The sequence below is a fragment of the Pelophylax lessonae genome (genome assembly GCF_965119305.1).
Source record: "Pelophylax lessonae genome assembly, chromosome: 8".
Taxonomy (NCBI): domain Eukaryota; kingdom Metazoa; phylum Chordata; class Amphibia; order Anura; family Ranidae; genus Pelophylax; species Pelophylax lessonae.
The window spans coordinates 253,426,654-253,498,742 of NC_138775.1; the positions used below are offsets into that span (position 1 = coordinate 253,426,654).

The 72,089-nt window shown below is 43.8% G+C and overlaps 1 protein-coding gene across 1 annotated transcript; it reads right to left on the minus strand.

The window, feature by feature from the left end:
* Positions 1-278: 278 nt before the first annotated feature.
* SPATA1 (spermatogenesis associated 1) lies at positions 279-55,977 on the minus strand. The gene is made up of 12 exons (XM_082266105.1): positions 55,822-55,977; positions 46,972-47,078; positions 44,162-44,279; positions 30,120-30,173; positions 23,826-24,153; positions 15,027-15,171; positions 14,775-14,835; positions 12,479-12,599; positions 7,092-7,217; positions 6,559-6,737; positions 4,242-4,340; positions 279-394 (listed from the first exon to the last, which is right to left on the minus strand). Exons 1-12 carry the CDS (start codon positions 55,876-55,878, stop codon positions 293-295), a joined length of 1,497 nt encoding a protein of 498 aa, XP_082122231.1. The 5' UTR covers positions 55,879-55,977; the 3' UTR covers positions 279-292.
* Between the last annotated feature and the right edge of the window lie 16,112 nt (positions 55,978-72,089).

Below are 72,089 nucleotides of genomic sequence, written 5' to 3' on the forward strand. Positions count from 1 at the left end.
ATACAATGTACAGTTAACAGCAAACACACATCACAGGTTGAACTGGATGGACTGATGTCTTTTTTTCAACCTCACAAACTATGTAACATTTTATTTACACAATGAAACATATCCAGTTTTTTTTTTTTATAAAAACAAAAGAATAAAGTCCTATGTATAAAGTCTTCAAAAAAAAAGTTTCTGCATAAACTGTCAGTTCTGGTTCTAGGGCATTATTTCAAGAATTGAAAATAAAGTGTACAGTCAGTGGAAGAGTACATCACTGTCCGTGTACTCCTGTATGGATAAGACATCACATGGAATACAATGGTGGGCTGGTTATTCCAGACTGGGCTTTCTTCTGGGCTAATTCAGCTTTTAGCACCTCCAGATCCAAAGATGCCTGTTTCCTCATCTAAAACAGAAAAAGAAAAGCATGTTTTTATTTTTTTTTTCTAACAATCCATTTCTTATTGCTGTCTACATCCATACCAGGGACATTTACCTTTTACTTGCTGGCCTGGTCACCATTGTCTCTGGGATGGAAAGTGAGGGGACAGTAATGTGTTGCTGCTGTCACCAGAATAAGAGTAGTGGGTGAATCTGATGGTTACACTGGTGGCAATGACGTTTGTGAAATATAGGATTGCCCCTCATGCTGACAGTCCCCATCCTATTGTATATCCAGAACTGGAAATGGGAGGAAAATATCCTCAACTAGGACTTTCCAGCAGCAGGATCACCACCCAGGGCACAGCGCACTCATTCAGGCAGCAAGAAAGCGATGTACAAGAGTTCTCACCAACAACATGGCGTGATGTGAGCCAAACTAAGGATCACTTAACTAAGGAAACTTGGATTAATGTTTTAAAGCCAAATAACACACAAGTATATAAAAACAGATTTGCGTCTTGTGATTTGGGCACTTTTTTGTCAGATAGGAAATACAAAAATTTCTGTGATCAACCCAACCCCCTGAACCCAGGCTGCTGTAAAAATATTTGAATGATATTTAAAAAAAAAAAAACTTTATATACAACATACAGTGCTACCCAAAAATATATAAAAGACTAATATTACTACATACCATAGTCAATAATCTATACAAATAAAAAAAGTACATTTAATCAAAACATCAATAAATATATAAAATACATTTTTGTAATTATTATGTTCTTTTTTTAAATATAATTACATTGCCTTGAAAAAGTATTCATACCCCTTCAGATTTTCCACATTTTGTCATGATACAACCAAAAACGTAAATTTATTTTATTGGGATTTTATGTGATAGACCAATACAAAGTGGCACAGAAGTGTGAAGTGTAAGGAAAGTGATAAGTTGGTTTTCACATTTTTTTAGAAATACATATCTGAAAAGTGTGGCGTGCATTTGTATTCAGCCCCCTTTACTCTGATACCCCTAACTAAAATTTAGGGGAAGCAATTGCCTTCAGAAGTCACCTAATTAGTAAATAGAGTCCACCTGTGTGTAATTTAATCTCAGTATGAATACGGATGTTCTGTGAAGCCCTCAGAGGTTTCTTAGAGAACCTTAGTGAATAAACAGCATCATGAATGCCAAGGAATGCACCAGACAGGCCAGGGATAAAGTTGTGGAGAAGTTTAAAGCAGGGTTAGATTATAAAAAAAAAAAATATCCCAAGCTGTAAACATCTCACGGAGCACTCCAATCCATCATCTGAAAATGGAAAGAGAATGGCACAACTGTAAACCTAATAAGACATGGCCATCCACCTAAACTGACAGGCCGGGCAAGGAGAGCATTAATCAGAGAAGCAGCCAGGAGGCCCATGGTAACTCTGGAGGAGCTGCAGAGATCCACAGCTCAGGTGGGAGAATCTGTCCACAGGACAATTATTAGTTGTGCACTCCACAAATCTGGCCTTCATGGAAAAGTGGCAAGAAGAAAAGACATTGTTGAAACAAAAGCCATAAGAAGTCCTGTTTCCAGTTTGCGAGAAGTCATGTGGGGGACACAGCAAAAATGTGGAAGAAGGTGCTCTGGTCAGATGAGACCAAAATTGAACTTTTTCGCCTGAAAGCAAAACGCTATGTGTGGCGGAAAACTAACACTGCACTCACCCTGAACACGCCATCCTCACTGTGAAACATGGTGGTGGCAGCATCATGTCTCTTCACCAGGGACAGGGAAGCTCATCAGAATTGATGGGAAGATGGATGGAGGCAAATACAGGGCAATCTTAGAAGAAAACCTGTTAGAGTCTGCAAAAGATTTGAGACTGGTGTGGAGGTTTCACATACCAGCAGGACAATGGCCCTAAACATACAGCCAGAGCTACAATGGAATGGTTTAGATCAAAGCATATTCAAGCGTTAGAATGGCCCAAAGTCCAGACCTAAATCCAATTGAGAATCTGTGGCAAGACTTGCAAATTGCTGTTCACAGACGCTCTCCATCTAATCTGACAGAGCTTGAGCTATTTTGCAAAGAAGAATGGGCAAAAATGTCCCTCTCTAGATGTGCAAAGCTGGTAGAGACATCCCCAAAAGACTTGCTCTTCCCCCTCCTGCTAGCATGTTCACAGTTTTAGACTGACGGGACTGTGCAAGGCAACAGAGCCACAATGGTTTTAGGCTCCATTCACACCTAGGTGTTCTGGATCACAGACGGAATTGCCGCGATTCTGCCAGCGATTCCAGAATCGTGGCCAAACCTGGAACGCCTTTGCGATGTCATTATTTCTTAACCGGTTGCCGGTACGTCACTAGCCTGTCACTAGCTTGTGAGCCAATAGCGGGCGAGCGCGCGCCCGCCCCGACTCGTTCCCTAACAAGTCAGTGCATGTGACCGGCGGACCCGATGTCCGCCGGTCACTCGCGATCGTTCGCCGTGAAGGGGGAAAGGCAGGCGGCTAATATAAACAAAGCCGCCTGTCATTCTCCCCTGTGTAAAAATGGAGATCACACGGTTCTACTATGTAGGACCGTTGATCTCTGTTCTTACACCAGTAGCCATGTCCAATCACAGTTAGAAACACGCCCCTAGGGACATACTTAACCCCTCCTTCCCCAATAAAGTTAACCCCTTCCCTGCCAGTGTCATTTTTACAGTAACAGTGCATATTTATAGCACTGATTACTGTAGTAATGTCACTGGCACCCCCAAAAGTGTCAAAAATGTCAGTCAAGGGTCCGATCTGTCCGCCGCAATGTCGCAGTCCAGCAAAAAAAAAAAATCGCAGATCGCCGCCATTACTCGTTAAAAAAAAAAAACAACAAAAATGACAAAAATCTTTCCCTTAGTAAACGCAATAACTTTTGCGCAAACCAATCAAAATACGCTTATTGTGATTTTTTTTTTTTATCAAACATATGTAGCAGAAAACAAATTGGCCAATAATGTTAAAAAAATTTTGATTTTTACATTTTTTTGGGGGGGAATTTCATATAAAAAATGTAAAAATTTTATTATTGCTAAATTGTCGCTCTTTTTTTGATTATAGCGCATGATCAAAACATCACACAAGTGATCAAATACCACCAAAAGAAAGCTCTATTTGTTGGAAAAAAAGGACGTCAAATTCGTTTAGGTACAGCGTCGCACGACCGTGCAATTGTCCGTTAAATTCACGCAGTGCCGAATCGCAAAAAAACCCCTGGTCAGGAAGGGGGTAAAATCTTCCGGGGCTTAAGTGGTTAATGGCACCCAAAAAGCAGTGCAATTTTGGGGTGATTGTCGAGCAACAAATCGCGGTACAGTTGAGGAAAAAGCGTGACCGCAAATGCTCCTGGCTCTGTGCCAAGATTTGATACATGAGCTTCTTTTTGAGCGTTTTTAGAGCAGAGGGAGGCTCATTCAAATGAATGGAGTGTCTCCAAAAACACTCAAGCAAAAAATTAAAAAAAAGCTAAAAAAAAAAAGAGTGGCTGCAGATTGCTCAGGTGTGGATGGAGCCTTAAAATGCAGATCCTTCCTCTTCCACGCATTGATGTAAAGGGGAGTACAGGATGCTAAAATAAAATATATAACGATATGCCTGCAGACTTCTGGTTTTGTATCATGTGATGGGGGAATTTTAGTCATTCAAATGACCCCACCCCATTAGATTGTAAGCTCTTCTGAGCAGGGCCCTCTTAATCCTCTTGTATTTTATTGTATTGTATATGTACTGTCTCCCTCTAATATTGTAAAGCGCTGCGTAAACCGCTGGTGCTATAGAAATCCTTAATAATAATAATTTGGGTAAGTGAAGAGTTTGCTAAAGTAAAATGGATACCTTGATTTCAATGAGGAGTTTGATCCTGGCATTCTCCAACTTGCGCTTCAGCTCATCGAGCTCATGCTGTTTGGTAGTTATCTTAATAATTGTAGAGTTCTGTAGAGATTTCACAATGAAGAAGACAAAGTTAAAATTTTTCTGGTCATAGTAAAGGTGAATTATTGATCAGACGACACAGAACATTTTCCGTTCTCTAAGGAGGCATGTTCGTTTTAGGCTTTGTTCACACAACCGGCAAAAACTATGAGGTTAACCTGAGGGTTTAGCTCCTCCCAACCACTAGCCTAAACACTGACGTGCAGCCAATCAGGGTTTAAGCCGGACATACATGGATTGAAATTTGCTGATTCAGCAAGGAACGTCTGACTTTCGATCCATTTATTGGCGCTGTGGTTGCACAGAAGTTGATCTACCAATCGACTTCTGTACAACCGCCCTGTTGGATTTTCCCCGCTTGATCAGCTCTGCAGACTATAGTGTGCAAAGCTGATCAATGTGAATTCTGACGGAGGTGAAATCTCCCCACTGTCAGAATACAATAGCTCAGAAAAGCCATTTACTTGCTTTTGGATTTTTATGGTAGATGCAGCAAAAGGAGTAATACACCTATATCCACATGATGGAGAGATCATTTTCTACTATGGCCTGAATCTTCCAGATCTTATCACCAGAGTAGCCCACACATAGACTCCTTGTTGTCTACCCAAGACTTGAATAAATATTCCAGGTGCGCGTAGACTTTATATTAAAATTGTATTATTTCCAAACAAGGAAATTCAGCATATACATTACAAATTCATACAGCAAAAAATCTGGGCTAAAATTATCTGCTGATTTATCTATGGGATGGTCATTTCTGACTGTTAAAGTGTATGTATAGCCACATTTTTTATTTTATTTTATGTGTTGCAAACACTGTCATGTTTCTATTGCTGTCTGTGTCCCTGCTGAGTAGATTGCCCCCTTCTATTTGTCCTGGTGACCATTGTCACCAAGAAAAACATATGATGGGAAATCCAAAGGTAAGGGCTACATCTGGGGACAGCTGTTATGGTGACATCTGTCTAGAAGGTGATTTTCCCTATATTAGTAACTCTGCCTTTGTTAAGGAAAAACAACCCCCTCTGGATGATCAATGTGCATTGCAGAGATTTTAACAAACTTTGTAGCAGATGCCAACCTTTTGTTGCTCTGGAAAAAAAGCTGTTTGTTTCACCAGACTGATTCTAAAAAGATATATTTCAATATGATAATTTATAATTATACTATGTACCCCATTCCCATATGGGTTTCCAGATTCCAATAAGCCCCCACTCGCAGACCCCCACAACCACCGGCCAGGGTTGTGGGGAAGAGGCCCTTGTCCCCATCTACATAGGGACAAGGTGCTTTGGGGGCATGTGGCCTGGTATGGTTCGTGGGGGTGCGGGAGGGGGGGAATAAGAGTCTGGTATGGAATTTGGGAGGAACTCCATGCCATTTTTTGCCACCCCTTAAAATGCATACCAGACCAAAGGGCTTGGTATGAATTAATGAGGGGACTCCACACCGTTTTTCCCAATTTTTTTTTTTATTGCCAGCATATCTTTTTTTTATATTCAGCTGTCAGCGGGGAACCCCCGACAGCTGATGACTCATCGGTTGTTAAAGATGCCCTGGCCATCTTCCCAGCCCACTCCTCAAAATCCAGCTATTCACAGTTTCTGAAAGTGAAAAAAAAAACACATGAAAACTGAATGCAAAAACGTGGGTTCGAAAACGCAAAACGCGCCAACCACATCCGCATAGATGTGAACCTAGGGTATCTCACCAAAAGTGAAATTCCTAATGTAGGAGATGCCTACAATGTGACTCATATCTTAGTGCAGACTTATGGAAAAATCAGTGAGCCAATCAAACAAGCCAGAAATGACAAATTGGAGGGGGGGGGGGGGGCATTTTGTACACCAATGATGAACAGAATGCCTCAAGGCTGCCATATTGCAGAAATTACAGTGGCCGTAGATTGAAAAGGAAAGGTTATTTTAATTACATTAATTTGCAACATGGCTTGTGTAGCGATTCTTTATTATGCTATACTGTTTTTTTTTTATTTATTCCACCAAAGTGGAGTTACCCTTTCATTTTGTAGAGATTCCCTCTTACTTCTTTTTGCAGCTTTGGGACAGGAAGCAGAGGTAAATCTCCCCAACTGTACGTGGCAAAAAATGTACTAGCTGAAGTTTCAACCTTTTTGTTCTCTTTCCAAAGCTAAAATAAAAATGGATAAACTAAGGTCTCCCCCAACAGTTTTCCCCCTATACTGGTCAGGTACCTTGGACTTGGCGGCCAACGTGGGGTGCTTGGCGCGCTTCTTACTGTCTCGGGCTGCTAGCTGTCCCAGAAGTTTCTGGTAGTAAACCTCCAGCTCTTTATTTAGCTTGGTAAAAGTCTCCTCCAGGGAAGCTGTGACTTTCTTCGTCTCAAAATACTTCTTTTTCCAGGAATCCCTTGCTAAAAGAGAATAAAGAAAACATGCATTGATGAGAATCCTGGTTCCCTGGCTGTTAGTGATTCAGTTGCTTTGTAACTTTCTAAGTGACTGACCAAGAAGCATTGTGCAGATCAGAATCTTTGACATCACTTTGGCTTTCCTGATCTGTACACTTGTTCTAGGTCAGAGTCAGTAGAGATGTCTTTTAAGGCAAGCTTCACACCTAAGCGTGTTGCAATTGATGTGTTTTTTCTCCAAATTACATCATAAATAACCACATTTGTTGCCATGCCTGTTGGTTCTGCTTTTCACATCCTAGAAAACACTCATTCCATAGGAAATTGAGCTTTGAGCCAATCAATACCGACTGGTACCTTGCTGACGTCTCAGCTTTTGTTGCTCCAGCAATGCTTTGGTTCTTTTAATTGTTTCTTCCCGTGACTTCTCTAGCTGGATCCGCTCTGCTCTTACCCGATTTAGCTGCTCCAGAACAGTTTCACCTATACAATGAAAGAGAGAACAAATCTAAGTTAAAAAGATTGTGGCTGTGATCTGTAAAAATGTACTACCAACTGTGACCAAAGACACACAGTGATATATTTAAGCATTTCTTTCTTTTCATTTAGATGATTATGGCTTACAGCTAGTGAAAACCCAAAATTCAGTATTTCAGAAAACTTGAATATTCCATGATTTGGGGAGCCATGTCATCTGCTGGTGTTGGTCCACTGTGTGTTATCAGATCCAAAGTCAGCGCAGCCCTCTACCAGGAAATTCTAGAGCACTTCATGCTTCCCTCTGCTGGCCAGCTTTATGGAGATTCTGATTTTATTTCCAGCAGGACTTTGCACCTGCCCACACTGCCAAAAATACCAATACTTGGTCTAATGATCATGGTATGCAGAAATTCATGCAAAAGGAGTCCCGACCAAGTGAGTACATACTATACTGTACATGGACATGCTTTTCAGTAAGCCAACATCTCTATATTAAAAATAATTTTTATTGGTTTTATGTAACATTTTATTTTCCTGAGATACTGAATTTTGGGCTTTCACTAGCTGTAAGCCATAATCAAAATTCAAAGAAAGAAATGCTTGAAATATATCACTCTGTGTGTAATTCATCTATATAAAATATATGAGTTTCACTTTTTGAATTTTAATTACTAATATAAATTAACTTTTTGATGATATTCTTTCAATCAATAATTTTTATTGAATTTCAAATACAAAAGAAAAACAGGAAATCACATCAACAGGATGTGATATAAGAAAATAAGAAAATAACAACAACAAGGTAGAACATTATCCAAAAGTGGATGTTACAGTTTTCAAACGATAGTTATAAGCTTCGTACAAGAGTGCTTTGACATCATGCATGTAAAGGTAAACATATTTTATTCTGATGATTGGAGGAGAAGAGAGGAGTCGAACCACCCCGACTCAGAACCCCTAGGGGAACTATGTCACCAAGCCACGGGTCGTTGACACCCCCCATCATCTCCAGGATCAGAATGAGTAGAGCTAAATGAAATAAAAGGTTACATTATAAACTTCTAGTATCAGGTGTTAAAATAGGGCCACTCCGACCAAGCTTTTTGAAATATGTGGTGGGTTAAAGCGTTGAAGGATAAAGCTTTTTCTAGTTTATAGTTCTCATTAACTAGGATAATTGCCTCAGAAAGATTTGGGGTGTCGGTGGTTTTCCACTTACGTAGTATTAAAGTTCTGGCAGCCGAAAGAAGATGTACAATCATTTGTCTATATGTCAAAGGGTATAGTTCAAGGTTTAGATTCAATAATGCTAACTCTGGTTTGGGAGGAGTTAAGATTCCAGTGATGGATGCCATACATTGGAAAATTGCTTTCCAAAAGCTTGTAAGGGAGGGACACTCCCAGAGGACATGCTGTAAGGTACCCACTCTACCACTTTTTTGATAATATTCTAATTTTATGAGATTCACCTGTATACAAATCCCTAATGCAAACCGCACCAAAATAGCATGCTAGGAAAGCTTAAAAGAGATTCAATGAATACAACGGTATTTGCATCTTTAGCAGATTCCTTGTATACAGCCTAGTATCATATAATGAGAGCTAAAGCTTTTTTCTCAGCGGGACCATGAGGGAAAGCAGTTCCACCACAGAATGCATGTACTGGCAAAGGGGGCTGGGGTGTGCTTGAGGGTCTATTGATTCTGACTGCTGGGGATTTATTGTAGCTTGGGGTTGTAGTGTTGCAGGGGGTTGCAGTTGTTGCTGGAGGGATCTACTGTTGCAGGGGAATATTGTTGCTGGTGGGGGATCTTTTGCTCTGGGGTTCCTATGTTGAGGGGGAAGGGTCTATTGATGCTGGCTGGTATTGTTGCCAGCAGGGGTCTTTTGTTGCTGAGGCAGAACTATTGTTACTGGTGGAGATCTATTTTAGCTGGAGGTGTATTTTGTTCCTGGGGGGATGTTATGTTCCTGGGGGGGAGGGTCTATTGCTGCTGAGAAGGATTTATGGTTACTGAGGGATCTGTTGTTACCAGGGAGGTCTATTATTATTATCATTAACCAATTACGTACAGATTACTTAACGCCACAAAATGATACTTGGCTCTGTATTCTATAAAAGGAGTGGTACTAGGAGGTAGAGGGGGGGTGGAGACAAGGGATGGTGCTCAGAGGTAGGTCAGGCTGGAGAGAGTACCTGCACCTACTCTATAAGAAAAAAAAAACTGTGAGGGTCTAATAACTAAACTGCCACCTTGGTACTGGTTCTCCCATAATGGAGAACCATGGATATCTTGCCACAAAACAAGTGTCCAAACTTGCTGTATACTCTGTCTGCTGAAGATCCAATCTTTCTTGGATCCCACCTTATTCCTGGCCTATGCAGACTTTGTACAGCCTTTGTCTAGGAATAGACTGCACAGGTCTACCATGGAATATGATGTACACCAGCCCACAAATGAGTACATGATCTAGCGTGCACACCACGTGGAGAGGCTGTTGGATATATCGGCAGTGACCGGGCTCCTTTCTTTGGCAATCCATTTTTGGCTTTTGATAGCATATTTCTCTAAAGCGGGGGATGCACCGTTTTTGATTCTTTATGCAACAAATGAACATTTGAATATCAACCTATTCTTGGCGGCAGTGTTAATTTCGTCGACTAAAACCGACTAAAACGTTTTCGTCGACTAAATTAACACAATTTTAGTCGACTAAAATACGACTAAAACTAAAAGAATTCAGATGACTAAAACACGACTAAAGCTAAAATGCCATTTTAGTCTTAAGACTAAAATACGACTAAAACTAAAATGGCATTTTAGTCAAAAGACTAGAACTCAAACTAAATCGAAATTTGCTGCCAAAATGAACACTGGTGCATGCTCAAATCTTAATACCATAAATAATAACATATTAGATTTTTCACTCCAAGACCAGCAGTAGTATATAATGAGTTTGGAAATTGTAGAGAAATGCTTAAATAATGCATTATAATTTACAATTGAACTACACCCATTCGATTATAGATGACTAAAATTAGTTTTAGTCGACTAAAATGTAGGACGTTTTAGTCAACTAAAATGTAGGATGTTTCAGTCAACTAAAATGTACTGGAGTTTTAGTCGACTAAAACTAAAACACTTGCAGAAGACTAAAATGGGACTAAAACTAAAATGCAATTTTAGTCTTAAGACTAAAACTAAATTGAAATTTGCTGCCAAAATTAACACTGCTTGGCGGCCATCAAGGGTCAAACGTTTTGGAGCTACATGTGACATGCTTTTTTTATGGATCAGATATCTTACTCTGACACAAAGACTTAGCACACCAAGCATGCCTGCTCAATTGACAAGGTTACAGGAATCGTCTGAGGAAGCGACTTGAGCGAAACGTGTCGCGATTCCACATTTTCCACTAGTGCATCCCATAATACGAACTGGTATCATGATCCTATCATGATTTGGTAGATTTTTATACGAATTGCCTCTGGTTTGAGGGGCTTTTTTTGGGATCTAGTGGATAACCTGTACTGTCTCTTGTACATGTATTATTTGCTTATTGAACATATGTCCATTGATACAATTTTGTATGTCTGTATAAATAAATGATATATTTTTTTATATAATATTGCTGTATTCGTTTTCATCAGGATCAATACCCACCATTAGCCTTTAACCGCTTGCCGACCGCCGCAAGTAGATTTACTGCGGCGGTCAGCCCCTGCCAGGCAGAGTGACGTTAATTAACATCACTAGCCTGGGAGGGTCTGGGGAGCGAGCGCGCGCCCGCGGAGGCGCGGTCACGCACCCCCCCGCGCGTGTGACCAGCGGACCCGATGTCCGCCGGCCACTCGGCGATCGTCGGGGGAAGAGGGAGAATGTCAGGCAGCTTGTGTGTCCTTTTTCCATCTAGCTTGCTATGCCCAAGGGAAAGATGGTGGCTGCATATGATCACCACTACAAAATAAGAACAGTTTTGGGAGCTAGAGATGGAAGGTTCTGACCTCAATGGGATCACAAACTTATAATGGGAATCTGAATAGGATCACATAAACTCCCTGTGCCAAGTGGACAATAGTCAGTGCTTCAGCTTACTATATTACTCATGGTGCTGACTGTCTGGATGATCAAGTGGTTTTGGTACGAAGATGCCAAATTATGGGCCACACAAGCTGCTGTGGAGTTAGTTATGCCATTACATATCAAAATATTTCTATAAAGGTCAAATCTGGCTTTAACAGTTTCTATTGCTGTTATTGAATGTAACACAAAGAACATCAAATATATACTGTTCAGGTAAAAGCCTTTTCCAATCAAAATTGAAATTTTGGCTACAGCGTGTGCCCTGCTGTCTTGTACCCTTCTGGACTCCCTTCAAAAGCTAACATGCCACAGAGTCTCACTATTTCTGCTGCAGCAGAAGTTTCTATATTCCAGATGCATTCTCTTTCTGTCTTTGCAAACTATGCAACAGCCATTTCTAATGATAGCGTAATACCCTGGTGCCCAACCTGCGGCCCTCGAACCTCAGCAGTCTGTAGTGGGAACATCGATTAGGGCAGGGGTGTCAAACTCAATTTAATCGCGGGCCACATCAGCATTATGATTGCCCTCAAAAGGGCCGGTTGTATCTGTAAGACTAGATGTCAAGAGCATCCCCTACCCTTACATAAGACATCAAGAGCCTCTCCACCATCAAAAGTTGAGTCCCCCACCCTCCATTACATCACAGTGCACCTCCCTTACCTTGTGGTGCTGCTGGGAAGAAGCTGGAGACATTGTTGGAAAGCAAAAAGTATAAGGTCTGGAGGAGGACTGGAGCGCTCCTGCAGCTACAGGAGAGGTGCGAGGGCCACATAAAATGGCCTGCAGGGCCGGATTTGGCCCGTGGGCCTTGTGTTTGGCATCTGTGGATTAGGGTAATAGCACTGATCTTGTGTAGTCTCATGTAACATGTTCCCAGCTTCGTATTGTCTTCTGTAGCATATCCTCAGCCAAAATGTATCATGTCCACACTCTCTGACCCTCATTTCCTCTATTAGGTCTTCAGTTTCTGACAGTCCACCTACCCATGCATTACATATACACTGAACATTATGTGCGGCCCCTTGGTTATGTCAGGGGCCACTTTTGAGGTCCCCTTTAGTTCATAAGTGGACAACCACTGATGCAAGGAGATAAACCGAAATGCAAAACAGTGTTTGTGCAGTCTTACCCTCTAACATTGTGTTCTTTGATAACACATCAGGTTTTGGTGCTTACCATGTGCTGGGATCTGGGGTTTTGGTGGCTCAATTGTTGGAAAATCTGGCAGAAGCGGTGGGGATGGAGGAGGTGTGTAATGTGTCGGCTCTGCTACAGGTCTAAAAGAAGTACCACCAAACTGTAAAAACATATGATCAGATGTGGAAGATGTACAGGATAAATACAGTATAAAAGACTAAAGCTAGCTGAGCATAGAACAGCTGTTTTCCCACTATGGCACCAATCTGATCCCCACTTAGACCTGGTACACTTTGCAGCACATGAAAATTCATTCTGCGCTATTCAAGACAGATGTGCAGGATTTCTTGCGGCTGTTCTCATATTGAAAAAAAAAAATAGAAATCCTGCACATCTGTCTTGAATAGCGCAGCATCGTTTTTTTCTATTTGTCTGCTTTATTTGACATTGGGGATTTGTCAATCTTGGTGTTTGCGGCTGTTCTCATATAAATACTCTTGGAGTGTGATAGCGCGTGGATACACCCCAGATTTTACATGACAATACATTGTTTCCAGTGAAGCTGTTCACATCTGCATGCTGCATTGCACTGCATTGTAAAAACTGAGGCATGTCCGATACTTTATGCATTTACCCATGTTTTCTTGCCCCATTGAAGTCTATGGAAGCGCAAAAAAAATTAATTAATAAAAAAAGTAATGTAGAAATGCCTGTAAATTGCACTAAAAACCACACACTAAAGAGGATCTATAGGCTGTATGAAAAAGAATCAGCAGCTACGAACACTGTAGATATTGACATTTTTAATAAAAGGACACTTACCTGTCAAAGGATCAGTGTTAATTTCGTCGACTAAAACTGACTAAAACGTTTTCGTCGACTAACACAATTCAGATGACTAAAATACGACTAAAACTAAAATGGCATTTTAGTCTTAAGACTAAAATACGACTAAAACTAAAATGGCATTTTAGTCGAAAGACTAACTAAAACTAAATCGAAATTTGCTGCCAAAAATTAACACTGGTGCATGCTCAAAGCATAAATAATAACATATTAGATTTTTCACTCCAGGACCAGCAGTAGTATATAATGAGTTTGGAAATTGTAGAGAAATGCTTAAATAATGCATTACAAATTACAATTGAACTACACCCATTTGATTATAGATGACTAAAATGAGTTTTAGTCGACTAAAATGTAGGGCGTTTTAGTCGACTAAAATATACTGGAGTTTTAGTCGACTAAATACGACTAAAACTAAAACACTTGCAGAAGACTAAAATGGGACTAAAACTAAAATGCCATTTTAGTCCTAAGACTAAGACTAAAACTTAATTGAAATTTGCTGCCAAAATTAACACTGCAAAGGATCCAGCACTGTGCTCACCTGGGCCGTTTTCTTGTCGGTCTTCGGGTCCCAGACTCTGGCATGTTTACTAAGGGAAGCGAGCTGCGACTCCTTGCAGCTTCACAGCTGGCTTCCCAGTTCACGTTTGTGAATGGTCCCACAGCCTTCTGACCTATCCCAGAAGGCTGTTGGCAAAGTGGGGCCAAACATTCTCCTCGGATTACCTAGGCAATCCGCACGAAAGTGGGAGCAGGCACCTGTCAAAAACAGGATCCAGACACCCCATTCCAAAAAAAAAAAAAAAAATTTGAAATGTAAAAGTGATTGGGGAGGAGGGCGGAAAGTGGACTTCCCCTTTTGTATGAAGTTCTGCTTAAAAGAACATAAGGCTACATTCACATCTGCGCGTTTGTGCACGCATTAAAACGCGTGTTAAAATATCTCATACCCCGAAAAGTTGCAGGAGCTTCTTTGCAAGTGAATGGGCTACTTTTTGTGTGTCACATGGAAAAGTGTAAAATAAACAAGTGCAAAAAACGTGTTCAGGAGGCGCTAGATGTGAATGGGGCCTAAACAAAACACAAAGGAAAAATGAATGACAGCTCAGGCAGAGCTGTGAACCCAGCATGAAATCTGCTAAAAAGTTTCTCAACTCAAGAATAAAAATTGTATATCTTAAAGCTTTCCAGTCCTTAAATATGGTGGCTGCATTAGTTTCCTTTATTCCTTTATGTTTACCTGGTGATCTTACTAGGGTGGCAACACTCCTTTACTAGAGAGGCAGCATTGTCACCCTAGGACAGGAAGTATGTCACTGCTACAGTATACCCCCCCCCCCCTTCCTATCTCCATAACACTGGAGGATAATGCAGGCGAGGTGTTCTGTAGTCCTAATTAACTTCCTTAAAATATTGTTTGACTTCAGAGTGTACAGAATTTCTGAATCAAGAGGTATTACAAATCTCTTTTGGTCATTTTTCTTACCTTGTCATCCCTGTTCCTGGGCTGACCATTTGCAGGCTTTCCTGCTATATGCCTTTCTTGTCTGCAAATCAAAAATATAATATGGCACTTATTATTATCATGTCTCTATTTATACTATTATCATCATAGTGCTTTTCAGTATATACTGCTTCTAAAATATATATATATATAAAAAAAAAAATATATATATATTTATATATATATATATATACACACACACATATATATATATACATACACTCACACAATTACCGTTTGCGGTGAGAGCGATCGGTTTCCACCCCTAGGAGGGAATGCTCAATCCCAGAATCCCCAGTCATGTTTCTACCAGATAATTTCTTGGTGTCATCGTAGTTGGCAGCATCTGATCGTTTAGTGGGAGCATTGGCGATTTTTCCTGTTGAACGGAATTGTAGTTATAATGAATAGAATAATGTGGGTGGCAAGTGTAGTTCCTTTTTTAAAACTGTCGTGTGATGATCACGGCAGAATCACGTTAAGGAATAATGGCAGCCAAAATCGCTTCACAGGTTCACCGCGATTCTACGTGCGATCCAAAATCTTGAGATGTGAACAGAGTCTAACTGGCTGCTAAGGGCAACACTTACACTTCCCCCAACTTTCAGGTCTCGGTCACTAATATTTTATATGCATTTTGAAGAAAACTGAAAATTGTTATCAAATGCTTACCGTAATTTACCTTTCCTGACCAATCCTCACATCTGCACACAACGGGTTAACATCTCCTCTGGAGCCCACAGGACCACCTCTTTCTAGCTAAATAAAAGACAGCCCCTCCCCTAACTGAAGTGTTCGATAACCTATCCTGGTACAGGCCACGAGGGAGGGAGTCCTGTGCGTACGCAAGGATAGGCCAGGAAAGGTCAATTGCGGTAAGTATTTGATAATAATTTTCCGTTTTCCTGGCCAACCTCACAACAGCACACAATGGGATATACCATAGATCAGTGATGGCGAACCTTGGCACCGCAGATGTTTTGGAACTATATTTCCCATGATGCTCATGCACTCTGCAGTGTAGTTGAGCATCATGGGAAATCTAGTTCCAAAACATCTGGGGTGCCAAGGTTCGCCATCACTGCCATAGATGAATATAGGACGGGAGAGAAAACGAAAAGAGACACTGACCATCAAGGAAAAGCTGCTAAATGCAAAAATTTTTTATTTCTCTCTCTTGTCCCAAACTTGCTGACCGCACATCTAGTTTGTAAGGCCGCACGAGTAACGAAGGCCACACAAGAACTTCAAACTAGCTGTCTTCCATAGATCTTCGAAGCAATCCTGGCATAAATGCCCCAAAGGCTGCTGCCACTCTAGTCAAATAAGCTTGCAACTGTTTCAGAGCAGAAAGGCCTACTTCCTGCACGCCAATCTAATCACCCTGGTAGACCAAGAGTATATGACTCTTGAGGACCTGATGGCTTAATGAAAAGATTGTCCCCTGTTAGTAACTTGACCATGTGTAAGGAACAGAAGTCTTCTTGCTGTGCGCCCAGTGACTCTCGTGCGAAAACTTGGAGGGACTACTTCCCAGTCCCGCTGGAAACTGGATACCACTTTAGAATTGAACTTTGGAGATAGACATAGTATCACTATTTCTGGTTAAAAAAAAAAATAGACACAAAAGGCTCTTGCAGGAAAGTGTTAAAATCTTCAACATCCTTCTGTCTGAAGTAGTTGCTGTCAGAAGAACTAGCTTACCATGAGGAACTTCAATGGAAATGAAACCATTAGACAAATGGGTGCTGGCACCAGATTTCAGATTCAATGTCATATATAGATTGTTGCCTGCAAGAAGCATCTGGTCATACCAATCTGCAGCCTGTGAAAGAGAAGGTAGAGATCTGTACCTTAAATGGAGTTGTATGCCAGACCAACCTCTAGCACTGACTGTAAAATGTCCAGGATATTGGCTAGAGCAGGGGACACAGGAGAGAAATCTTTTACCGAACAAAACAAACATTCTTTCATATCCTCTCATATGTAGCATTCATGGATGATCTTCTGGTCTTCACCAAGGTCTGAACAATTGAAGAGACAAGAACTCACTGCTCAAGGTGGTGTAATTGCTTGATGACTCACACTGGTGCATGCCCCGGCTCGCCTCCGTGAAAACTTGATAAAGGAAAAGGAATTGGCAGCACTCCAGGTTGAGTCAAAATCCAGATTTATTGACTGGACATCCAAATATGACAATCGTGACCTTGTCACGATTGTCATATTTGGATGTCCAGTCAATAAATCTGGATTTTGACTCAACCTGGAGTGCTGCCAATTCCTTTTCCTTTATCAAGGTCTGTACAACCTCAGATGAGAATCCCAATGCACATTTAGTCTGGCCTGTTCCATAGCCAGGCTACTAAAGTAGTCTTATTGGATTGGGGTGCTGTCACTGACCTTGCCATAAAATAATTAATTTGACCAGAAACGGGTTTGGTGGTGCTGATGACATTTTGGGGAGCAGTGAAAGCCAAGGCCTTCTCAGTAGGTGGAAAGGACCTGTGTGGCATGTCCAAATTGTCAGAAGCTTCTTTATATTCAAGGACCCTGGAGAGAGACTAAGATCAAACGGAAAATTCCATGGCACTGTGAACCTATCTTGTATGACAGAGTCTTTGCATTGGTATCCCGTTGCAAATATCAGAAGCTGCGTGTTCAGTGGAGTCTCCATGAGAACTACTGCTGGAAAGCCTCATTTGGCCAATATTGGTGTTAAGGCACTTGTTGAAAAATATTCTGTCTAACCGAACCGATTGTTGATTTTGCTTTCCTGGCAAGAAGACCAATGCTAACTGGCTGTAAGTGGCTCTCTGCCCAGTGAAAAGTTTCTGTTGCAAGATGTAACAGGAAAAGGCTTCTGGTGTCCCTTTGGCAGGCAATATAGGCTACTGCTGTCAGTAACTTCACTCAGGCCACCTTGAAGAAGATCCTGAAAATCTTACAATGCTAGAAAAGACTTCCTTCCATTCAAGATAATTGGGGAGTCTGCATTCCACCGCGCTTCAGTGGCCTTGCACCCTTTCTTCCAATTGTGGAGTCCCCAACCCCAGAGACTGGGATCTGCCATCAGAACGATCCTATCTCCTGGGCTGGGACACATGCCTGGAAAGAAGCACACTGGTGATGTCCAATATTCAAGTTCTTGCTGAATTTGTATAGGCACAGAGATTTTCTAAATCATAGACAGCCCAGCTCCTAGATTAAAGATGGCAAATTGAAACGCGCCCATGTGCCACCTGGCCCAAGGTACCACTACTTCCAACAAGATCAAGAACAAAGATTCCTGGGGCTATGCCAATTCTGTAAAAAGGCAGACACCTGAATTGGAAGTGACATCTTGCCACCGCAAATCTCACATGCCTCTAGTGCTCAACACTGATTGGTACATGGAAGTATGAGTCGGCAGGTCGATTGACACTAACTGGTCCACCAGCTGAACTATCCCTGTGACTTTCTGCATGGACTCCATCTTGAACCTCTTGGTGTGTATGTACACATTTGATTCCATCAAACTGAAACAGGTTAGAAGGCTCCTGCCTTAGGTACTAGAAAAACTGGGGAGAAAAGCCCACAGATGATTCTATGTTTCTAGCATCACTGGCATGATAGCCTTGTAGCACTGTAAAAATTCATAAACGTAATCTTGCAAAAATTTTCTATTCTGAGATCTGTTGGTCATGAATGAAATGAATTCAGTGGTCAACTTTGGAATTCTCCATTGTACTCCCACCTAACCATTTTCTGGACCCACTGGTCTTTGATGATTGTCATCCAAACCCTCCAGAAGGAGTCTACAGTTATCAACTTCACTCAGGCCTCCTGGCCCCAACTGGAAGAGACTATTTGGGCGCACCTTCAAAAGACGTTCCAGCCATCTTAGCAACGCGCTCTGGACTTTATTTCATGTAAAAAGTAACTTTGAGGCATCTCCACTGTGATCTGTTAAATCTGCAGCCTGTCCTATAAGATTTGGCCTCCTGCACCCTTCTAAAGTTCAATAGGCTTGAGTGAAAAATGGCTGCCTCCTCTCCTCCTCTCCGAAGCTGCCTCCTCGCCACAATCCAGACTTTTCCTCCTGTCATTCACTTAATTGCGTTGTTCAGCGTTTGACCAAATAATAACCTCCCATTTTAGGAAATGTCGAAGGCTTGTGTGGAAGTTCGAACTGTCCTCCAGTGGCATAACCACAACGCTCTCATGGCTGTGAGTTTGCCAGCGCTTGTACTAGGTCCATCAAAGCATCCACCAAAAAGTCAGCTGCCAGTTTCAACACCTCCAGAAACTGTGCCTAATCATCTACAAGCCTGATGGCCAGATCACCACAAGTTCTGCATTTCAGATGTGTTTCTGCATGAGTGTTTTTCATGCATTCCAATGCGTTTTGCCACTTTCTAGGTTTGTTCCATACAGAAACAATGTAACATATTCCACTTTGTTGACTGCACTAGAATGCACTGCACTGGTGTGAACTAGGTCATTGGAATCCAAATTAAACACTGTCCATGCATTCTTGATGCAGAATAAAAAGTACTGGACTGCATCTGGTGTGAACAAGTTCACTTTCCCATACATAGGATCTTTAACAATATCCAAATTTCTCTTTGGGATTATTAAGTATTCTGTAAAAGGCAGACACACTCGATGCGCCAGACGCTAGAGGGCAGCATCCACCCCTGGAAGTACAGTGCATAAACATGCACCAGCCATCTTATTTGGATAAAGCTTAGAGAACCTGTTACTCTAAATTGGTCTTCTGATGAGGTCTCTGCCATCCTTCACCAACAACGCTTTACGCTCTGTCATTATGGGAAAATAAAGCCATTGGAAGGATCTGCATGCTTTTTGTGGTGATAGGGCATCTGGCCCCCGGTACTAAAGGAGCCAATGAGATTGAAATCAAAAGTATGTGCAACTGACCTTTCTTCGTCCATCCTTGAACTCTTACATTTTTTTTTTGTGTGTTGCTTGTGGCGTGGATATTTGCAGCATACTTTCTGCTATAGACTCCTCAATAGGGCTTAGAATTTCGCACATCCACATCCTTGTGAGCCAATCTGTGCAATTTCATTTCTCTGCTACTGCAGACTGCATGCAGGTCCAAAATGCACCCTGTTTCCTATCATTCTGACATAAACACATGTAAGCCAGAGCCACATGGGGTGCTTGGGGAGCATGAAAGCCGCCCTGTGGAGGACTCTGTTGGATGTGGATTGTCCTGGGCCGGTGAAGATGATCGTTGGCAGGTCTTCTGTTTTTTGGAGAATTTACCATCAGGGTTGCTGCTGCTAAAATAATGCAAAACATTATAATTTGCAGTCCTTGAGCACTCTTTTAAAAACCATGTCCCACGTTGCACACTCCTACCTTTGCTAGTCTTCTGTGCCACTAACGGGTGTGGCAAGCTCATATCTGCACCTAATGTATAGAAAAAAATCATATTACCTCTCACCAAAAAAACAGGTACATTGTCTCTTTAAGACGCATCTGCCTTCATCCCTTTACTTCAGAAGCAGCAGCAGGTGAGCCCAGGCAACACTTTCAGAGGCAGACAGCAGACAGAGTCAGAGTCTGAAACAAAACCAGTCAGACTGTCAAACCCTCAGGAGTGCACAGCATAGCATGGGAGCCAGGACAGCATATCTATAGGCAAACAGCAGACACTGTCAGTGTCTGAGACAAAACCAGTCAGACTGTCCAATCTCCAGGAACACACTGCACAGCAGGGAGCAACAGCAACAAGTCTTTACCTGGCAAGACTGCAGAGAGAGAGGGAGAGAAGCCCTTTCCTCTGCAGACCTCCAAAACTGTTTACCCCATTGCTTGACACCTGGCAGATACCATCCCGTGCTGCCCCATCTCCCTGACCCCTGTGACATCATCCACAGCCGCTCTCAGACTGAAAATAAAGTCAGGAGCAAAGTGTGGTGCGCTGCATATACAAGACAGGAAAAAACCCAAGGGAGAGGCAATAACGACATTGCAGAGCTTTTATAATACCACACTTGTACAATATCAATGCTATTTAGGAACCATTTCCCCTTTGCCGGGCACACAGGGCAACCAGTGTTTAGGAGGATTTATTTCCAACATTCTGGGTCTTCCAACTCCATGAGAGGCTGAACATGGAGGGGTAGGTCCGGCGCGGGGGATATACTTGCAGCAAACAAAGTACTTACCTACTGCAATCCACACGTGGCCTGGAGTATGGCCAAAAAAGAAGAACACTTCAGTTGGGGGAGGGGCTGTCTTTTATTTAACTAGGAAGAGGTGGTCCTGTGGGCTCCAGAGGAGTTGTTAACTGACGTGAGTGCTGACGTGAGGTGGGCCAGGAAAAGACAACACCGGAAACGGAATCACCAAAAAATATCACAAAAGTAAGAAACAGAAGCAATACCATGCAGAATGTGTAAAATGCAAGTACAATGGTAAGAAAGTCTAACTATGACAGCGGATATATAGCTTAACTGTCAGTGTCGGTTCACACTATGGCGACACGACTTCGGGGCGACTTGCACTGACTTCACATAATGGAAGTCAATGCAAGTCGCTCCGACTTCGGCCAAAAGTAGTGCAGGAACCCTTTTCTAAGTCGGAGCGACTTGAGTCGCTCCTATTAGAACGGTTCCAATTGCACAGAATGGAGCATGACCAAGTCGCCTGACAAGTCGGAGTAGTGTGAACTGGCACTTATGGTTAAAGGCGGATCAGCAACAAATACATCGGAGATAATTCCATAAGATATTGGTGGATTAACTGCTTTTTAGCAGAGCACAATTTAAGTGAAGAATGTTCTAGCAGAGCAGGCAAGGACTGTGAATCTTAAGCCCAGGAGACAAACACACCCAACAAGCCATGGTAGGAACAGGTTTCTTCAGGCTAAAGAAAGTGTACCACGAAACGTGCCACTGTAACACATTGATTGGCAGCCATAGTGAAAGGTATGTGAATTTAAAGGACAACAGGTTTAAAGCGGAGTTCCGGGCACAGAAACCATTTTTCAATAAACATACCCCCGGGACAGTCAGGGCTAGCACATACCACAATGGCTAGCCTCTGATCTGTCCCGGTTCGCACTTACCTGCAAGATGAAATACTCTCATAAAATTTCTTCCACAGCGTTGCCATCTCTCTTGTGGGCAGCTGAAGCCGGCGCGGTCCTCTTCTGCGTCTTCTTCCGCGTCCTCTTCTCCCAGAATGCGCCTGCACCGGCCCCTCTCGTCACTTCCGGTGCGGCGCCGCATTCCTTGACAGCTTCTGGGCATGCCCAGAAGCTGTTTAGCATGGGAATGCGGCGTCGCCCCGGAAGTGACGAGCGGGGCCGGTGCCGTCGCATTGATTCCTGGGAGCGATGACGTTCAGCTCCCAGGAATCATTGCGAGACAGGAAGTGACCGCGGAGCCGCGGCGCTGAGGGAGGAAGTACCCTGAGGTGAGTATTTACGATCTTCAATTACAAGGTGAGTAAAAAAAAAAAAGAACCCAACTATCCAATTCCTTTTCAGGTGATGGAGAACTAGCGGACGGGCACAAAAAAAAAAAAAGATCGATTTTGTGCCCGGAACTCCGCTTTAAAGAATAGTAAACGTGGAAAAAGGAAGGAGGAAACAAGATATAGGTGGATAAGGCATTGTTAGGGGTTTCAGAGTAAGGAGTGGGTAGGAAGCCGGGGAATGAATCCTTGGATTACTGGAGTAGCGATGTCTATTTAGTGTTTGCTAGCTACCAGGGGTATCAGTCAGGTATGGTATATACTGTACATAGTTACATTGGTCCAAGTAGGAACAATGTAACTATGTGTAAAATGTAGCACCCTCCTAGGTAGGTGCTAGAGAGTGAGTATAGTTTTTGGTTCTGTCTACCTATCAGAGGAGCAGCAGGCAAATTCTATATTGCTTTCTGCTTAACAGAGAGCAGGATCTGGGAGTTAGGTCTGCTCATTGTGCTCAGTGTGTGATTCATCTGGTTAAGGGGAGTGTTTCACACTGGTCCAATAGGGAGGCATATTGGACAGTGGAGGAAACTGGACCAATGGGTACACAGGCTTTAAAAAAGCCCCAGTGATTGGCACAGACTGCTGTCTCAGTGCATTGTGGGGTGTGGTATAAAAGCCAGGAGCCCATGTGCTCGGGGTCTTTGGCTGGTGAGTCCCGGAAGGAGGGTGACGGCTGCCTCTTCTTCTCAGCAGGTGTATGGCCACAGGCTGTCGGCCTGGTGAGCCAGAAGGAAGGAGTTGAACCCAGAGGTCCAGGAGAGCTGACTAGAGGGGTTGAGACACTGGAGAACCTGGAAAAACAGTATTGTGAGTACAGGGGATCGTGTCTAAGGGCCTGACCAGGAAGGGGGCCACCCCGGAGTAGAGTAGTCAGACGACGGGTGTCAGCTGGTGGAGTGAAAGGGGGTGCTAGGCAGATAGAAGTCCTCAGAATTGTGAATAGTTCAAGTTAGGGAGTATCCCACTCTATCCCTTCTCCCATCCCTATTTATAATAAAACAACAAAAACAACCACAACCCCTAGACTGTTCATTGACTGAGCCGGAAAGTAGTGTTAAGTTGTGCCTGCATTTGCTAATGGTAATCCAGAGGGACCCAAAAAGGTGAAGAATTCAGCAGTCCTCAAGGGGGCAGTGCTACAAAAATATTCATACAGTATTCATACCTGGAATTCCTCTTTAAAGGATAAATTCACCTTGTGTAACATGTTACACCCATATTCAGGTTGTAACATGTTACAAATGCACCGACCCCTGTTTTGACAGCTAGTGGAGGATCTTCTCCCCCCGCTCGCTGTCACAAACAAAAAAAACCCAGCCCTGTCATTTACAGTGTTCTGTGAATGGAAAAACTAAAAGTTCTCAATGAACTACCAGAGCACTTTTGATAACTCTAGGTCAGTGATGACAAACCTTGGCACCCCAGATATCCATGCAGGTAGTGCCGTGATTGGGATTCGAACCAATGACCCTAGTGCTAAATGTGCAAATTTGGCTGCCACATTGAGATCCAATGATGTGCATGCAGTAAAAGAAATACCTAAGTCAATTGGAGGTAATACACTGTTTTCAATTTGAACATGGTATTGCATTTGATTGGAGATGGGTACAATCTCCTGACCCTTCTTATTCCAAATGTAGCTCCTTCTGGCATTATCTTCCTGGGGTGGCTGTGTTGCTGTTACAGTGTTCTCACTAGCTGGCTGCAGTGCTGGCTTTTCCCAGGTGGGGGCAGTAACAGTGGTGACAGCATGATCAGATCCTGAGTATTCGGTGTTATATTGGTGCTGATCAGGGGTGACAGTTGACCCGTATGTACTGTCCTCATTACTGCCTCCAGGGAGAAGATATAACTCCGGTTCACGTGCCTGTAAAAAAAAAAAAAAAAAACAGATAGTGTTTTACTATCCACACTATAGTATTCAAATAATTGTATATATCGCCAAGTTTATCGCCACTATAGTATATCGCCAATTTTTTAAATAGGTTTCCAAAAACTTTTTTTCTGAGCTGACTGTTCAAGGCTAATCAAACAAGCAGGGAATGACATACAGTGCCTGGGAAAAGTATTCATACCCCTTGAAATTTTACACATTTTGTTACAACCAAAAACATAAATGTATTTTATTGGGATTTTATGTGATAGACCAACACAAAGTGGCACATAATTGTGAAGTGGAAGGAGAATGATAGATGGTTTTCAACATTTTTTACAAATAAGGCCTCATGCACACAGGGCGTTAGAAAAAACGAGCTGCAGAGCCACTATCAATGCCAGGAAAAAGCAGCTGTAAAAACGTGCTTTTAGTAGCTTTTTCCATTGGTGTTAATGCACGTTTAGCCTCGTTAACTTTTAGCAGCGTTTTTCTGCCTCTATTCAAAATCAATGGTTGCCCTTTGAGCCGTCTTTGATATGGCTTTAAGCCCATTGATTTGAATGGAAATCGCATCCAAGTCAGATCATGATGATCCGACTTGTAGTGTGACTTGCGCTCTGAGGATCTTGAGGGGGAACTCCACGGCAAAAAAAAAAAAAAAACAGCGTGGGGGTCCCCCCCAGGTTCCATACCAGGCCCTTTGGGTCCGGTATGGATTTTGAGGGGAACCCCATGCAAAAAATGGGGTCCCCCACAAAATCCATACCAGACCCTTATCCGAGCATGAAGCCCGGCAGGTCAGGAAAGGGGACGAGCGAGTGGCCCCACCCCTTATGGACCATACCAGGCCACATGCCCTCAACAAGGGGAGGTGGGTACTTTGGGGCGGGGGGGGCTCTGCACCCCTCCACGCCAAAGCACCTTGTCCCCATGTTGATGGGGGCAAGGGCCTCTTCCTGAGAACCCTGGACAGTGGTTGTGGGGGTCTGCGGGCAGGGGACTTATCGGAATCTGGATGCCCCCTGTAACAAGGGGGCCCCCAGATCCCGGCCCTCCTCTATGTGAATGAGTATAGGGTATTTGTACCCCTACCCATTCGTTCAAAATAGACAGTGTAGTGTAAATAATGACAAGAGAAGGTTTTGAGAGGTCCTTTGTTAAAAATATTCCTCCGATCTTCTTCCTCCGATCTTCTTCCTCCGATCTTCTTCCTTCGATCTTCTCCCTCCAGTCTTCTCCCTCTGGTCTTCTCCCTCTGCCAACCCAGTCCTCTACCGACCATGTCTCCCGTGATTATGCCAGGTCTGCTCTTTGCGGTTTCTTATATAGCCGTGGAGTGTGGCCACCAGGTGATGTCACATGGAGACCCCGCCCCCTTGTGTCATCACCTGACAATGCATGATCCAGGGCCTTCAGGTCCCTGGATAACAATCTTGACTGTGGGAAGCTGACTGTGTTTTGCAGAGCCCCTCCTGCCCCAAAGTACCCACCTCCCCATGTTGAGAGCATGTGGCCTGGTAGGGTCCAGGACAGGGTGGGGCCACTCACTCATCCCCTCCTCTTTTCTGACCTGCCGGGCTGCATGCTCAGAAAAGGGCCTGGTATGGAACCTGTGGGGGACCTCTATGCCATTTTTTTTTTTTCCATTTTGGCGTGGATTTCCCCCTCAAAATCCTCAGAGCTCAATTCGCAACACAAGTCGGATCATGCTGATATGACTTGGATGTGACTTCCAATCAAATCAATAGGCTCCCATAGGGAATCATTGATTTTCACAAAAAAAAAAATGTATGATGTGGCTTAACGCTGCATAAGCAACATTTAGCATCCTTTAGCAGCGTCAGATGTTTTTACAGCTGTAATGCTGGTTCTCAAAATGCACTGGCCCTGGATTTTTTTGCAGCTTGAAAAGGCCTATGCCATTTATGGCTTCAAAATGTCTGTGTTTGCATGAGGCCATAAAATAACACGGAGGGGCGTTTTTTAAGCTGAAAAAAAAATGTCTGACGCTCCTAAAAGCAGCTACAAAAATGCCCTGTGTGCATGAGGCCTAAATATCTGAAAAGTGTGGCGTGCATTTATATTCAGCCCCCTTTACTCTGATACCCCTAACTAAAATCTAATTAGTAAATAGAGTTTATCTGTGTGTAATTTAATCTCAGATATTTATTTGTAAAAAAAATTAAAAACCTTTATAATTTTCTATCCATTTCACAATTATGTGCTTCTTTGTGTTGGTCTATCTATCACATAAAATCACAATAAAATACATTTACGTTTTGGTTGTGACATGACAAAATGTGGAAAATGTCAAGGGGTGTGAATACTTTTTCAAGGCACTGTATATACACAGCGGGTAAGATAAGTATTGAACACGTCACCATTTTTCTAGGTAAATATATTTCTAATATATTATTATTATATTATATATATTATTATTATTATTAATATATATATATATATATATATATATATATATATATATATATATATATAATTATTATTATAGTGCTATTGACATGAATTTTCAAGGCACTGTATCTAGGGGGCATTCTTTATACCATCTGTGCCTTCAGGTAGCCATATTGCATTGAATTTTACAGAAACTATCAGCACTGCAGATTAAAAATGAATGGTCATTTTTAATACCATTCAATTAGAACATGACCTGTGTAGCAATTGTATATGCTATATTAAAAAAAAAAAGTTTCACATGAAAGTGAACTCTTTGAGGGGTGTATTTATATGAAAAAAATTGTAAAGCTATTTGTCCAGGGAAACCGCTGGTACATCCTTTCTGTGCGAATGAGACAAAATCTGAATGTTCTTCTACAGGTGAAATATTAATCATTATTAAAAATGGAGTGGTTTGAGAAAATACCTCATTATGGTCACTAGATGGAGCTGAGGATCATACTTAAAGGATAAGTTCACCTTTTAGAACATGTTTCATGTTACACCGTATTCACAGAGTTTTGTGAATGGGAGCACTACAACTACCATCAGTTATTATGTTTTTTTTTGTTATTTCAATGAACTACCAGGATGCTGGTTAATGCTCTTGTAGTTAGTTCATTGATTCTTCCTGTCATTGAGTAACTGCCTGCACTGACAGTCTGCGGGAGCCGGATATCGCACCCGGGAGCTGCTGATAGTGGTTGCAATGCTTTACAGGCTCCTAGCAGAAAAAAAATAATACCTGCACATTTTTTACTCTGCAAAAGATGTGCATTTATTTTATTTATTTTTTTTAAAAGATGAACTTATCCTTTAAGAGGATTTTTGGTATTATTAAAATATGTAAAAAGTCAGCAAAAATAATGCAAAAGAAATAAATCAGTACAAATACTGTAGCTTCTGACGTTTAACCACTTTAAGCCGGAAGGATTTGCCCCCTTAATGACTAGGCCCTATTTTGCGATTCAGCACTGCATTACTTTAACGGACAATTATGTGGTCGTGCGACGCTGTACCCAAATGAAATTTACAACCTTTTTTCCCACAAATAGAGCTTTCTTTTGGTGGTATTTGATCACCTCTGCAATTTTTATTTTTTGCGCTATAAAGAAAAAAAAAACAATTCTAAAAAAAAAACAATATTTTTCACGTTCTGCTATATGACAATCCCAAAAAAAATTAAAAATCTAATTTTTTTAACATTTTAGGCCAATTTGTTTTCTGCTACATATTTTTGGTAAAAAAAAAAAAATCACAATAAGCGTATTTTGATTGGTTTGCGCAAAAGTTATCGCGTCTACTAACTACAGGAAAGATTTATGTCATTTTTATTGTTTTTTATTTTTTACTGGTAATGGCGGCGATCTGCGATTTTTGCGGCAGGCAGATTGGACCCCTAACTGACATTTTTGATACTTTTGGGGGTACCAGTGACATTACTACAGTAATCAGTGCTAAAAATATGCATTGTTACTGTAATAGTGTCATTGGCAGGGAAGGGGTTAACCCTGTGGGTGATCAAGGGGTTAAATGTGAGCCTAGGGGAGTGATTCTAACTGTGGGGGGGGGCGTGGCTTCTGAAATGACCATAGAGACATGTGATCCTATATAGCGGGATTACATGGGCTCTATGATCATCCCCGGGAGAAGGACGATCGGCTGTGTTTACAACAGCCGACTGTCCTTCTCTCTCAGGGGGGAACGATCGCAGGTGTCAGGTGCCAATTGGAGCCGCCTGCCCACTGCATCGGCTTCCCCACTGCCTATTGGGAACGCTCCGCCAGCGGCACGCGTTTGCCCCCTAGCTGCCACCGGGCGACCGACGTATACCTACGTCAGTTTGCCTGGGAGAGCCACACTGCCACAGTAAATATGCGGTAAGCGGTCGGCAAGTGATTAATAAAAAGACACCAGCCCAGGGATAACAAGCTGTCTTCACCCGGGCTGGTCCTTCACCGGCCTTCAGGCCCCTGGGGTCACAATCTTGACCGTGGGAAGCTGGCTGTGTTTTACAGCCAGCTCTCCACTGGGCATGCAGGACACATGCTGCGCTTTCTCAATGGTCTTGTAGTCTCTTGGGACCTGTGACATATCCTAGGACACATGTGTCAAACACAAGACGCGTGGGCTGAACCACACCCTTCAGGTCATTTTATGTGGGCCTTGTACCCAAGGGGGAGAGGTGGAAGGGAGATGTGGCCAGCCTGTGAAAGAAAGTTGAACCCTGCACACTGTGCATAGCACACCCCTAAACCCTGTGCTCTGTATGTAGAGCACTTCTAAACCCTGCACTCTGTACACAGCGCACCCCTGCACCTGACACTCAGTATGTAGGGCACCCGTGAACTCTTCACTCTGTACATAGCACGTCCCTGAACCCTACATAGAACGCACTCCTGGTATTTATTACACCATTAAGATCCTCCTACTGTTCGGGAGTGGTTAAGTTCCTGCACCTATTCTCTGAGAAAAAAACGTGCATAAATTTATATAGGGTCCTTTCACACGGGCTTCCTGCCCGGCAGATTCCATTTTGCTCAGCGGGGATCGATACGCTGATCCCCGCTGAGCAAGCAGATGACAGGTCCTTCTCCGATCACTGTGCAGAGACGGAGCTGTCAGATCTCCGCTCTCCTCTATGGGAGATCGGATGAAAATGGACCGCCTGTCCGTTTTCATCCGTGCTGATCCTCCAGAGTCCAGACGTATGGAAAATAGGGTTTCCATCCCTCTGGATTTCACGGACAGGATTGGATCGGATAGCAGCGGGTTCCAGCGGACATTTCACTGCTGACATCCACCACTCCATAGGGGTGCATGGAGCATCCGATTAGGTCCGCCTGAAAAACTGACAGGCGGATCGGATCGGAAAGCTCGTGTGAAATGGGCCTTATTCTTACAGATACAATCGGCCCTTTGAGGACAACCATAATGCTGATGTGGCCCACAATGAAATTGAGTTTGACCCACCCGGGGAGATTTTAAACATCCGCTCTGCTCACCTAGGTGAGCAGAGTGGAATTGGGAGTGGGTACCGGTAAGAAATAGGTACCCACTCCCTGAAAAAGGAACGTCCCTTTTCAAGTGCAGTTCTGCTTTATTTCCTGTGATCCTTAGCTCCATCTAGTGGCCATAATGTGGTATTTTAAAAATACACTTCTAGGAGTCACTTGGTGTGCAGTGACTGTACCTTCCTGAGAACACCCAGAAAGTAAATGGGATCTCTCCAACACATCCAAAAATTAAAAAATCGTACAAGTTCTAACCTTTCCAAGCTTTTGTCTGTTTCCTAACTGGAAAGATTCTGCACATGTGCTGTCTTGGTGACCACATAGAACATGATGGAAAATCCCTACAGTGGGGTTACAAACAATGATAAGACCATTTTAGAGAGTCTAATCATCTCCACTATATACAAAAATACAAAATTGGTTGGAGCTGGAGTTGAAGGGACAGGACACCTATGGCTGGTACTATACATGACAGAATGCCATACTTACATAAGGTGGAGCAAAAGCTTTCAGTTTTAGTTCCGGTTCTTGCCTTGCCTTTACCTATAAAGGGATAATAGGTGCAATTATAATGAAATGTGGAGGCCCAGCATTCATATAAACCATCATAGTGTTGATCTATGACATCATACACCATCATAGTGTTGATCTATGACATCATACATAGCCGTACAATGGGACAATGTCTTCACTACAGCCAGGCCTGTCCACTCAGAACTATGTCCCTGCATATACATTTCTAAAGGTGACATCACAGGCTCAAGGGGTTACATCATAGTAGATAAAGGCCACTTCTGTTTTGGCCACCAAACACTTGTTCACACATCCAGAACAAGTTAATTTGACCTTCTTGACACTCCTAAAGAGGGTTTAATCCTTTCACTGACAGAGCCATTTTTTTTTTTACACACATCAAAAATCATTTTAGGCCTGGAAGATTACCTAAAACCACTGAAATGTTATATACTGTATTTTCAGAACGCAGAGACCCTGGAGAATAAAATAGTGGCAGTTCCATATTTTTGTTAGACGATATTAGTGCAGCAGTTTCAGGTGCAAAATTTGAATAGAAAATACACTAAATTAAATATATTTCCCAACTGTTTGGTAAAATCTAAAAGAGGAAGTTGTGCCAAGTAAATAGATGCTAAACATGTCATGCCTTAACATGTAAAAGGGTTAAGGAGGACCCAAACCATGGAAACTATGCTCAGCTAAGGCAAGCAGAGTGCAAAGGACTAGTCAGCAGTATTGCCTGTAGGCTCTGTGCAGATGATCTTTTCCCATAACTGACCTATTATAGATACAATGTATATGGTATTTTGAGGAAATGAGCGATGAAGCACAGTGTTCATCAATAACTGCTCAAAGCATCAAAGCATCAAAAATTTGCTTCATCTATCAATTGCTCCAAATACTAGAGATGTGCATCACAAAGAAATTCATTTTGTTTCGTTTCAGGCTCGTTTTTTAAGTCAATCATTTGACTTATACAGTTTTCCAAAGTTATTTCCGAAGATTGGGATTCATTCCTTAGGTTCCAGTGCAACTTTGCATTGCAGCTTGCTTGATACTTTGATGCGACTTGCTTACGACTTTGGCTAATCATAACAATACAGAGTGTGACACATATTACTGAACTTACAAAACCCCCTGAAGTTGCAAGTGAATGAAACAAATAAATGCAAATTAATTTGTTGTTTTGGTTTTATTTCGGATGCGTTGAAATTCATTACTATTGTATTATGATTCAGGGGTTTTGGATACATCCCAATCTCCAAATAATGAAAATTGTCGGAATTTCGATTTTTAGCAAAATGAATCGTACCTATCTACAAAATACTACAAACATTGTATCCCCAATCCAGTCCATAAACATTGTTTTTCATCTTTAACTACTTGTCAACCAGAGTCATTTTTTTCTGTTTCAATCTTTTTTTTGAGATTTCAAACAATTAGACATTATAGGGTTACCAAAGTCATTTTAATTCCTTCCCCCGACACCAACAATGGGCACTATTCCTTCTAATAACACCAATGGTGGGGCATAATTCCTTCCACTGACAACAATGATGAGGAACTATTCCACCCACAACCCCAACAATGATGAGGAACTATTCCACCCACAACCCCAACAATGGGGAACAATGGGGAACTATTCCATCCACCAAATATGCAGCATTATTCCCCCCTGACACTAATGATGGTGCACTAACCCCCAATCGACAAAAACGGTGGGGAAACTGTTATTTCCACTGACACAAAAGATGAAGCAGTATTTCTCCTATTAATGTAAAGTCTCCTTTTTTTTTTTTTTTATATAACACACATGTTATACTTACCTCCTCTGTGTAGTGGTTTTGCACAGGGAAGCTCAGATCCTCCTCTTCTCTGGTCCCTCTTTGCTGCTCCTGGCTCCTCCCTCCTTTCGAGTGCCCCCACAGCAAGCAGCTTGTTATGGGGGCAACCGAGCCGAGCTGCAGCTCTGTGTGTCCATTCAGGCACGGAGATGCCATTTGGCTCCGTCCCTCTCTCTCTCCTGATTGGATAGCTGACTGATTGACAGCCAATGGCACCGCGGCTGTGTCCCAGACAATCAGGAGGGAGAGTCCTGGATGGTCAAGGACCTCATGGACATCGCTGGATAGAGAGGGGGGGCTCAGGTAAGTATTAGGGGGTGCTGGGGCGGCTGCTACTCACAGGTTTTTTGTCTTGATGCAAAGAATGCATTAGGATAAAAAACCTTCTGACTTTACAACTCCTTTATTACTAAAGATGGGATGGAATTCCTCCTACTACTATCCAAAGGAGATACGTATTTTTTTTATTCCAACTGACCACCAAGACTTAAAGTGGTTGTAATGTCAGAAAGTTTTTTTTTCATCTTAATGCATTCTATGCATTAAGATAAAAAGCCTTCTGTGTGCAGCAGCCCCCCTCAGCCCTCCTAATATTAACTTAAGGGCCATCTAAATCCAGCGATATTACTGGAGTGTCACATACCTTGTGGCAGAGCCTGACGTGTAGAGGGAGACCTCTCATACAGCCCCAGCTCAAGGGCCATTGGTGTTGCGACAGTGGCCGTGAGAGCACTGTGAGGTAACAGTGCCCGCAAGATCTTCCGTTGATCGCAGAAGTGGCAGTGGCAGATGCGTCACCTGAGCTGGCCTGCATGGCTGAAGCAGCAGATGTCAACAGGAACAGCAGGTGCAGGCACATAGCAGATGTAAGACCAACGTCACCAGACACTATGCAGAGCAGGACAGACGGATAACTGAATGCAGGGTCAAACAAGCCAGGTTAGCAATGATTTATCAGACATAGGTATATTAGGCAGAGAATGGCCAAGATGCAGGTAGAGGTTGGCAACAGGATATCAGGCAGATGGAAGGTATAACAACGTCTTTGAGGCAAGCTGAAGTCAGGAAAGGTGGAGAGCAAGTGTGGTCAGGATAAGCCGGGTCAAACACAGGAATCAAGCACAGATCACAGGAGCAGGTATATGGGCAAAAGCTGCCCTTATATATGCTGTTTGGCGCCAGCATCAATGGCTAACACGCACACGCATGCACATATGCATTCGCCTGTGCCCGGCAACACGGGCGCCTGTAGGAGCACATCTGCGCATGAATATTCGCATCTGCCTCAGAGCTTCGGCTGTGCTATGGCCAGCACATCCCTGATATTGCCCCATCCTGACGGGTAGCCTCCGGATGCCCAGCTGGCTTTGCTTCTCTGGGTGGGTACGGAAAAAGGCACGAATTAGCCCTCTTGCATCAACATTTATTTCTGGTTCCCAGGAATTTTCTTCCGGACCATACCCTTTCCACTTATCAGATACTGCAATTGGTACCCCCTTTTTCTACAGTCATCAATAGCTTCCACTTCGTATTCTTCATCTGCATCTAAAAGCACAGGTTCAGATGGACCAGACCCAATATCAGGAAAAGGATCTGATATTACAGGCTTTAAAAGTGAAACATGAAATACAGGATGTATTTTAAAAGAGTCTGGTAAAGATAGTTCATACAATACCTCGTTTGGTTTTTGCTTCACTGGGAATGGACCCATGAAACTGGGTGCAAGTCTCTTTAATGGACATGCCAAACTGAGGTTTGCCATAGATAGCCATACTCGATCATCCAACTGGAGGCTCAGTTCCCCTCTTCTCCTTTTGTTGAACGCTTTCTTGTTATCAGCCTTTGCCTTAGTCACTGCTTCCTGTAACACTTTATTATTGTGGTTAAGGAAATCCACTGTGCTCTGAAAAGCTAGAACTGTATACTCTGGAATAAAGTCAGGCAGAAATGACAGATGATAATCATAATGGGCAAAGAAAAGGGATTGTCCTGTGGCTGAATGACTGGCGTTATGGTAGGCAAATTCTGCCATTGGTAATAATGACACCCAATCATCCTGGATAAAGGATGTAAATCATTGATTGTACTGTTTGAGTGTTTGGTTGGTTCTTTCAGTTTATCTGTTGGTTTGTGGCTGATAAGCTGAAGACAAGGATAATTTGATTTTCAGGACCTCACATAGAGCCCTCCAGAAATGTGACGTGAATTGAACACCTCGATCGGATACGATGTTTGAAGGAACTCCGTGCAACCTCGCGATCACTTTGATAAACACTCTGGGCTGTTTCCATGGCAGAGGGTGTGTTTTTCAGAGGAAAAAAGTGGGCCATCTTGGATAGTCGATCCACCACTACGAAGATTGAAGTGCATCCTTCAGAAGGTTCTACTATGAAATCTATAAAAATCTTTGAGCAAACCCCAAACCCTACTTATTGCAGTTTTGCTTCAGCACAGACAGTACATGAGTTCACATATTTCTTACAGAATCCATCCAGATCTGGCCACCAGAATGTGCGTTTTAGCAAATCAAGAGTCTTATGGATCCCGAAGTGGCCTGCCAAAGGATGATCGTGAAGAAGTTTGAAAACAATCACCCGTACATCTTCTGGCACAAAAATCTGGTCCTCCCGCCATAGCAATCCCTCTTTAGGTACCAATGTTATTCCTGGAGGGAAAGAGACATCCACTGAAGCCTGCTTAATATGTGAAAGAAGATTTGTCTGTAATAACAGGAAGTTACCTGCAGACAAGATGGTATCTGGGACGGATGGCTCCTAGGGATCATTGTACATACGGGATAGTGCATTCGGCTTAACATATTTTGACCCAGGTCGGAAGGTTATGTGGAATATGAATCTTGAGAAGAATAGTGCCCATTAAGCTTGATGTGACCTTAGCCTCCTGGCAGACCTCAAGTATTCAAGATTCTTATGATCAGTATATATTAATATGGGATGTTCTGCTCCTTCCAACAGGTACCCCCATTCCTCTAGGGCTGCTTTGATGGCAAGTAGCTCTGGATTCCTCACATCATAATTGCGCAAGAAGAAGTCCATGTGATGCATTAAATCCTTAAGACCCTGGCGTTGCGAGACAACTGCCCATACTGCAATTTCTAAAGCATCGACTTCCAGTATATATGGCAAAGATGGGTTAGGATGATGAAGGATGGGGGCCGAAGTGAAGAGTCTCTTTAGTGTCTCAAATGCATCTGGTGCGTCAGGATTCCAGCAGAATGGCAGGTTCTATTTGGTTAATTGTGTGATGATAGCAGAGAATCCCTTAATAAATCTCCGGTAAAAGTTTCCAAATCCCACAATGCCTTGCATTCCCTTCTTATCTGTGGGTGCAGGCCAGTCAAATATAGCAGAAATTTTTTGAGAGTCGATCTTAACTCCTGCTGTGAAGATCATCAACCTCAAGAATTGGATGCTCTGCCGCTCGAATTCGTATTTCTCAGGTTTAGCATATAGTCCGTGTTGGCGGAGCCACACAGAACACTCTTGACATGTCCTCGGTGCAGATCAAAGGATTCAGAGAAAATTAGGATGTCATCTAAGTATACAATTACGAAAATTTCCAGAAAGTCTCTATATACATCAATATTAAAGTGCTGTCAGGAGCATTACAGAGGCCGAAGGACATGACCAGATATTAAAAGTGACCGAATCTGGTACGAAAAATGGTTTTCTACTCATCCCCTTCGCGGATTTGGACCGAATTATAGGCCCCTTGCAAGTCCAACTTAGTAAAGACGGTTGCGCATCTCAATCTTTGGGAAAGTTTGAGTACAAGAGGAAGGGGATAGTGGTTCTTTACCATAATCGTATTCCGTTCCCGGTAATCCACACATGGTCGCAAGGAGTGGTCTTTTTTTCCAACAAAAAATATTCCCGCTCCTGCTGGAGAAGTAGATAGGCAGATAAACCCTGTCTTTAGGTTTTTACTGACATATTCCTTGAGAGCGTCCTGTTCTCGTTTTGAGAGGGGGAAAATTTGCCTGGTGTAATGGCCGATGTGGAGGGAGAGTGTCAGCCCCCGCTTGCTAAAGACATTGAGATATTCATGATTGAACTCAGGCACACTTAGAGTCGGTTCACACTGGGGCGACACGACTCTTTACTATTTCGGGGGCGACTTGTGCATTACCATGCACCACGACTTCGGAGCGACTTGCAGGGACTTCACATAATGGAAGTCTATGCAAGTCGCTCCGAGGTCGCCCCAAAGTAGTACAGGACCCTTTTTCTAAGTCAGAGCGACTAAGGCACAGGCACAGGAGCACTAAGTGTTATATTACCAAATTAATTAGATTATTTTATAGTAGTGACTTAACAACCACCTTAATGATCACTGTAAGATATAAAATCTTTGCTGTTTGATGTCAGGTCTACTTAAATTTTAGCCTATAGGTTACACACTGCACATATGACAGCTAATAAAAGCATGAAGACACTAGTGGATTGGACACAGTTCTATAGCATGGCTCCCAACTGTCCCTGATTTGGAACAAAGTCCCTCTGTCCCTTTTCCTCCTCATCTGTCCCTCATTTGCTCTGATCTATATAGTTGTATATAAAATGCACTTTTTATCTTTCAAAAAGTGTTTCCCAGTGCTAAACCTTTCATCCAATTTATAAATTGCTGCATTTGTAAATTTCAGAAGCCAATATAAAGGAAGAGTTGTTGTAAAAAAAAGTACTTTTAGGTTGAACTAATCATTTTTTTTGGTATCAATCTTTTTTAAGAGGGTGTGGCAGGGGGTGTGTTCTATGTCTACATTCTTTTGCTAATTAGTATACCTCGTTCCCATCTAGGGTGACCACTTGTCCCGGATTGCCCGGGACAGTCCCGCATTTTGCAGGTCTGTCCCTGGTCCCGGGCACATTCATTCCAGGACAATACAGTGTCCTGGAATACAGTGGAGAATGAGGCTGATGGGCTGCCCACTATTTGTTAGCGGTGGAACTATTATTTCCCTACACAATACATGTAACTGACATCAAGCAGCCGCAGATCCCTGCCCAGGGCACGCCCTTCGCTCACATCCCCTCTCCAGCCATAGCAGAGCCGCCCGGATCACAGCCTGCCTCTCTCATCCCCAGTGCCGTACACCCCAGTGCGTGTGTCGGTGCAGCACAGCCAAGCCCTCTGTTTCCATGGGGCTTCCAGAATTGGGCAGAGACTCTGGGGGAGCGGCCCCCAATTCGCTACTGGAAATAGAAAGGTGTGGCTAGATGGCCAGATGTCACTCCAGATGGCAAAATAATTTATGCAGGAATAGAAAATTCTTTCAAATTTCAAAACCACCATTTCGGGGAGAATAGTGACGCTGGGACTTGACCCCCCAAAAGTGAAGGGCTACAGGTCCCAGCATGAACCCCTCAGAGCTGACGATGTCACACCCTTAGATCTCAGGGGTTCATGCTGGGACTTGTAGTCCTTTGATTTTTTTGGGGGGGGGGGAGTCACATCCTTAGATATCAGGGGTTCATGCTGGGATTTGTAGTTCTTCACTTTTGGGGGATGTGACCCCCCCTCCCCCAAAAGTGAAGGACTACAGGTCCCAGCATGAACCCCTCAGAGCTGAAGATGTGACGCCCCCCCTCCCAATAGAGAAGAACTACAGGTCCCAGCATGAACCCATGAAATCTATGGGGTCGCACCCTTTAGATCTCAGGGGTTCATGCTGGGACTTGTAGTCCTTCAATTTTGGGAGGTGGGGGTCAAATCCTTAGATCTCAGGGGTTCATACAGTGACTTGTAGTCAATCACTTTTGGGGGGAGTAACATCCTTACATATCAGGGGTTCATGCTGGGACTTGAAGTCGTTCAATTTTTTTTTCGGGGGGGGGGGTCACATCCTTAGATATCAGGGGCTCATGGTGGGACTTGTAGTCCTTCACTTTTGAAGGATGTGACCCCCCCCCAAAGGTGAAGGGCTACAGGTCCCAGCATAAACCCCCTCAGAGCTGAATATGTGACACCCCCTTCCCCTCATTCCCAAAAATTGGTCAACAAGGGAATCAAAAATCATTTTTTTTTTTTGGGGGGGGGGGGGGTTGTCCCTGAATGGCCATTTGGAAATGTGGTCATGTGGTCACCTTATTACCATCTCAAAAAGTTAGGAGGTATGCTATAGGAAGGAAGTCATCTTTCCATTGGCTAAACAAGCAGGTGTTTCATCTAAAGCTGACCCTGTATAGGTGCACGGAAAATAGAGAAGGACCCTAGACAGCCTTCAGCAACTAGAGGAACAAAACAGAAAGTTGTGAAATGGTTGTGAGAGTTGTGAAAGTTCATCACCGGGAAACTGAGCAAATATTTGGCCACACAACAATAAAATCACCTTGCCAGGTCCAAGCCCGCCCGCCGTCAGGCACAGCGGTGACAGGGAGACAAAAACAGGAAAACCAAGATACAATGCAAACTATTAATTTCTGCCTGAATAAATAATCACTGCAAACCCCCGCAAGGAATTGTTTAGGTAAAAACCTTTTCCAGCCTACTAATGCTTATTATGGTACTTTAGTCCACTTACACTAATTGTCAATGAGAAAAGCAGATCCAGACAGACCTGTCATGCTTGTTGTCTTCTCCATAGAGAAGCTGTCATGATTTTAGATGGAGGAGGCATGTATTCAACTTAGACTTTATTTTTTATTTAACCACTTTAGCTCCGGAAGATTATTCCCCCCCCCCCCCCCATGACCATGCGATACGGCACTGTGTTACTTTAGCTGACAATTGCGTGGTCGTGCGGCACTGCAACTAAAGTTTTTCTCCTTTCTTTCCCTACAAATAGAACTTTCTTTTCTCTTTTGGTGGTATTTGATCACCTCTGCGATTTTTATTTTTGCGCTATAAACAAAAAAAGGTCAACAATTTTGAAAATTATATATTTACAGTGGGGATCGAAAGTTTGGGCACCCCAGGTAACAATTTGTATTAATGTGCATAAAGAAGCCAAGGAAAGATGGAAAAATCTCCAAAAGGCATCAAATTACAAATTAGACATTCTTATAATATGTCAACACAAGTTAGATTTTATTTCCATCATTTACACTTTCAAAATAACAGAAAACAAAAAAATGGTGTCTGCAAAAGTTTGGGCATCCTGCAGAGTTAAGAGTCTTTCAATTCTTGTTTGAGGTATCTTTGCCCATTCTTCCTTACAAAAGTCTTCCAGTTCTTTGAGATTTCTGGGCTGTCTGTCACGCACTGCTCTTTTAAGGTCTATCCATAGATTTTCAATTATGTTGAGGTCAGGAGATTGTGAAGGGCAAAACCTTCAGTTTACGCCTCTTGATGTAATCCCCCGTGGATTTTGAGGTGTGTTTAGGATCGTTATCCATTTGTAGAAGCCATCCTCTCTTTAACTTCAGCTTTTTCACAGATGGCATCAAGTTACCATCCAAAATTTGCTGATATTTTATTGAATCCATTTTTCCTTCTACTCGGGAGATGTTCCCTGTGCCACTGGCTGCAATACAACCCCAAAGCATGATTGATCCACCCCCATGCTTAACAGTTGGACAGAGGTTCTTTTCATTAAATTCTGTGCCTCTTCTTCTTCCAAAAGTACCTTTGCTCATTCCGGCCAAAAAGTTCAATTTTAACCTCATCGGTCCTCAGAACTTGTTTCCAAAATGCATCAGGCTTGTCTATATGTTCATTTGCAAAGTTCAAAAGCTGATTTTTGTGGTGAGGATGTAGAAGAGGTTTTCTTCTGATGACTCTTCCATGAAGATCATATTTGTATAAGTATCTCTTTATAGTGGAATAGTGCACCACAACTCCAGTGTCTGCCAGATCTTTCTGGAGGGATCGTGCAGTCAAACGTGGGTTTTGAATTGTTTTTCTCACAATCCTGCGAGCTGTTCTGTCTAATATTTTTCTTGGTCTTCCAGATCTTGCTTTAACTTCCACTGTTCCTGATGACTGCCATTTCTTAATTACATTCCGAACAGAGGATATTGACATCTGAAAACGCTTTGCTATCTTCTTATAGCCTTCTCCAGCTTTGTGAGCGTCAACTATTTTCAGTTTTAGTTTTCTAGACAACTGCTTAGAAGATCCCATGGTGCTGATTGTTGGGGCAAGGTCAGATGAGTCTGGGCATTTAAAACCTTTGAGATTGACATCACCTGGTCTTCCCAGACGATGATTGAGAACAATCCATGACACCGGCAGGTCTCAGCCTTGCAAAGGGGGCAGTGCATGTTATAAATTCTGCAGGGTGCCCAAACTTTTGCAGACGTCATTTTTTTGTTTTCTGTAATTTTGAAAGTGTCAATGATGGAAATAAAATCTAACTTTTGTTGACATATCATAAGAATGTCTAATCTGTAATTTGATGCCTTTTGGAGATTTTTCCATCTTTCCTTGGCTTCTTTATTCACATTAATACAAATTTTTACCTGGGGTGCCCAAACTTTCGATCCCCACTGTATATATATATATATATATATATATATATATATCTTTTTTTTTTACTTTCTGCTATAAAACATATCCAATAAAAAAAGAAAATGTAAAAAATCGAATTTCTTCTTTGAAAGCACAAGCAGTATTAAAGTGGTTCTAAAGGCAGAAGGTTTTTTATGTTAATGCAGAGGCGTAACTACTGTAGAACCTTTAGGGCTCTGGTGCAAGAAACGATAAAGGGCCCCCCGACCTCTGGCCTCGACCCTTCCCTCTGAGCCCAGAGCCCTTACCACTGATCCCAGGACCCTTTCACATGTAGTGCAGTGGACCCACTTCCTGCAGTTTTAGGCCCCGCCATGGTGGCAAAAGGCCAGGGCCCAGTCCCAAGTGTGACCTTTGCAACCCTGGTAGTTCCGCCAAGTTGTTAGTTCCAGGGCAGGGAGCATTTCATCTACAGTGCCCAGCGGCAGGAACAGCTTTGAAGCAAGAAGTAGGAGCCGAAGCCGGAATCGGAGTGCGGAGCTGGGGGCGGGCCTAGATACGGATTACTGCTTGTCATTTGTCAGCATCGTGGATACAGCTAGCACCAGGGTGTATAGGCGGTCCAGCAGTGGGAAAGCATATGGTAGAACAGATCCCGCTTGAAAGCTGAAAGCCTTGCAGGATTCAGGAGGAGATCTGTTCTCCTATACACCCTGGTGCTAGCTGTATCCACAATGTTGACTATGTACCTAAGACCACCTCCCAGCTCCGCCCCCCCCCCACTCCGGCACAGGTGTAGACAAATGTGACAGGGGAGCTGCATGGGCCCCCTGCGGCACGAGCGTCCCTTGCGACCCCTATAGTTACGCCCCTGGCTTAATGCATTCTCTGCATTAAAATAAAAACTTTCGGTGTGCAGCAGCCCCCCCTAATACTCACCTGACAATCGCAATCCAGCAATGTTGCATGGGAGACTCGACTGTCCAGGACTCTCCCTCCTCATTGGCTGAGACATCAGCAAGCGCCATTGGGTCCCGCTGCTTTCAAGCAAAGTCAGTGAGCCAATGAGGAGAGAGGGGGGGGGGTCGAGCCACGGCTCCATGTCTGAATGGACACACAGAGCAGCGGCTCATTTCGGTTTCCCCCATGGCAAGCTGCTTGCTATAGGGACATTCGGCAGGGGGCAGAAGAAGGGAGCGCCGGCGTCAGACCCTAGAAGAAGAGGATCTGGGCTGCTCTGTGCAAAACCACTGCACAGAGCAGGTAAGTATAACATGTTTAATATTTTTAAACAAAAAAAAAAAACAAAAAAACAAGACTTTAATATGTCCTTAAACCCAAAAGCAAACATTTATTATAGTGCAGCTTAGCAATTTTTATATGTGATGGCTGCATTAGTTTTCTTTTTTAGGCTTTTTTTTCTTCTATTTTCATCTAGTGAACCAGCCAGTAAGTCTCTATCAGAATGCACCAGTTTATAGGGATGAGACAAACCATTTAACACAGACAGGGGTGCTTACAATGATCAGCTTTTATTTATTCATGTAAAACCTTCATCGCAAAAGGAAACAAAAGTGTTTGCTGTAACTGATTATAAAGTGTGAGCTAGAGTTTGACTTCAATTTTGTTAGTGTATTTAAATCTGCTAGTACATTTAACACTCCCCTCCCCCCAGACTGACAATGCTGTTGTCTGCTGTGCCTCCTGTGCTCATACATCTGGAGTAGGGGGGGGGGACTCTAATACAGGAGGTGTGTTACTGGCCAGATCACCAGGTGAAAACAGAGGGAAAAAGCCTAAGAAAAGAAAACGAATGCAGCCACCACATCTAATGATTGGTAAGCTGCAATATATTACATAGTTCAGTTTGGGGTTTAAAGTGGAAGTAAACTCTCTCCCATCACTTTAGCACATATATATATATATATATATATATATATATCAGCATTAAAAGCACTCTAAATTGCTGTACTCAGATGTCACCTTAATTGCTTAGTTTGCTTGTAATCCATCCCGCTATCTGTTATGACGTCACTGGCGCATGCGCATCTCTCCCGCGATTCATGGCACGCTCTTTGTGCTGTCAGTCTATTGAGCAGTGTGCTGTGACCGTCATATCCCCTCCCTGCGGCACTGCGCTCCAATACCACAAGACTACATTCTCAACCTCAGGAAATAGAAGGCGGCTTGGCTGAGAAACTATTGCGCATGTGCGAGATTATAGCAAGGGCTACATAAAAGGGCGGAAGTATTTTCTACTGCAGACACAGAAAACAACACTTAATATGGCGCTGGCTTATCTCGGGAAAAACAAATGTATAAACATCTTAAACACAGTAAGGAACGTGCAATTGGGGCTAAATTATATTGTAAAATGTGTCAGAAGAATTTATTATAATAGTCTAATTGAAAAGCAGCAAAGGAGGGGGAGAGTTTACTTCCGCTTTAAAGTGGTTGTAAACTCCATTCATGAAAGTTGAACTAAGCAAATGTATATGTAGTGTTTACTTATCTCTCTGCAAAGCTCTAAATGCAGTTTCTCTCTGGTGCTTCATTCCTCTGTTATCAGCATGAGTCACTTCTGACAAGTTCCCCAACGCATGGGATAACAGTAGCTGAAAATTTGTGTCGGGGAGGGAGCTTAGAGGTAGATTAGCAGGGAGCTCGTCTATTCAGAATACAGCTCTGCATGTTCCTTCCTTCGTTCCTCTGCCTATGTGGAGGGGGGGGTGTGTCCTTTTCCTCCAATCAGCTCTCACACAGTGTAAGCCCAGACTCCACACCCATCCCTCTGTGCTACTGAAAGAGGAAGAAGGATTTCTATTGCGATCTGCACTTTGTGTAGAAAGCTGAAGACAGCAGTTATACAAACAAACCTTAGGTAGAGAGATTTGTTTAATCTCTGTGTATCATCTGAGGCTGTTCACTTCACTGGGTATATGTGAGGGTTTACATCCACTTTAATACCGCTTAAGGCCCCTTTCACACACTCTGTCCTTCGGACGGACTCCGTTTTTCTCAGCGGGGGATTGATCCGCCGATCCCCCGCTGAGCAGGAGGATGACAGCTGTGTATCCGCGCTGTGTGCAGAGACACAGCTGTCAGTTCCCCATGCACCTCTATGGGGGAAATCGGATGGGAACGGACCGTCGGTCCGATCCGCTGGACGGATGGAAAATAGGGTTTCCATCCGTCCAGATTTGACGGATAGGATCGGATGTCAGCGGACATGTCTCCGCTGACATCCGATGCCCCATAGGGATGCATGGGGGGACTGTTCAGATCCGCCAAAAAAACGGACAGGCGGATCTGATCGGTCCGCCTGTGTGAAAGAGCCCTTAGTGTCACTTTTATTTTGTTTTTGCTTTGTCTATTCTAATTCTCTAAGAGTCGGTTCACACTATGGCGACACGACTTCGGGGGCGACTAGTGAAGTCGCCGTGCACCGCGACTTCAGCACGACTTGCACGGACTTCACATAATAGAAGTCAATGCAAGTCGCTCCGACTTCGGTCAACAGTAGTGCAGGAACCTTTTTCTAAGTCAGAGCGACTTGAGTCGCTCCTATTAGAACCGTTCCCGTAGCACAGAATGGAGCACGACTTGTCAGGCGACCAAGTCGCCTGACAAGTCGCGGTAGTGTGAACCGGCAGTAATAATTTTTGTTGATTTTGTATTGTTGACATATTTTGTCACTGCTTGTCAAATGTTTTTAAGTATATAAAAAACCTTGGCAAAACAAATAAAATAAAAAAAACTTACAACAGCAAGACTGCTTCCAACGTATTTTAAGAACACAAATTTGTCTGTCACGGCATCTTCCCCCAAGAACTCGACAAGATTCTCTCGCAGGGTCCGCAGTCTCATATCAGGGGGTACCCTGAAAAAGATACAGTTATCTTAAGGTGACCATACAAGCAGTTATAGGGGATTGATCTAAGTACAAGCAATCAGAAACGATTCATCAAAAAAAAAAAAAAAAAAAATGAATGCAACATATGTGGTTTTGAAAATCAAATCAAAATATGATCTATTAGATACAATCTATTAAAAACAATAATTTGTTTAATCTGCATTATGATTGGTTTTCGGACACACAATTAGATATTCGTTCGATCAATAACAAAATTCCACCACGTCCAATCGAATTGCCAGTATCAAAATTACTGGAAAGCTTAGTAAATTGAATGGAGGGTCTGTGGTTTAAAATTGTTATTCAACTTGAACATATTAGTCGCATGGAATGATCAACTGAATGATTATATTGATACAAGTGTGGCCACTAGGAATGAGTCTGCAATAGTTTGGGATTAGGTTTCAGTTTAACCCTGGAAGCATCTTTCATTCCTGATCCAATCAGCTGCGGCTAGGGCACTCCGCACCCCACATGTTATATATATTAACCAAATAATGTAATTGACCTAGAGTGACCATATTAGATTGTTTAGTAAAAAACCTGACAGTCTGGTTGTACACAATCAGGGTGCCTATACATGGACTGAAATACAGCCGATCCCTGCTGAACCGACTGATTCATGTATGGTTAACCACTTGCGGAACGCCCGTCGCAGATATACTGCGGCAGGCAGGCTCCGCTTTGCGAATTGGCGTACCTGTACGGCGATCCGCGGGAGCGATCCTGGGGGCGTGCCCCCATTAGCCAGTGGGGAAGCTGATTCGCAGGGTCAGCAGCCGCGATTGCCGCCAGGCACCCGCGATCGCTCCCCATGGAGAGAGAATGACGGTCTGCTGTTGTCAACACAGAAGAACGCTGTTCTCTCAGGAATCATCACAGAGCACCTGTGTTCCTCCTATTTAGGATCAGAGGTCTCTGTGTTGATTCCACAAGCCCCCCCACAGTTAGAGAACACCCCCTAGGCTCACATTTAACCCTTTGATCGCCCCTGAGTTAACCCCTTCCCTGCCAGTGTCATTATTACAGTAACAGGGCATATTTTTAGCACTGATTACTGTAGTAATGTCACTGGTCCCCCCAAAAATGTCAGTTAGGGGTCTGATCTGTCGGCCGCAATCCCGCTAAAAATTGCTGATCGCTGCTATTACTAGTAAAAATAAATAAATAAATAACTAAATAAAAATGACGTAAATCTTTCCCACCTTTTCAGCTACAATTGACAATAGTCTTGGTATCAAGGTCATTCCATTTGCGATCAGCATATATAGAGGAAAGTGTTGATAGACACATTTGTGTCAATGATTTTTAGACATATGTTTTTATATGTTATTTTCAATAAAGTCTTAATTTTTTATACCAATAAGTTTGTTAAGCCTTTGTATGGTACCATGAAAGTCCGCATACGCCTCAATACACTCTCTTTCATGCCTCATAGGAGGTAGGTTAGGTACAGTATATATTTTTTTCTACCATTTATTTTGGACTTTTTTGGAATGTTATTTACAAATTGATTTCTTTACTACATTGAGTTTTTTTAGTTGTGTCAATATTTAGGTTTGCACTGACACTTTCTTTACCATTTAGCCTGGGTTCACACTATTGCGATGCAGGAAGCAGCGCGATTCCAGTGCGGGTTCCCTCGCAGGCAGCTCACACTGCCCTCTGCGAACCGCTGCAGGTGTCAATACAAATTTCATGACACCCCTAGATCGGGTCGCAGATCACAGTGCAAACTGTGAATTCAGACAGGAATCGAAACGCATGGGTGTGAACACAATGCTATCTGATTCCAGTGCAGAAAAAAAAAAAGTTCCTGCCGCATTTTTGTGCAAATGCAATGCGAGTTCAGCCCTACAAACTGTATGGCTGAATTCACATCGCAGAGACATCAGATGTGATCGGCACAGGAATTCAATTACATGCAATATTTGTGTTCGCTATAGTGTGAACCCAGGCTTAAGGTGCATGCAATAATTGACATCAGAATAGATATACACTATATTGTCAAAAGTATTGGGACGCCTGCCTTTTCAGGCACATGAACTTTAATGGCATCCCAGTCTTAGTCTGTAGGGTTCCATATTGAGTTGGCCCACCCTTTGCAGCTATAACAGCTTCAACTCTTCTGGGAAGGCTGTCCACAAGGTTTAGGAGTGTGTCTATGGGAATGTTTGACCATTCTTCCAGAAGCGCATTTGTGAGGTCAGGCACAACTCAATATTGAACCCTATGGACTAAGACTGGGATGTCATTAAAGTTCATGTGCGTGTAAAGGCACGCATCCCAATACTTTTGGTAATATAGTGTATATATTGTTAGCAATCCTCTTGCACATATTTCATCACTTTTGAGCAAGGTCATTATTTATTGATTTACTGCAGGACCAGTTTATTTGTTGATTGAGAGTTATTTAGTGGATTTGTGTTTGCACTGTCAATCCATATAATATTAGTTAGACATATTCATAAATTTGAACTTTTTTTTTTGCAAGTGTTCATCACTTTTCAGCGCGGTCATAAATATTTACCTAAATTGATTCTCTCATTTATTGGGATATAGTACCTGCTGCTGATTTAATTTATTAGAGTAATCTCTCACATCCGTGGCATGGGATTCTCACATAGGGATTGACTTTTCCAGATAGCATTCTTCTCACCTTATGAATCCAAGTGAAACGAATTTCCAGATCACATCTATGGTTACTTTATTTAATTTGGGGTTCCAGAGTTCTTCTGGCACAAGATAGACATGAAGCTCAATCAGCTGGAAATGAGGAACATTGACATACAGCATTAGAGCTACAATAATTCACAATGTTCAATACTCAGAATAGAACAAATTCAACATATGAGGTCCCACTTTGAAAAAAAAGACCAGTATGGAAAAACGTGGTATAATCTGGAAGATGCTTTGAAGCCAATGGTAAAATGTAAACAACTTTTATTAGTTTTGGAACAGGTAGCCAGCTCAAATGAAGCACGTCCAAGAACCCCCCAGTCCACTAGCCAAAATATTTCTATCAGGCTTTCTTGCCCACTTTTATTAACAGAAAGTTCAAAACATCACACAAAGGGTTTTTTTCAGCGCTCCTTCATACCAGCCTCCTGGCTTGCTGGGGCCTCACAGGCTTCAGGCCCTTTTCTGTCTCGCCTCAAGACAGGGCCAGCCCTACCATGGGTCCCGCTGGGTCCATTGGACCCAGGCGGTACTTGGAGAGGGGCGGCAAATTAACTCCCGAGTTTTTTTTCCAGCAGTTTTGTGTGTCATCTGTTTACGGCATGTTACAGGCGGCATTACCCCATTCATACACTATTGAGTATGAGGAGGCGGATCGTCTCCTCCTTTGCATAATCATGGTGTGCGCAATTACGTCAGACATCAGCGTACTCCATCCCACGCAGGGCAGGCTGGATCTTCTAGGGTGGTGGGAGACACAGGAGTGGCAGGTGGACCAGTCCAGTGGTGAATTAGGGAAGAACAGTAAATATAATATTTTCTAAATGTTATATTTATAAAAAAAAATAATGGATGTGGGTGTCTTTTAGTTGGCATTCTTTTTTTTTTCTTTTTTTTTCTTTTTTGGGGGGTGCATCTTTTTTTTTTTTGACCCAGGCAGCACAATGTCTTGGGCCAGCCCTGCCTCAAGCCCATTCTCAAATATGGCCCTAGGCAGAGAAATCCTCTTTCCTTTGAATGGAGCCTGGAACTAGTCACTACCCATAAAATGAGGGCTGTGCACATCTACACAATGAAGGTGCGCTGGTCATCCCTGAATCATTGAGCCAGGATTGGAGATATCAGCCAGTACTAATCCTGGAGAAAACTGAAAATCCAATTTCCTCCATATATACGATAAGCATTCCAGAGCCCCTCAATCTGCATGGGGGAGAACTCTGGGTGCCACCAACTCCTCTTCATACAGTGACAAGGCAAATATACAGTATCTCACGAAAGTGAGTACACCCCTCACACTTTTGTTAATATTTTATTATCTTTTCATGTGACAACGCTGAAGAAATGGCAGGTTTTTTTTTTGTTAGAGAACTAGGATAGGGTGAGCCTAAAAATACTCCAACCAACTTCAACAACTTGCGGTAGAGGACACTAAAACTAAACTATTCCTTCAGGGTGAGGACACCCCTTTTAGAATGAAGGTAAAATGGTGCTAAACAGGGACTCCTCAGCAGAAGCACAATCCTGAATGTACAAAGGAAAAGTTCTCCCAAAAGAGGCCAAGAAAAGTCTCTATGTCCAGGAGCCTGGAATTCACTGTATCCTGAATACTGTGTCACTGCCTGCAGTATCAGTCAGCTTCTGTACTTGGATTACCTGATCCCAGGATCTGTGATCTACGTGAACATGAAACACCAATGCGCCATAGAAAATCTAGTGAATGAATGCTAAACAGTGTCAATTACTAACTTGCTGCCACTTTTAAATAAAAAACATCAACATCACCTAAAAGTTTCAGTGCTACGTGCGAACAAACAGTACAGTGCATTTATATATTATTTGCTAACCATACGTGTGCTTAAAACTTAAAAAACACTAAAACAACACCCAGTGTGATATAAGTGTAAACAAGTCAAACTATAAAAAGTTCACATAAAAGTCCATATAGAACTCAAGATACAAATGTTCCTCAGAGTTACATTTCCACGGTACTCCAGTTTTGTGACATTACCAAATCTTCACATCACACCACGTGAGAGCATGCCACAACTTCCCCAATAGGTTTAGACTCACCAGATGGATTTGCCTCACATTCTCATGTTTGCAAATAGGTAGTTTACCCCAAAAGGTTAAAAGGTTCATCAGCAAAAATCACCAACTCATAAATGGTGGATCAAATAGCTGGTGGCCCAGCAGGTACAGCTTTCCCAGGTTCTCCCTTTCTCCTTTCTCCTTTCTCAGAGGGGGTTCCAGGTTCACCTTTCTGGCCAGAAGGTCCAGGCCACCCAGGGCATCCACAAAGTATAGCTAACTTGTTGGATTTAGATTGCCTGTTTTACTTGGACTGCCTGTGTGCTGAATCCTTTGAGGCGCTCTCAGCAGAAATTCAGGAGGCTAGGCCACAGGTCCCCCAATCAAGCAGGAGCCGGAAACCCAAAAAGGAATTCTTTCAACTGCAAGTAAACGCCCAGCAATGCCACAGCCCTCAGGCTGGGTCCTTCTCCTCCAGGAACAAGAGACCTATGTTCTGGGTCCCAGACTATTTATACCCCTTTCAGCACCCTGCTGGTCACTGACCAGGGTCCCGGATTGGCTAAGGGGGCCTAAGTATGCAGGCCATGGTATGTGTTCTTCCACCCACTATATCCCATAACTCAGTGGGATGCAGGGGAAAGTAAACGAGCTTACACCAGCAGAACAGACACTACTAAACGATTGTTGCTCTCCCTGGCTACAAGGAGGCCAAAAACTAAATATGAACACCAGTAGCCTACTGGTACACTACAATGATCTGCAGGGCTGCTGTTAGAAATCGCGGGGCCCCATACAGACTACCTGGCAGGGCCCCCCCCCAAGAAAATAATAAAGACATATTTAGCTAAAATTACAACAAAATCACTATTAGCAGACACAAATATAACATAACTCACATAATTCCTGCTAAATATAAAAAAAAAAAAATATAAAAAAAATGAAGATAAGATTAAAAAAATATACAGGCTGGGCAGTTGGAGCTCAGTGATCAGAGAGACAGAGGGAGAGAAACAAAGTTACAAATAAACTCCTGAGCAGAGATAACATTAGAGCCAGTGCTGGGAGGGGGATTAGTGAGGAATAACTAAGCTGATAGCAGGGAGAGGTTCAGAGATCAGATTCAGGTGCTGAAGGAAGATTTCCGTATTTGTTGTCCATCACTAATCCCCCTCTCTGTGTGGGCCCCCCTGTGTACTCAGGCCCCCTACAAGAGGGCTGGTGGTCCCCCCCTATCAGCGGCCCTGATGATCTGTATCAAATCTCTGTTATATGTTTTCTAGATGTTTTATCTAAATGAAACCACCTGCACTCTGTGTAAGCGTCACCTAGTGTTAGGAGGTGTGCTAATTTTCCCTTGTTCTCAATACCGCTCTTCTCTCCTCCCTTCTCTTTTAATGCTCCGTAATACTCTATACCATATTTTCCATCCATGACGCTTTCTACTTATACTCAAATCAGTTGCTGCTTATTCCAACTCATTCCTCCCCGGAATACTCATTGCACTGTAGCATGACTAATAAGTTTCTTGTACTGCTTCTCCTTCCCCTTTGCTGAGCTCTGCTGTACAGCAAGTACAGCCTGACAGAGGTGGGGGAAAAAAAGATTTCTTAAAACGGTATTGAATCGCAAAACCAAAAAATTTAATTTATTGCAGTTTACCAATCATTAGTTGTGATGTCTGCATTTGTTTTCTTTGTTTATGCTTTTTACCCTCTGTTTTTACATTACATGTTTAAACATTACTTGTTGGGAAATTTGAAGGATCATTAAAGGGATTGTAAAGGCAGAAGGTTTTTTAACTTTGATACATTCTATGCATTATGATAAAAAAAAGCCTTCTGTGTGCAGGAGCCCCCAATACTTACCTGAGCCCATCTTTATCCAGCGATGTTGCAAGAGTTTTTCATCTCCCCCTTCCTCATTGGCTGAGACAGCAGTGAAGAGAGATTGGCTCCCGCAGCGGTCAAACAGCAGTCAGCCAATCAGGAGAGAGAAGGGGCCGGGTCAGGGCTCAGTGTCTGACTGGACACAGGGAGCTGTGACTCGGCTCGGGCTGCTTGCTGTGGGGGCACTCAACAGGAGGGAGGAGTCAGGATCACGAAAGAGGGAACCTGAGAAGAGGAGGATCCGGGCCACTCTGTGCAAAACCAACTGCACAGAGCAGGTAAGAATAACATGTTAGTTAAAAAAAAAAAACTAGATTTTACAATCACTTTAGGCACATAGTATATATTTGTTCCAGAGGTTGAGAGAATATATGAATTTAATGTTTTGTTTTGGTATTATGCATTATAAGTGATTTAAAAAATCAAGGTTCTGTTGCGCTGCACTTTTTGTATGGAAGTACACAAAAAGCTGGAGTTCAGAGTTCAGGTTAGAGATGAGTTTTGAGTACACCAGAGCTTATTCCTACTGACAATCATATTTGCATGTTAACTGAATTCTCCATCCACTCCACTTCAATCATGTATTGAGTCCTGTTTCAATTTATTTGTAATTAGTCAGAGATCTTTACCATATTTATATATATCATTTGGTTCCCATAAGATAAGAATGCACTAAAATGTTGTAATTATGCAATAATTAAATGACAGAATACCTGGTGATCCTGCCATGTAAGGCCTTCCTGTCCTGTATTGTCACCCTTTCTCTTATGCGTCCCTGGTGGACACTACAAGGCACAAATTGCACAAGCATGGACCACTGTTGTCACCATCAGGAAGGCAGTCTTGGGAAATATTCTGAGGCATGTGCATGTAGGCAGGAAGGGGGCTGAAAACTTGTAAGTGGGGTGCGGTGGCAAAAATTCACACAGTCAGGTGCAATGGAAAACTTGTATTTAACCACTTAAGGACTTCCCACGCAGATATACTGCGGCAAGGCGGCCCTCCTGCGCAAACCGACGTACCTGTATGTCGGCTTGTACTCTGGGTCTGGGGCACGTGCCCGCCTCTGGCGACCCGCTCCTGCTGTGATTGGACACAGCAGGAGCCAATCAGTGCCATATAACAAAAAATACCCTGGTCATTAAGGGGGGTAAAGTGGTTAAGTATTGCAGCAACAGTTCGCAATTGACCCAGTGGGACAATCACCTAGCCCACGCTCAGTTTCCAATGACATGCAAGTAAGTTCCAGCAGAACGGACAGCGTCCGTTGAGAGGGGACAGAATTTAACCTTGCTGTCTCGTACCCAATCAGGATGGTATCCAGAGAGATGCAACCCTACGCTTTCCCTTCCTCGTCAGGAACCTTTACCTATCGCTTAAACTGTTCCTAGCAGATTCTGTACTTTTCCGTACACTACCCACTCACATAAAGTGCGCCAAACCCAGGGGCCTGGGTCTTAAAGCGGAGTTCCACTCAAAAGTGGAACTTCTGCTTTAAGTGGTCCTGACCCCCTGACATGCCACATTTGGCATGTAATTTTTTTTGGGGGGGGGAGTGGGTACCTAGTTTTGACAGGTACCCACACCCACTTCCGGCCGAATAGGCAGCTCGAGCGGAGGTTCTCCTCTCCCCTCTCTCCCTGCAATCTTCTGGGACACATCACAGGTCCCAGAAGATTGCCTGGCCAGTCACGATGCGCTGTGCGACTCGGGCATGCACAGTGCGCACCTGGCTGTGAAGCCGCAAGCTGTCACAGCCGGCTGCCCACAGTAGTACACACAGCCGGCGGCCCACAGCCGGCGCCACGGGGAGAAGACAGAGAGAACTGAGGCTCCACCCGGCCTAAACACAAAAGCCAGTGGAACTCTGCTTTAAATAGACTCTTCCACACCTAAGATGGCCACCAGAGTCACGTGGGTGGCCAGCATCCAATCGGATCGCTGCCCTAGTGACTCAGAAAACCATAGAGGAACCATGTTCCCACATGACTTCCTCTCCCTTTGCATTGCCACTGCGGTTGAGCGCCACCTGCAGTGGAGACAGCATACTGCACCTGCCTACAAACTGGCAGCACTCATATGAGCCATGCTGCATATTAAAAAATATATAACAGGCTGGCCATACATGATACATTTTTTTTTTTAAACCAGCAGGTTAAAGAAAAAAAATATATAGCTTCCCCATTGCATAGGGGAATCCCTCCCGCTGAGCTATTATTTTCTGACAGTGAGGAGACTTCCCTGCTGTCAGAATATAATGATCAGTGTTGCGGCACTGATCGTTCAGCAAAAACCCAACAGGCTGATTGTACACAGATCAATTGACAAATTGACAACCAGCCTGCCCATACATGGATCCAGCAGGGACAGACCAAATCTCAGTCCATGTATGGATGGCTTAAATATCATCTGATTTGGTGTAGATCTAAATGAAAGTGATACTAAACAATATTCTTATTCTCCTACTTAATGGTCCTGTAATCTATTTTTCATTGCTTAGCATGTTTTTTCTGCCTTGTTGTAATTGTAATGTCCTCTGTCAACCCCCGGATCTATCCTTTTCCTCCTTACTTACATTTGTTTGGAATGAGCAGCATATGGTGTGTCCATGTACACTACAATTCCCATAGTCCATCTCAGCAGCAAACAAGGAGGGTGGCTATGTGCCTGCATAAAGAGGGACCATGGAGAACGAACAAACCCACCCTCTTACAGGAACTCGGTTTGCAGCAGCAAAAAAAGAAATCTGAAGATATGGAAGAGGCTGATAGCAATAGAAGGGACTTTTACGAGTTAAGAATACATACTGGAACATATATTTTTTTCAGTGTCACTTTAAAATGGTATTAAACCCAAAACCAAAAATGTATTATATTGCAGCTTACCAATCATTAGATGTGATGGCTGCATTCCTTTTCAGTTTTTTTAAGCTTTTTTCCTCTCTGTTTTCACCTGGTGATCTGGTCATTAACACACCCCCTGTATTAGACTGCCCCCCCCCCCCCACTCTGGATAAAGGAGCACAGGAGGCACAGTGAACAGCAGCATTGTCAGTCTGGAGGGGGAGGGGGGAGTGTTCAATGTATTAGCAGATGTAACCAAACTCCAGCTAATATTTATGAACAGACCAGTTAGAGTCCATTCACACTGCCACAACTTGCGAGGCGACTTGTGTGCCCTCAAGTTGCCCCAAGTCGCTTGACATAACAAAAGCAATGTTAATCAATGAGTGCCGTCTTAATTGGCACTACTGAAGTCGCTCCGACTTCAGAAAAGGGTCCTGTACTACTTTGAGGCGACTTGTATCCGACTTGTCCCATAGACTTCAATGGGAGTCGCCGCCTTATCTTATTTGAAGCGACTTGTGATCCGACTTTCCATTAAAATGGTCCTGAACAAGAAAAAAAGAGCATTTTTCTTATCATTTTTAGTAGCACAGGCATAGGGCTCCTCTCCACCTGGGCGCTTTTGTTGCAGGCATTTATCTGGCATTTTTGGAGGCAGGCATGACTGAATGAAAAATTATTGAAAAAAAAATGAGATTTCTTTGGATTTAGTGTCTGGGGGGCCTAAAAAGTGTACCTGTGAAGTTTCAGCTCTGTAGCATGTCCGGAACCAGAAAAAAAGATCATTTTTCTTATAATTATTAATAGAGCAGGGTAGTGGCTCCTCTCCACCTGGGTGTTTTTGTTGCAGGCATTTATCGGGCATTTTTTGGGCGTTTTTGGAGGCAGGCATGCCTCCAAAGACGCCCAAAAAATGCCCAATAAATGCCAGCAAAAAAAACGCCCAGGTGGAGCGGAGCCCTATCCCTGTGCTACTAAAAATTATAAGAAAAATGATCTTTTTTTCTGGTTCCGGACATGCTACAGAGCTGAAACTTCACAGGTACACTTTTTGGACCCCCCCAGACACTAAATCCAAAGAAATCTAATTTGTTTTTTCAATAATTTTTTTAATAATTGGCTCTCTATCAAAAACGACAATTTTTAAGAACTTTTTTGTGTGTGATTGAGCATGACCCAGAACCATCATATTCTGATTGGCCAAATACAAAGTCGTACAAAGTCGTCTATCATACAAGTCGCGCTGAATACGCGCAAAGTCGCGCTGAAGTCGCGCTAAAAGTCGCGCTAACAAGTCGCCCATTATGAGGCGACTTAGAGGTCGCGGCAGTGTGAACCGGCTCTTATAGCAAACTGTTTTTTTTTTTCCTTTTGGGATAAAGGTTTTACATAAATAAATAACAGATGATGATTTTAAGCAGTGTTAAATGGTTTGTCCCATTCCTGTAAACTGATACATTCTGCTAAAGTGCTTGAGCATTTGAAAAACAACAGACTTGCTGGCTGGATCACCAGATGAAAAGAGAAGAAAGAAAGCCTAAAAAAGAAAATTAATGCAGTCATCACATTTAAGAATTGGTAAGCTGCAATATAATAAATGTTTTCTTTTGGGTTTAAGCCCCAGTTCACACTGAATGCATCTTTGAAATCGTGCGACTTCATCTAAAAATCCCATGATTTCAAATCCACATGTCAGTGCGACTTTAGGTGCGACTTGGCTGACCTCTGTGCAATTTTCATGCACAGATGTCTATGCAAGTCGACACCTAAAATCCCCCAAAAAGTCGTGCAGGAACTTTTTTTTCAAATCGGTGCAGCACCGCAAATTTGGCGTCGAACTGATTTGAACAGTTCCATTGCCGACAATAGGATATGACTTGTCATGCGATTTGGACCTGTCAAATCGCATTACAAGTTGCACCGATGTGAACCGGGGCTAATACTGCTTTATGTGAATCTGAAAGCTCCTATCTGATATTACACATGAAGAGTTTAGCGCCCAGTGAAAGGTTGGAAATTTTCATGTCGGTCAATGAAAGGTTTAGCAGATGGAAGGTGTGTGCTCACCCCCGCTGTAGACGGCCTTGTCTGACTCATAGGAGTTTGAACTTGGTAGCTGTCCATGGTGAAGGAAATCCTGGGGCGTCTCTTTTCATCCCGATAGAAGTCGATGAATGAATGGATGAATATTATTTATTCCGGGGTCTGAGGAGAGCTGGTTCCATGCAGGTCTCCGTTCAGTGGATGTTCCATTCAGCTGAGCACAGGAGCTGACACACCCTACATACACACATTGTCAGCAATGGGACTACATTGCATCACATCCAGATAAGCTTTGTTTTGTTGTGTGTGTTACAATTAGCAGGGCTGACTCCGTAGTCAAGAGACGGCTTTGTCCGGTTACTGGGAAGCTGCAATGTCCTAATCAGGGATTTGGCAACAGGAGGTTCTTTAATTCAAAGAACATCCCTACAGAAAGAATCTTGGAAAACACCTATAGTGCCCGTCCACACCGTAAAAATGTCCTCCAGATACATTCTAATGCCTCGTACACACGCAACGATTATCGGCCGACCGATCGTCTGACTTTTGTCCAGAGTTGTGTTTTGTTGGTTGGAATGTGCATAGACTGCACACAAATTTTCTCGGCCAACAAAAATCTACTTCAGAAGTGGTGTCATGTGCTGGTTTACTTTCCGTGTGTTTTTTCTTCTCTGAGCATGCCCAGTCTTGCTCATCAGATTTTTGTCTGCCGAAATCTGTACCGACTGACGGAAAATCGGCCGTTGTGTTTTTTCGGCCGAAAAGTCGGAGTCGGTTGTCGGAAGCATCATACTAACAAGCCGACAATTGGCCTATCGGACGTTGGCCGAAAATTTACGGCCAATTATCGACGCGTGTGTACGAGGCTTAAGTGCATTTCTGCATTGCGTTTTGAAAGCGTTTTTGATGCGCTCCGGTGTGTTTCCGGGTGCATTCCAGACTCTTTTTTTACTTCTTTTTTTGTCACTGTACTGGGGTCTGGTGCGTTTTTTATGCATTTTTGATGCTTTTTACTGCATTCTAATCAGGGCTGCTGATAAGGCAGCACAGCCAGCCCTCCTGTCAGGAGCTGACTAGCAACTTTTAGCCCAGGGGGCAACTATAATCCAGAAGTTCATGGTGCAGCAACTCGGCCCCCCTCCCACTCTCCTTCTTCCCGGCCTCCTTCTGACCCCCCATTCCAGGCTAAAGCTTCGCTCCAGGTACTCTCTACCCACTGGCCAAATCCGGTTTCCCGACCTGGTCAGCAGGGGGCGGTTGGGGGGAGCTGGGACAGCTCAGGTGGGATCTGGTCAGGGGAGAGTCTCCAGTGGGGCATGGAACCGGCCTCTGCTCAAACACAGTTTATACCATCCATGCTGGGGGGGGGGGGGGCCTGCGCTCTGTCCTTGTCTTCATCCCGCACTCAATAGGTCAGAGGCGGGGAATTTTTACTTCTCTTCACCAGGAATCATTTAGGCATGTCTGTGGCAGAAGCAGTGCAGCCTTTTTACAGGGCATCAGAGTGGCCCAGGGGGCAATTTCCCCCCTGCCCCCTGGCCCAGTCCTCCCCTGCCTCCTGTACTGGGCCCGGGCCCCATAAGTTAAAAAGGGGGGCCCAGGCACCTGCTGAGTTGGAGGGCCAGCTGTACTGTCTAAAGCCCCTTTCACACGGGCTTTCCGATCCTGTCTGCCTGTCAGTTTTTCAGGCGAACCTGATCGGATGCTCCATGCACTCCTATGGAGCAGCAGATGTCAGCAGAGATATCTCTGCTGACACCAGCTGCTATCCGATCCGATCCTGTCCCTGAAATCCGGATGGATGCAAAACCTATTTTCCATCCGTCTGGACTGGAGGATCAGATGGGATAGGATCGGATGAAAACGGACAGGTGGTCCAATCTCATCTGATCTCCTATAGAGGAGAGCGGGGATCTGACAGCTCCATCTCTGCAAAGTAAGTGGAGACGGACCTGTCATCTGCCTGCTCAGCGGGGATCAGCAGATTGATCCCCGCTGAGCACAAAAAAAGGTGGGCTTGGGGCACAGAGCACTGCGCCCTGAGCCCACCCAGTTGTGTGACAATAGCGAATTAATATTCGCTATTATCACACTGATTCTCCTCCCAGCCAATCAGGAAGCATTTCCTGAGAACCGTTTCCTGATTGGCCAAAGGAGAGGCCATGCTATTGGCCAAGGAGGAGAAGGAGGGAGGAGACACAGGGGAAGCCGCCACCGCCGTCCATGCCTGGGGGAAGCCGCCGCTGTCTGCCCTCCACATCAGTCAATTTCAGAATTGGAGTGGCCTTAGGAGCTGGAGACTTTGAACAAGCCAAAACATCTTCTAAAGTTGTACTTTACTGCACAGACCTCCTGTGGGGACCTGTGAGGACGTGAGCTTGTATCCCTTCAAGGAGAGAAGGAGTGGAGCCATTGATCCGGGTTGAGAGGAGATAAGCTGTTGTTTATATGGAGGTGAGCAGGCACTTTGCTCAGTGATGAATAACCACAGTGTGTGAAGAAAAGGCACAGCGTGGTTTGATAGCAATCAATCATGTATTCCTGAAGGGTTTCACTCATTTTTAGATGTGAAAGTGATCACATCTTTATTGGACTTTTTGGACTGGTTCTTTAATACTATTTCTCCCACTGACCCCAATGATGGGGCATTATTCCTCCTTATAATACCAACAATTGGACCCTATTCCTCCCAGTAACACCAATGATGGGGCAGTATTTCTCCCACTGACACCAATGATGGGGCAGTATTCCTTCCACTGACACCAATAATGGGGCACTGTTCCTCCCACTGACACCAATGATGGGGCACCATTCCTCCCACTGACACCAATAATGGGGCACTATTCCTCCTACTGACACCAATGATGGGGCACTATTCCTCCTATTGATACCAACAATTGGACAATATTCCTCCCACTGACACCAATGATGGGGCACCATTCCTCCCACTGACACCAATGATGGGGCACTGTTCCTCCCACTGACACCAATGATGGGGCACTGTTCCTCCCACTGACACCAATGATAGGACACTATTCCTCCCACTGACACCAATGATGGGACACTATTCCTCCCACTGACACCAATGATGGGACACTATTGATCTTTTATTGAAAAGAATCAAGCAACATATTTTATACAAAAGTAAAAAACAGAACTATAGTACAATATTCCAACAGAAAACAAAGGAATACACATCCATTTGCAGAATATATACAATATATACATAATCCACTTCCAACATTTTTAGAAAACTATTTACATAAAGCAGCAGAGAGGGCCCAAGAGGCACAACCCATCACCTATGTATGCAGCCATTTATCAAAAACTGAGCATTAAGAAAAAATCTAGGGTGATAAGAGACAGAAAGCCACACCCGGGAAAGAGACTCCTGGCAGTCAGGGAGGCTTGAAACCCCTCCACGCCTTCAACCAAGCCCTCTGACCCCACTTGTCTCTCTCAAGCGCCCGAATCTTCCCCACCTCATGCAGAATGTCACACACCACCACCTGAACAGAAAGGAATTTAAGCCAAAGGGTGACCTGACACCGTGCATTCCATGTGTAATAACGGACTACTAAGCTAACTTAAAAAAGTGTATCCAAACAAAAGCCCCCACCAGTATTGAATGCTCCGTACACCCACTCAGCATAATCCAGCCTGGAGAGGAAAGGAACACCGAGGGCCCGCCCCACCTGTTTGTATACCTCTATGTTAAAAGTGCAACGAAGCAGAAAATGGTCCATAGTCTCCTCCTCACCTGTACATTCCTCCCAAGGACAACCACGATCCATCCCACTGCGGAATTTCAAATTGCCCCGAACATAGAGTCTCCCGTGGAAGCACAACCAGGCCAGATCCCTGAATTTAAGGGGGACTCTAGACAAATTTATCAATCTTAACCCTTCCCTCAAAATTGGGCCTGGGCAATCCCTTAATGCCAGTGGGTCATGAAAGACTTCGCTCAAGACTCGGCTCATAAGGACTTTCCTCGGAGCGGATCTGAGATCTTCAGCCGACAGTCGCCACTGCCGCAGCAACTTCAGACACGGAGCGACATAGGCTGGAAGCTGACCACGATGACCCCTGAGATTCTTCACTTGGCCACCTTCTTCCCAAAGTCGCAGAAAAGGCCTAAACCAAGATCTAAACATGCCTGCCCATCCAGGAGGTTCCACTGCGAGCATACTACCAATGTTAAACTTGAGAAATAGCAGTGAAAAGAAAAGAACGGGGTTGACCATACCTAAGCCACTCTCCCTCCTGGATAGATAGGTGACATTCCTCTTGATGGGGTTCAGTCTGTTCCCCCACAGCATCTGGAAGAACACACTATAGATCCTAGCATAGAGAGACACTGGCAAGATGCAGACAGGGCTGACATACAAGAAGATCGGTATCAGGTAAGTCTTAATCAGATCAACCCTTTCCCTCAGAGATAACTTCCATCTCTTCCAGCTGACCACCTTAGTATTGGCAACTTCCAGCCTGCCTTCCCAGTTTTTGAGGCCATAATCGCCAGGTCCAAATTCAATGCCTAATATCTTAATTTTTTCCTGGGGCACTGGAAAGGTGTCCGGGAGATCAAACCCCTCACCTTCCTTTCCCTTCCAAAAAACGTCACTCTTTTCCTGATTGATCTTGGAGCCTGATGCTTCAGAGTACCGTGATGTCAAAGAGACCACCTCCTCCGCTTCATCTGTCCCAGTGACAATCACTGACACATCATCCGCATAGGCAACAACCCTCAAAGGCGGCTAACCTGGGATTCCCACTGGTACCCCACACAACATGCCACTCTCTAGCCTCCTGATGAAGGGGTCGATTGCAAACACATAGAGCAGGGGACTCAGGGGACAACCCTGGCGCACCCCAGAACCAACCTCAAAGGACTGTCCAACCCAACCATTAACAAGAGGGAAGCTTTCTGCCCCCTTATACAAGACTTTTAACCAATCGACAAAACCACCCGGCAGACCGTACTTACTAAAGAGTAACCACAGGTACTCATGGTTGACACGATCGAAAGCCTTTGCCTGATCCAATGCCAGTAGATACTTTCCCCAGCCTGCAGCCCTGCACTGCTCCAAGGCCTCCCGGACAGCTAAAACCGCTGTGAAGGTGCTCCTACCCTGGATCGAACAGTGCTGATGGCGAGAAAGCAAAGACTCTGCTACTGCCGATAGGCGCCAGAAAAGTATCTTCGCCAGCACCTTTCTATGGACATTGAGAAGGCTGATGGGGCGCCAATTCTCAATCATCGAAGGATCTTTACCTTTTGAAAGAAGAATCACAGCTGAGTGTCTCATGGAAGGGGGAAGCATCCCCTCAGCAAGACAACTGTTAAAAACCTCTACCAAATGTGGGGCCAGAATAGACTTAAAGGCTTTGTAAAACTCAGCCGTCAGACCATCTGGTCCAGGTGACTTTTTGATGGCAAGCTGTTCAATTGCCCTCGTCACCTCTTCAACTGTGATCTCTTCTGTCAAATCCGTCAAATGGACATCTCCACCATTTAGACCTGGAGTAGAGTCCAAAAAGCTTTCCATCTTGTCTCGGTCAAGCTCTTTCCTCCCAAGTAGTTCAGCATAAAAAGACCTCACGACCTCCAGGATCCCTGACCTCGACTTTGTCAAGGAACCTGTACTATCCTTAAGGCCAACGACCATCTTAACAGCTACACCCTGTTTGCAGTTCTGGTAAGGGTCAGGCGAGTGGTATTTCCCATAGTCCCGCTCCAGAGCCAAAGAGGTATGCCGGTCATATTGACACTTCCTGAGGAGGATTTTCACTTCAGAGATTGCCCCAGGATCTCCTCCTCTCGAAACAAGAATATCCAGCTTCCTCCGCAAACGTTGGTAGGTCATGTATTAAACTGTTTTTTATTGGCTAGGCCCCTGAAGAATCCAGCAATCCTCTTTTTGGTCAGCTCCCACCACTCAGCCTTGCTGCTACAAAAGTCCAGGATGGTCACCTGTGCCTGAAAGAATTCCTCAAAGGATTGTCTAACATGTTCTTCCTCAAGGAGAGTCGAATTTAATCTCCAGATGCCTTTGCCCCTCTGAGGGAAGTCTGAAGCATTCAAGACCACAGATAGCATACAGTGATCAGAGAACTCCACTGGCTGCACCACTGGGGGTGAGAAAGCAGAGGCCTCCTTCAAAAATTTCCTCTGTGTGAGTTACTACGTTGTTTTTATGTAATAAATAACCTTTTAATCTACACTGAGGTGGCGCTGCTTTTCTTCTCCTACCCCTCCTTCAAAAAAAACCTATCTATCCTACTCTGACTGTTACCACAATGAAAGGTGAACCCTGTGTCATCCGGAAGGTGCTTAATGTGCACATCCACAAGACCAGCATCCCTAACCATACTATTTAAAAAAATGCTATCATATCCCAGCCTGTCATTGAAGTCCTTCCTGTCCTTGGGCCTAGTCACAGTATTAAAGTCACCTCCAAAAACCACTTGCCGGGATGTAAAAAGAAATGGCTTGATCCTTGTAAAAAGGCATTTCCTGTCCCACTTTGTGTGCGGTCCATAAATATTAATTAGGCGCAGGTCCTGCCCTCCCACAAGGACGTCTAAGACCATACATCTCCCAATCTCCACCTCAATAACCCGCCGGACAGTTACCATGCCGGTTTTAAACAACACCGCCACCCCGCCGTAAGGTGGGGTGGCCATATGAATGAAGGAGGTGAGCCTAGTCTCCTGCAAAAATAAAATTTCAGCATCTAATTGGCTGAACAAAAAGAAGGCCATAGAACGAGCTCTTACTGACTTAATACTGGCGACATTTAATGTCACCACTTTTAACGGAGGGGGAACCGCCATTTGGGTTATTGGGTGGATTGCTTCTTAGCTCCCCTCTGCTGCTCATCACCAGAAGCCTCTCTCTTTCTTGAAGCCTCCTCCAACTCCATTTCAATTTCTGAATTCTGCTCAGAAGAATCCCCAGATGAGGAAATATCCCAAGCAGAAGCCCTATACCGGTTGGAGACAGTCACTGGGACATCCTGTCCCTGTTCCATCCTCCCCGTCTGTCTCTTCCGCCTTACAACCTTCCTTCTCTCCTCCAGGTACTGCAGGTCAGATTCAGAGATGCTTTCATCTCTTGTTTTCTTCTTCTTTGAAGTCTTCACAGAAGACTTCTTTACAGAGGAAGCCGCAGCAGCACCCTTTTTGGTACCCTCTACCACTGGTGGGTGGGGGGCTTCTTTAAGGTCACACTTAGGAAGGGAAGACTGATCTGAAATAACGGACTTGGGGGGCACAGACTTGGAAGGTTCTGACACAAGAGGAGCGGGTACAGTAGGCTGGGGGGACACAGGGACAGACACAGAAGGAATACTTACAGATAGAGGAGGGGTGGGCACAGGGACTAGGGAGGGATCCTGAACAAGACCAGGGGAGTCAGTCACCGCAGGGGAGGATGGTACACCAGGGGCCTCATCCTCCATCTTGTCCAGCCTTAACAGGTCATCTATCACCTCTCTATCCATATTATGCCAGGCTTCAGGACATCGGCTGTAGGGGTGACCAAGGCGCAGGCACAGGTTGCACCTTATGGCCTGGGTGCAGTCCCTGGCCACATGACCCTGTCCCCGACACACCGAACAGATCAGTGCTGAACAAGAGGAGCTAAAATGCCCCTTTTCTCCACAGCGGTGACACAGTTTTGGCTGACCGGGATAAAAAATAGTCATCCTATCCCTCCCTATAAAGGCAGAGGAGGGCAGGTGACGGACAACATTCCCATCCCTAGCCAACCTGACCATTACCGACCAACCCCCGGTCCAGATGCCATGCTCATCATGAATTTTATCCGGCCTGGTCAAAACATCACCATAATTTCTCAACCAGACCTCTAAGTCCCGAGCAGGAACACTCTCATTTGTTAGGATAATAGTAATTTTCTTTACTGTTGACCTTTGGGAAACTGCCACTGGCACCAGACCTTCCCATTCAGGTCTTGACCTACACCGAGCCATATATCGTTCCCAGAACAAGTCAAGACCCTCTGGTCTGGTGAAACTAACTGTGTATTCCCGGCTTCCAGCCACATGTATCAAGGCATATAGGTCATCAGCCCCAAAACCCATATCTAAAATCAGGTCCACCACCATACACCTTGCTAGAGGGACTGCACCACCTTCCCATTTAAGGAGGACTACGTTCCGCCTTGGACCCCCAGCAGAAGCCATAGATCCAAGACCAGATCCAATGGTGCTCAAAGTGGCAGCCTGCGAGGGAAAACCCCGATTAGAAGCAGAGCTCCTCCTTGATTGTAACCCTGGCTTGTTGATATTGCCAGGAGCACAGCTTACCACCTGTGCAAATGTAGGTTTATTAGGGCCAAGACCCCACACTGATGTCACATTATCAGGTACACTACTATTATTATTTTTACCAGCCTGGCCTGAACAAGCAGCATTATCAGTTCCACACACAATGATGGGTTCCATCACGCCTGCAATGTTATTAGGAATAACTGTTTCTGATGCAGTACCAGGTGCTTCCTGCTGCTGCGCTGTAGAGTCCTGTTCAACAGTGACTGAAATAGTTTTAAGCTCAGCAGAAGGGGGGTTAATCGGCTCTTCTGGGTTTTGTAGTTCCTGAGCAGAAATGTCTTTTTTTAAGCAAAACTTTTCCTGTTTAGAGACATCAGCAGCAGGCACAACATTGCTGAGCATAGGGGAATCACACTGAGTGTCATTAGGAAACCCATCACTAGGCAAAGTGCTAAAAGGCACAAAAACAGTTTTATCTTTTACCTGGGGCTTTATAGCCTTTATTTTATCAGGCACACTGTCAGGTAAGTCCTCCACACCACCAAACACCAGCTGATCTTCTTGCATTGGAGACTCCATTACCTGTATAACTTTCAGCATGCCTCCTGAGCCCTGAGATGGCAATGGGCTGCTTACCTCACCTTGAGGGAGAAGGGGGTCAGAACTGGGGGTCTCCTCCTCCACCTCCATCTTTGCAAACCTTCGTTCATTGCAAAACTTCTCCCTGAAGGGACCATCCCTGCCTTCCATCATGGCCACGATAGTTTCTTGATGTTCCACACGGACTTTAGCTAATTGGACCTCTGAATCCATGGATCCACGGTTCTTGCTGAACAAGCCTTCACGCTGCTTTCTCAGGCGTTTCAAATCCGCTCTAAGCTTGTAGAGCTTGTCTCTTTCCTTATTGAGGACTTTGATCCCGGCCACCAGTCGCTCCCGAATGGATACAGCATCTTCATCCTCACCAGGTGCAGAGAGATCACCAACCACGGGCTGCACAGAAGCATGCATGCCATCCATCCGCCCAGGTGATGGCTGAGAGCCTCCAGCAGGAGAGGCCCTGCTGGCCTCCATGGCTTCCCCAGAAGGGAGCCAGGAGAGCTGGGAGGGATTTCACCTCACTCCCCTCTTACACAGATCACCTGCAGCAGCTCCAGACACACAGCCAGAGAACCTTCCAGCAGCCACACCCGAAGCTGAATGATGGGAAACTACTCCTCCCACTGACAGCAATGATGGGACACTATTCCTCCCATTGACACCAATGATGGGGCACCATTCCTCCCACTGACACCAATGATGGGGCACTATTCCTCCCACTGACACCAATGATGGGGCACCATTCCTCCCACTGACACCAATGATGGGGCACCATTCCTCCCACTGACACCAATGATGGGGCACTATTCCTCCCACTGACACCAATGATGGGGCACTATTCCTCCTATTGATACCAATGATGGGACACTATTCCTCCACTGACACCAATGATGGGACACTATTTCTCCCACTGACACCAATGATGGGACACTATTTCTCCCACTGACACCAATGATGGGACACTATTCCTCCACTGACACCAATGATGGGACACTATTCCTCTCCCTAATACCAACGACAGGGCACTGTTTACTCCCACTGGCTATAGTCCGCCCCTGTAAAGTTTGAAGGACTTTAAACTGACCCTTTGCTTATGTGGTTTAAAAAAAAACAATTCGATTTGATTTCTTAGTCTGGATTTTGCACATTGCTGCAGCAGATTGAACTAGGCCATGTACAGTCTCTGCGTCTCGTCTCGTTATTTTCCTACAAAATGAATGATTTCTGGGCTCTGGCAGTGAAGGAGAGGACGCATCCTGTTTTGGAAGAAGAAATATTCTGTTATCTCTAGCAGTCCTCACCTCCTCCTCTTGATTTATGAGCGGAGCGGTCACACTGTGTATTCATCCCTTTCTTGTCCATAGAACACAGAAATGATTACAACCTTTTTTAGAACTTAAGAGCAGAGTTCTATATTTTCTATATTTTGGGGAAAATTTATTTTTTATGATTACAAACAGAAGCTCGGCCTTTGTTCCAGAAGCAGAAAACAACGGAAAAGACAATTAGCCGCTCATTATCCTGAAAAATTAATGGACAGCAGAGGGAATTTGATACCATATTCTATTCAGACACTCCTGATAGGTGTGTAATCCTATCCCGGACCCATCGGCTCAGTGTGCGCCATTTCATAGTTTTAAAGGAACACTCCACTTGTGAAGGAAAACTAGAGAGGTATTTGTTTATTTAAAGACCAGGCTTTTTCTGGCACTTTTTGTTCACATGTAACAGTAAATTTTTGTTTTGCTAGAAAATTACTTAGAACCCTCAAACAGTATGTAGTACCCTACAAAGTAGGTGCTAGGTAAAGTATAGTGGGCCTTGGCTGCCTAACAGCAGGGCTATGATTTTTCAGCTGGGCTGTCATGTCTCCCAGGTATGGCTGTTAAGACTGGGGAGTCTCCCCACTGTGCTCCAAGAGAGGGTTCTCATTGGGCAGTGGAGGAAACCCAGTCAATGGTACGCTCAGGCCTGTATCTACCCCAGAAAGGCAGATTCTGCCGCACAGCATTCTGGGAGTGGATATAAGTTTGAGGGGAGCGCATGACGCAGCATCTTTGGCAGGAAGCAGAGTCCCAGGAGGGAGAGTACGGCTGTCTCTCCTCCTGTTAGAAGGATCGGGTGTCCCAGGCGGCTTGCCTGAGGGGACAGAGGGCTGAGCTGAGCTGCAGAGAGGATCCGGTGTGCCGAGGACCAGCGGAGCAGAGGGGGTCCAGTTTCAGGAAAGCATTCCCAATTCGTGAGTACTGCAAACTGCCCCTGGGGGTCTACCTAGACAGAGGGGACCACTCCGGTGAAGGTCCAGGGAATCCAGAAGCTAGCTTGCCGGTGCAGGAGCCAGAGGGGGTGCCTAGTGAGAGGACCCTGAAGTGTAGAGGGGGTGCCTAGTGAGAGGACCCTTGTTAGCTCACATCTCGTCAGGAGGCAATTAAAAGATGATATACGGCCCTTCAGTGGCTAATCCCCCCTAGATAGTGAATTTCCCCTCATCCAGCTGGGAGTTGTGACGACACATAGCACTCAAACTTAGCGCAGACACAACTGATTTTATTGCAAGTTTCGCTCATATTTAAGGCACGTTTTGAGCGGGAAAGACTGCTCCAAACTAGTTACAATTCATCAGTCAAATTAACAATAGCACATATCTCACAGAACAGTACATGAAAGGGCTTTTGTTTTCTCTATGTATCTGTGTCAATATGAGGTATCTTGTATCTGAATCTGTGTTTTATGGCAGTCGCCCCGTCTTTATTCAGTTGTCATGTGTTAATGTAAGCAATTGTCAAATGTGTTTAGGTGGTTGTTAGCTCACATCTCGTCAGGAGGCAATTAAAAGATGATATACAGCCCTTCAGTGGCTAACCCCCCCTAGATAGTGAATTTCCCCTCATCCAGCTGGGAGTTGTGACGACACATAGCACTCAAACTTAGCGCAGACACAACTGATTTTATTGCAAGTTTCGCTCATATTTAAGGCACGTTTTGAGCGGGAAAGACTGCTCCAAACTAGTTACAATTCATCAGTCAAATTAACAATAGCACATATCTCACAGAACAGTACATGAAAGGGCTTTTGTTTTCTCTATGCATCTGTGTTAATATGAGGTTTCTTGTATCTGAATCTGTGTTTTGTGGCAGAGTCGACCCGTCTGTATTCAGTTGTCATGTGTTAATGCAAGCAATTGTCAAATGTGTTTAGGTGGTGTCAGTAATTTCCATGCGCAGACTTAACTCTGTCAAGTGTCCAAATGAATGAATAAAAAGGTGTGTAACATGTCGTCTAAATGCAAAACACAGCTGTCTGATGTCCAGGGCAGTATGAATGAGTGTCAGTCTGGCTCGTTACCATGCAAATGCAAGGGCCCACATTTCATCATAGAATGGGCATAAGTTGAAATATATATGAAATATAATAAGGCATGTTAATACAATCTTTCAACCCTGAAGTGTCAAGGGGGTGCCAGCGGTTGGGCTCTGAAGTGTTAAAGTGTACAGTGTGCAGTGTACAGTGTTGAGAGTTGCAGTAGCACAAGCAGTTACAGAGGCTACCTCAGTTAGGAAGGACTGGAGGGGTAGTATTCAGGACTTTTGAGCTAACCAGGGCATCAGGAGTCAGTTCTCAGTACAGTCCAGGACCTTTTGAGCTATCCAGAGTGTCAGAAGTCAAGTCCAAGTACAGTTCAGCAAGTCAGTATTTTTCAAGCGCCAACAAGCGTTGCTCGGCATCCAGCCGGCGTCAAGACAGCGCTAAAAGGCATTTTTCTCCAGAGTGTGCCATTTTGTACCTAGTTGAGCCAGAGGAGTATCCCACTCATTCCCTTCTTCCATCCCCAATGTCAAATAAACAAAACAAACCAAAGATGCCGGAATAGTCATTGTCTCCAATCTCACACTTGGGCATTCAGCTTAAATTGTCTGAAGGTGTCACCGGTAACCATGGCAGTCCCACATGGAAATCCTGCTACAAGTATATACTGTATATATATATATATATTAAAGCAGGAGCCCTAGAGGATAAATCTGTGGGTTTTGCATATTTTTATGTCAAACTGTATTTGTGTAGCTGTTCTTCAAACACAATTTTAATGCAACGAAAAAAGAAACACAAAACATAACACAATTGTTTTTGTAAAATATAAAAGATGATGTTACGCTGAGTAAATAGATACCAAACATGTCACACTTTAAAATTGTGCATGCCCGTGCAACGGAGACAAACAACATACATTTTACTATCCATAGGGGACTCTTTAAAAGCCTTTACAGGTTATCACTTTAGATTTACAGAGGAGGTCTGGTGCTAGAATTACTGACTGACTGAATTATATTGACCATGATCTGATGTATATTTTGATACCTTGCATGTGTGGGATGATCACAGTTTGCGCGCATGCAGGACCGACACGTGCGATCACCCTTGCGGGTGAGTACGTGGGGACAGGGACACTTTATTTTTTTATTTTTTTTTTATTATTTTACACAGTTGATTTTTTTTTATCACTTTTATTGCTGTCACAAGGAATAAAAAACATCAATATGTGACAGAAATAGGCATGTAACAGGTACTTTTTTTTTATGGAGTGATCTGGGGTCTATAAGACCCCAAATCTCTCCTCTGCACTTAAAAGCATTCAAAACACTAAGATCGTGTTTTCAAATGCTTTCGAGTTTTTAAAATTGTACAAACAAATGGCCACTGCCCTCACCTATAACTGACCTTTGCAGCAAGGAGCACAAGGAAGGGCCAATGGCTCCCACTACTGCCAAAACCCAATGAGGAATGTGAGTCCCCAGAGAGGTAAGGCTCTCCTGGACATTGCTAGATGGAGAGGGGCTCAGGTAAGTATTAGGGGGGCTGCTGCACACAGAAGTTTTTTTTACCTTCATGCAAAGAATAAAGGAATGTGAAAAACCTTGTGCCTTTTAAAACAACTGTAAAGCTGAACTCCGGCATGGGCAATTATTTTCAATTGTTTTCTTGTGTCACTGTGTTGAGCCTGCGTTGATCAGCACACTGTGCGGACAGGGTTTGAATGGGCCTTTCTTTTTTTGGATTTACTCAAATGCGTTTTTCCCTTGATATGTTTTCTATTGAATGTAAAGTGTTACTAAACCCGAAGCCTGCAGTCACTATATCTGCTCTCCTACACTACACAGAACATGGAAATGCAATGATTTTAGTAAATAAAAACTGCTAAATACCTTTCCTCATCAGCAGTATATAGCAGTCTTGTGACTTCTATCAGTGTCTGGTTAAAGCTTGTAGGAGGAGTTTTCATTCTACTCTGACTGTCCTATGGGGCTGCAGGACTTCTGACCCTCTGTCTTGACAATGCTGATTGGCCCTGTGCTGATCACATGCACTCTACCAAGAAAAAATAAAAACTCTCTAACAATACACACCAAACTGAGCATGTGCAGAGTGCCTCCAAGGCTATGTTTTATCAGCAGATTGATTGGGGACAGTGGAAGAAGGGGATCAGAGAAGACAGGATCAAACAGCTTTTTTACACAATGCAGTAGATTAACCCCTTAGGTTCCACAGTGAGTATATTGAATCCAAACTGAAAAAAGACTGCTCCAGGTGAGATAGTGTCAGGTGCTGGTCGGATCCGTAATCCAACCGCTATTTGATCAAAAAGAAAGTGACCGCACTCCAAGATGAAATCAAACAGGAGTATATTTATTCCACATCAAAAATAGGCATCAAAATTCAAAACCAAGGGTAATGAGTAAGCGACATTTTTAGTCGTGAAACGCGTCTACCTGCTGTCCTATGTCTCACAGTTTTGAATTTTGATGCCTATTTTTGATGTGGAATAAACATACTCCTGTTTGATTTCATCTCGGAGTGCGGTCATCTTCTTTTAGATCAAATCCACAGTGAGTATAACAAGCATGTTTTACTGCATATACAGACTGAATTCACTTTTGTGGGTTTAGTAAAAATTTAAAGCCGAGTTCCAGTCATTTTTTTTGTTTATTAAAAGTCAGCAGCTACAAAAACTATAGCTGCTGACTTTTAATAAACACACACTCACCTGTCCTACGGTCCAACGGTGCACTCACCCCAGCCGTGTTCTCCCCGTGTCCTTCCTCGGGGGTGCCGCCATCTATGCATCATTAACATTAACTGACAAGTGTTAACCCATGCGTTGAGATGCATTTTTATGTGTTTCGATTAATTTCAATGGAAAATGTATCAAGCACAAACACAAAGGTGTGAAAACCCTAAAGGGTAACTCCACTTTCATGGGGGAAAAAAAAGTAGCAAATAAAGAAAAAACAATATAGCGTATACAATTGCGACACAAATAATAATGTGATTGAATGTTACTAAAAATGACCTTTCCTTTTCAATCTGCAGCTGTTGTAATTTTCTGAAAATGCAATATGGCTACCTGGAGGTGTTGTGTACACAGAATGTATACTGACCACACCCCAGAAACATCATTTCCTGCTTGTGTGATTAGCTCACAAATTTTCCCAGAAGTCTGCACTAAGATACAAGTCAGATTTATGGCATCACCTGCAACAAAAATGTCATTTTTGGTGAGATACTCTCAATAGGAACACGTCTAAAGGGATTCAGGCCCATCAGATTTTCTCATTAGAGCCATGCAGCTGCCACAGCTGATAGATAATTATGAAACCACTCCCATAGACCAACTGAGCACAGAGGCACAAACAATGAAACAATGATTTCTCCAGAATAACAAAAGGTAGGAATCTCCAACAAAGTTTGTTAAATCCTTGTAATGTACAGAGATCACCCAGAGGGGAATGTTTTTTTCTCAACAAAAGTGGAGTTATGCTTTAAATCGGAAGTTTTAAATCGGGAGCTCAGACTCAGCCGCTTCTCCCAATCTGACATCCATGTGGGTGTGGCACACTCTCTGCGTTTGGGGACATGTACCCTTCCTCCAGGGCTGCCAACCATCCGTAAATTTATGGACAGTTTGTAAAACTTTGCCAGATATCCAAATTGATCATAAATGTTTGTTATGGACAGCAGCTGCCCATAAAAAATATGGCCATGGGTCGGCTTCAGAACTGCGCGTGCAGTCTGCAGGATTTCCCCTTACAGTTGCAAGGGGGAACTCTGCGGACCCTGATGTAAAGGGAAACTCTGGTGTAAAGGGGAACACTGCAGTCTCTGATGTAAAGGGGGCTCTGGTGAGACCACCTTACATCATAGTTCCCCTATGAGACCAGAGGGATCCCCCTTACATCATGGTCCACAGCATTCTCTTTTACATCAGGGTCTGCATAGTTCCCCCTTGCACTGTAGGAGGGAATGCTACAGACTCTGATGTACAGGGGAACTCTGTAGACTCTTGTGTAAGGGGGGCTCTGGTGACGTAAAGGGCAATGCTGCAGACCCTGATGTAAATGAGA

Coding starts and splice junctions, on each gene's coding strand:
- SPATA1 (XM_082266105.1), bottom strand. CDS start 55,878: ATGGACAGCTACCAAGTTCAAACTCCTATGAGTCAGACAAGGCCGTCT. Junction 47,079..55,821: donor CAAGGCCGTCTACAGCGGGG/GTGAGCACACAC, acceptor CCTCATTTCCAG/CTGATTGAGCTTCATGTCTA. Junction 395..4,241: donor AACTCCTCATTGAAATCAAG/GTATCCATTTTA, acceptor TTTCTGTTTTAG/ATGAGGAAACAGGCATCTTT.